The 72,089-nt window shown below is 38.5% G+C and overlaps 2 protein-coding genes across 2 annotated transcripts; both read left to right on the forward strand.

Moving 5' to 3' along the window:
- Window positions 1-8,590: 8,590 nt before the first annotated feature.
- On the forward strand, window positions 8,591-24,430 carry LOC308264041 (alcohol dehydrogenase 1-like; the record flags this gene model as incomplete). The annotated part of the gene is made up of 9 exons (XM_080697188.1): window positions 8,591-8,608; window positions 14,608-14,709; window positions 15,306-15,444; window positions 18,611-18,698; window positions 18,836-19,055; window positions 19,255-19,515; window positions 21,322-21,457; window positions 22,233-22,371; window positions 24,406-24,430. The coding sequence occupies 9 exons, from the start codon at window positions 8,591-8,593 to the stop codon at window positions 24,428-24,430; spliced, it is 1,128 nt and encodes a 375-aa protein (XP_080553314.1).
- A 9,390-nt stretch (window positions 24,431-33,820) lies between these two features.
- On the forward strand, window positions 33,821-53,888 carry LOC308264042 (alcohol dehydrogenase 1-like; the record flags this gene model as incomplete). The annotated part of the gene is made up of 10 exons (XM_080697189.1): window positions 33,821-33,898; window positions 34,808-34,909; window positions 46,738-46,876; window positions 48,585-48,672; window positions 48,786-49,005; window positions 49,174-49,434; window positions 50,054-50,189; window positions 51,502-51,646; window positions 52,458-52,473; window positions 53,763-53,888. 10 exons carry the CDS (start codon window positions 33,821-33,823, stop codon window positions 53,886-53,888), a joined length of 1,311 nt encoding a protein of 436 aa, XP_080553315.1.
- Window positions 53,889-72,089: the final 18,201 nt, after the last annotated feature.

The following is a 72,089-nucleotide window of genomic DNA, read 5'->3' on the forward strand; positions in this document are numbered from 1 at the left end:
GCTGTACCATTTCACATTCCTATCACTGATGTACAGTAACCCAGCCTTTTCATAACCTTGTCATCACTTGGTCTTATCATTACTCTTAGCTTTAGTTTAACTAGAGTTTTAGTTTTCATTCTCATAAACCTGTAGTGATATCTCATTGTAGTTATATTTTGCATTTCTTTGATGATTCATGATGTTGAATGCCTACATAGCAAAATACCCGTTTATGTCTTTTAACCATTTTGTAATTGAATTACTTGATCATTTTTACCGTTCAGTTTTAAAAATAGTTCTAGATAGAAGGCCATAGTCAAATCTGTTCTTTGCAAACATTTTCTCCCAAGATTATTGTAGTTGTATCACAAATCTTAACATTAAATAGAGAAACTTTAATTCTTCTTTAAGAACCTTTTAATTATTCTAATTTCTTTTGCCATTCTACATGCATTTTAGAAGAAGCTTATCTACATCTGTGAAGAAACTGCTGGGATTTTGATGGGAATGTTGTTAAATGATCTTCTCCATACAATCTAAGTTAGCACAAAATACTATTTTGGCCCAAACAACTTAGAACTTTCTCTACCCATCTTCAGATTATAATAGGTCTAAAATATTATGGATTATGCTGAGAATACTTGAGATTTTTAATTTAAGGAGTGTTTGAAATGATTTTATAAAACCATCAGAAGAGATTATGGCTTACAAAAACTACTAAAATTTAAAAATATTATTAGCAGAAGACGCAATACAAATTCACATCCTTTTCCACAAAGCCTTCTTGTTTGGGAAAGTGGAGGCACAATAAAGCAGAACTGAAAAGGATACTGACAGGTAGTAACAACTGACTTTAGAACCTGGACACAACTTATAGGGATACTTTTCAAAATTTCAAGTGGTCAATACATGCACTATAGCTTTATGTTCTTGCTCTGCTCACTCTAAACATCAGGCTTATTTTCACATAGTAAATCCTGTTTCTGAATATCTTCCTTTAAAAATCAGACTGTTACTTAGTTGGATTTGTTAGACTGTTTTGTTTATTGCCAGCAGAAATCTGTCATTTCACCCACTATGAAAAAATTAACTTTTCACAAATAAATTTTTTCAATAGTTATTTTTATAATAAGTTCTGGTATTTTGCAATGAAGTCCTCTAGTTTATTCTTCTATAAGATTTCATTGACCAGTTGGGCATGGTGGCACACGCCTATAATCTCAGTACTTGGGAGACTAAGACAGGAGGCTCACAAGTTTGAAGACAGCCTCATCCACTTAGTGAGACCCCCAGCAATGTCATGAGGCTTTGTTTCAAAATAAAAAATAAAATAGAGCCGGGCGTGGTGGTACACACTTGTAATCACCGCGCTTAGGAGGTGGAGACAGGAGGATCCCGCAGGTTCAAACCCAGCCGCGCTGACTTAAGAGACCCTGTTTCCAAATAAAAAATATAAAATAGATCTGGGAGTGTATCCCGGAGGTAGAAGAGCTTCCAGGAACCCCAGTACCACCAAAAAAATAAAATAAAATAAGGCTGAGGATGTAGCTCAGAGTAGAATGTCCCTAGGGTAAATCCTAATACACCACACACACCCGCACCTCCCCACACAAGATCATATTGACTAGCTAGGCATGGTTGCACATGTCTGTAATCCCAGTACTTGGAAGTTGAGACAGGAGGATTGCAGGTTGGAGGACAGCCTTAAACTTAACAAGACTCTCAGCAACCTAGCAAGACCCTATTTCAAACCAAAAAAATTATGAAAAGTGCTGGGTGTGTAACTCAGAATATTCCTGGGTTCAGTCTCCAATAACACACACACACACACACACACACACACACACACACACACAAAAGATTGCATTGACTGTTATAGGTCATTTTTATTTTCATATAAATTGCTTAGTAACCTGCCATTAACTTTAATAAAAATATTTATATGGACTGCATGACCCAGAAATTCCATTTTTAAGGCATTATCCAAGGTAAAAGAGAGTAATGTCTACCAAAAGACATGTATAATAATGTTCTTGGTATCTTTATTTATAAATAACCCAAATATGGAAACAATGTAATTATTCAGAAGTGGTAAAATAGGTAAATAAATTATGGTATATAGATAGTCCTAAACATACAATGGGGGTTACATTCTGAGAAAACGCATGTTAGACTGAATATATCTAAGGCTGAAAATACATTTAACTTCCCTAACCTACGGATACCATAGCAATACTTCCCCGTGATCATTTTGGCCAATTTTAGTTCCCTGGCCATGCCCAGTGTTATGAGAAGATATCTTACTGTAAACCAATAGCCTGGCAAATGATCATTTTTGTTGGGGGTCTCTGGAGGTGCAGTGCCAGCAGTCCCAGTATGGTGAGGCAAGATGGTGCCTGAACAGTTTCAATTTAAACATTTCATTTCTAATCCCCTTCTATGGAGGGCAGGGAAGAAAACAGAAAAGAAAATCAGATTTAGAACTCAATTATAGGGGTAGTGGAGCTCCATAGGAGGCCAAATCCTCAAGTTCAGAAAGCCTGCTTTGCCAAAGTCAGGAACCTGAGTAGGAATTGTCATTGACCAGAAGAAAGAATGTGTAACCTTTATAAAAATTCAGGATAGGGACGGGCGTGGTGGCGCACGCTTGTAATCCCCGCGCTTGGGAGGCAGAGACAGGAGGATCGCGCAGGTTCGAAGCCAGCCGTGCTGGTGTAAGAGACCCTGTTTCAAAAATATAAAATAGGTCTGGGAGTGTAGCCCGGAGGAAGAAGGGCTTCCATGAACCCCAGTACCACAAAAAAAAAAAAAATTCAGGATAGGAATGACCAAATATGAGGAAAACCAGAAATGTAATGAGCCAAGAAATCAAATGAAAAGTGATTCAAAGGAGGAGGGGGCTGCCAGAAGCTCAGAACTGTTGGGGTGATATCTGAGAAATGGCCCCCAGCTTTAGTAAAATCAAATCCAAAACCATTTTAACAGAGCACTGGAGGCATAAAAAGGAATGGCAGGTGTGAAAGAGTGGGCAGAATATGAGCAAAATGCTCATATAAAGAATAAATAAAGAAACAACCCAATCAAGAAATGGGCAAATGAACTAAATAGACACTTCACAAAAGAAGAGATACAAAGGGCCAATAGATACATGAAAAGATGTTCTTCATCACTGGCCATCAGGGAGATGCAAATCAAAACTACACTGAGATTCCATCTAACGCCAGTCAGAGTGGCAAGCATAAAGAAATCAAACAACAACAAATGCTGGCGAGGATGTGGGGAAAGAGGAACTCTTTTACACTGTTGGTGGGAATGCAAACTAGTTCAACTGCTATGGAGATCTGTGTGGAGATTCCTAAGAAAGGTGGGAATAGATCTACCATATGATCCAGCTATACTACTCCCGGGTATCTTTCCAAAGGGGTTGAATTCAGAGAAATACAGCGACATATGCATACCTATGTTCATAGCAGCACAATTTGTAATAGCCAAAATATGGAACCAACCCAGATCACCATCAACAGATGAATGGATAGCAAAACTGTGGGAAATACACACAATGGAATTCTATTCAGCCATAAAGAAGAACAAAATTATATCATTTGCAAGAAGATGGAAAGCCCTGGAGAGCATCATGTTAAGTGAGATCAGCCAAGCACAGAAGGAGAAGATACACATGTTTCCTCTAATATGCCCAAACTAGGAAACACAAAGGATACCAGCGGGACTCCACATATTAGAGGGGAAATACTAGCTAAGTTTTAATGGAAAGATAGGAGAGGAGAAAGGCCGATCTTGATAAATGAGGGTCTACACCTGAACATGTGTAAAATTATGAATAAGACATGGTTAACCTGGACAACCATTGGTGGGAGGGGGGAAGGGAAAATGGGGGCGGGGGGGGGAGAGGGTACCAAATATAATTTAAATGTATACTATTTATGTTCAATAAAAAATGTTTAAAAAAAGAACAAATAAAGAGATAAAGAATCTTTTCTTAAAAACTACCTGGATTTCTTGCTGGCTTCACAGTCACAGCCAGGCACCTCCTGAATCATTGCAGGAAGTTTCTGAAGCTATAAAGGCCCAATTACAAAGTCAAATTACTACACATTAGCACCTGATGACTCAAATTATAAGGTTAAAATCAAATTATTTCAATCTAAAAGGATACTTGCAAGTTAGTCAAATAGCAAAGTCCTGATTACTCAGGGCAAATACTGTCTCTCACAATCAGTAGAAGTCCAAACTAGTATTGCTTGGCTTAGAACTCCACCCTCAAATCTGAGAACCACACAAGCATATGTCTTCTCCTTCCCAGTGATGGTTAGAAAGAAATGTAGGGCAAGGGAGGTTAGTTTCTATGCTTAACATTTTAATGGATGTGTTTGTGTATGTGTGTGGGAGAGAGGGGGTGGAGAGAGAGAGAGAGAGAGAGAGAGAGAGAGAGAGAGAGAGAGAGAGAGAGAGAGAAAGAGACTAACTAAAGGTAACTTAGCACACCAAGAAGAAATAAGTAACAGTGAGTTTCCTGAGCAGAGATCAGGGATGGACAAAGAGGATAGGATGAATGTGGATATAGATGCACAGTCTGGCCTAGAAAAGGAATCAGAGGGAGCTCCTGTGTGTTAACTTCTATTTTATAATTCATTGAACAATATTTACTGACGTCCTACTATGTATCAAGTACTTGAGGTAGAAAAAAATAATAAGAGATTCAAGATCCCTGCTCTCATCAAAATGAATTCTAAGGAAGAGATTTAGACATTAATTACCAACAGGTTTGTGATATGCTTTGGAAGCAAAGCTGGCAGAGCTGGCTAATGGGATAGGATATGGAAAAGGTACCATCATTAATCCACTACAAGTAAATTTTCTAGGTGCAGGTAAGTTCATTTCCTAAGGAAAAGGGAGATTGAAGACGATACGCAAATAAAGTTTAGAGGTTCGATGCCAGTGTTAAAAGACTGAAAAAGCTATTTGAAAAAATTGGATGACAAGTTGACTGGGACAGTGTTGTTTAATTACCGAGCAATGTTGAGGTTTCATTTGATTGTGTGTGTGTGTGTGTGTGTGTGTGTGTGTGTGTGTGTGCACGCGCGCACTTTACTGGTGTTTCTCAGCTTATTTATTTATTTACTTACTTATTTATTTATTTATTTATTTATTTATTTATTGTGTTACTGAGGATTGAATTCAGGGACATTTTATCTCTGAACTACACCCCCGCACCTATTTTATTTTTTATTTTGAAACAGTCTCACTAAGTTGTAGAGGGATTCACTAAGTTGCTGAGGTTGGTAAGGAACCTGTGATCCTTCTGTATCAACCTCTCAAGTACTGGGATTACAAGTGTGAGACATCATGCCTGGCATTATTTATTCATCTGAAACAGGGTCTTGCTAAGTTTTGGAGGGCCTCACAAGTTGCTGAGGCTGACCTCAAACCTCTGATCCTCCTGTTGTGACACCATGTTTGCTTAGGCTTCCTTTGATCTCAGTGATCAAGAATATATAATTAAATCAATCTGCCATAGAACTTTTTCTGACCACCTTCAGCCATTCAAGAACATCCAGCCGGGTATGGTGGCGCACGCTTGTAATCCCCACGCTTGGGAGGCAGAGACAGGAGGATCGTGCAGGTTCGAAGCCAGCCGTGCTGGCTTAGGAGACCCTGTTTCCAAATAAAAATATAAAAATAGGTCTGGGAGTGTAGCCCAGAGGTAGAAGGGTTTCCAGGAACCCCAGTACCACAAAAAAAAGAACATCCAAACGATTGCCATATGGCTGTCAAATTCTTCCTCAAACCTACAAATTTGGCTAGATTTCATTCATCCTGACCTATACTGAGACTTCTTTGATTTGCAGACTTAAGATGAGAGAGAGAGAGAGAGAGAGAGAGAGAGAGAGAGAGAGAGAGATTTTTTTTCTTGTAGTTGTTAAGAATCAAGCATTATTTTGGTGGCCATATTTCCTATTCTGACAAAAGCAGGTCAGCAGTGAAAAAAATAAAATAAATGTTTTAAAAGACACCATAGTTATAATGGGAAATACATATGGGCTCTGCTATGAGCTAGACAGAATTCTAACCATTGCCATATAATAACTCTTTCAGTATTTATTGAAAGCCTATGAGGTAGATACTACCATACTCATCCTCATCTTATTGATAGGAAAACTGAGGCTTGGAGAGGTAGGATTCCTTATTATAGCATGTAAGAGATGAAGGTAGGATTTGAACCTACGTCTGTTGATGCTGGCATCATTTCTGTGCTCTACAGCTTTACCTGAGAGGGAGGAAAAGTCCTGTTGAAATTGAATTGATTTGAGTTTCTGATCCAAGTTACAGTCCCGTCCATTTCCTTGTTTGGATGTTCATTTCTTTTCTGGTTTCTGTTAGTCAAACATTTCCCCCTTTCCCTAACATTGTTCATGTTGGGTTTTTATAGCTTAGAAAAGAGTCCTGACTAATACAGAAATTGAGTCTTGAGAGTTGTAAGGTTCATTGGCATCCCACAAATATGGAACAGACTGTGTGGAGTGGGTTATGGAGCCATAAGGACTTGACTTAAGGACATAAGGACCATACTTGACTTGAAAGTTTCATTCTTGTATTAAAGCAATAAAGTGCTTAATTATCATCTATCATCTCTTAGGACTTGGGCCACAAGCCCACTAAAGCTCTAATAGGCAGAATATCATTGTTACAACAAGATGCTATGACAGAAAAAAAAAAAAAAAAAAAACCCAAACTGTCCCGTGTGAGCATCGTAGTTCTCACCAGAGCATTGCTTCATTTCAAGTTATTGCACTCTCAGGTTGCTGGGCTGAACAGGAATGATATGTAGATTTCAAGAACTAATGGATGGATGCAGAAATCATCCATCAATTTAGAAGAAGGTGATTTATGGAGGGAGAGAAATGAACAGGTATAAATCTCTTCAGTTTCATCCAAGTATCTCCCTTCTTGCACCATCTTGCAAGAAGGTGTATCAAGCATAGTCAGCTGAATACTAAGAGCGTTCTCATAGTCAGGTTTCCTGGCAGATAAGCCAGGTATCTCCACCTTAACCCATGTTTTGGTCCAAGTCTTAAAGCAAAGGCCTCAAAAATTCTTGGGTGGGGGGAGGCAGGCCCCTGAGAGAATTTCTGAATTGTTAGCTGATATAAAACCCTAAAGTAACCTTATAAACAACTGACCAGGGCATTAAGAGAGTTCTGTGCCAGAAAGGCTCCAGACCTAGAGATCTATAATTTCTGAACCTTTTCCCATATTACCGACTTTCCCCTAATCCTATCCAATTTACCCTCATCTTATAGCATCTCTGAACTGTGACACAAATAGAACATTGGCAGAGAAACTGCTGCAAATCTGATCCAGAGAAACCTCTGAAGGATGCTGGACACATAGTACCTAAAAGATGATAACCAGCCAACAAGCTCAAACTCTCACTCTGCAAGTTCACAAGTTGTTTACTTGATGTCTTCTAATCTAATGTTTACTTTAGCATCCTTATCTAGCAAAAGCAGAATCTCAATGAGTAGGGGCCCAGTATTCTGAAATTTTAACAACTTCCTCTAAGGGATTCCTATGCTTTCTAATGTTAATAAACATTGCATTAGGCAAACAACTAAAGGAAAGCATGGTGATAATCTTCCTCCTCCTCCCTATCATAATCATCATTATCATTAGCATACCCCAAGCACATGTTCCTACATTTTACCTTACTTTGAATGACTTACTCCCCAATTTTTTTGTGTGGTACTGGGGGTGGAACCAGGCACTTTTCTACCTCCAGGTTATACTCCCAGATCTATTTTATACTTTATTTGGAAACAGGGTCTCACTAAGTTGCTGAGAGCCTCACTAAGTAGCTGAGGCTGGCTTTGAACCTGCACAATCCTCCTGTCTCAGCCTCCCAAGCACTGGGATTACAAGCGTGTACCAACAAGCACAGCTTCTCCTCAATTTTTAATATGCTTCTCATTCCTTTATTTACATAAAATATATTTTTTATTAAATGCAGCTAATTTCTTAACCAAATAAAATGTTCTAACTACCCACAAGAACGTCTTGTCATCTTTAGTATTTCTTATCTCTATAATTTATTTATCCGATTTTCTAAAGTTTCTATCATGATTTTGTGCTTTTCTGTCTCTCAGACTCCTGAAGACCCAATCTAACACCTTTCTTCATCACTTGATTTAGCAATAACTCTCGTGTAACTGATACTCCATAAATTTTTATTGTTAACTAATTAGTAGGTGCTCTTTCTCTTAAATCCTAACACTTTCCTTATCTATATAATCCCTTTTTGCGTTTTCACCCATTATCTACTTTTCAAACTGCTTCTCTCCCCAGTCATCATCTTTGTTCTGAACCTCCTTCCTCAGGATCCTCTCTAGTTTTTTCATGTTCATTTCTGTCCCTTGCTTCACACATTTTAACTTCGTCTTTCATTTTCCTGATGTTGGCATGTGATTATGTAATGATTTTAATGACTGATGTATGATCGCTATGAATACTTAGTCCGGTTTGTCAAGCTGCAGACTCACAGAAGTTCATTCAGGTATACTTATAAGACACAAAAGAAACCAGAAAATTCACCATGGATACTTCAGAAAAAGTAAGTATGCTACCTTTAAAATAGATCTATATCATCTTCATTATCAAACAAGTGCATATTGAAACAAAATTAAGGCCCTATCAGATTATTAATGTTTTTAATAACAATATCCAAACTCAATGCTTCTCCAACTGTGCCACTATAAGGAAAACAATTTGCTGACAACTTTTTAGGTGATAATAATAATATCACCCAAAAATATGCCTATCATTTTTCTGTAAGTTTATTCCAATGAAGCAATTATGTATGCTTTTATAAATAGGCTAATGACTGCATTATTTTTAGGAGTATAACACTGGAAGAAACATATGTCAAATATTAGAAAATTGGTTATGTAAATTATGTCCTATGTGGCCATAGGCAATTTTTTTGAAGATTTAAAGAAGTTTATTAGAAAGATGGAAATACAGAAAATAGAAATACAGCTCCATACCAGACTGGCATGGAGGGGTAACTTGAAATGAATACACCCTTCATAGACAATTTGATTGGAAAAATTTACCATAAAATGTTAACAGTGATAATAGCTTGGTACCTTTTCCCCAGCTTTTCTCCCTTTACATTTGTCTGAGTGTCGTTATTGTTTTGTGTTGAATATGTATTAATTTTTAAATTAGGGAATTTTTTATAAAGTTTGTATTTTACATAAGCTTGGAAGATGAATGCAAAATTATTTTACCTAATCATTTTGTTCTTAGAAGTAATATGTCCTGTGCTATTTATTGGAACTTCTCTGATAAAACTTGTCCCTTTTCCTTGTATTGTAAGACATGTATGATCTTCACTGGAGTCTAAATTTCTTGAAGACACCACATACTTACTCAGTTCAGTATACTTTAATATTACTAGTGCAATATTTGCACCTGCAGATGGAACATACATAAAATTATAAAAACTATTATCACAAGATATCAAAATATATTAAAAAGTTAAACTGTTCTGATTATTGAGGTGCTGCTGCTGCTAGAATAGATAAAAAGCTACATGGGACATGAGAAACAGCCTCCAAGGAAAAACTTGTAAATACAAGAATTTGTTCTATAGCAAATATGCTAACTTAAGCAGAAAAGGAAAAAACAGCTACTCACCAGTTCAGTCTGGGGAAGTTTAATTCTAACTTCACATCAAACACACACACACACACACACACACACACACACACACACACTCAAGTACTTTTCAGTTGAATTTAAGAGTTAAATGTTTAAATCAAACTATAAAAATCTAGGAGAGGATAAGAAATATTTATTTGGAGAAAAATTTCAAAGTATGTAAATGGACTAAGTAGCAAATATATTTCTACAAATCAATATTTAAAAACATGTGCATATATATGTTATCATCCACTATAGCTTCAAACATCTTTAATATTTTTCACCTTAGGTTTATTTCTCAGATTTTATGTTAGTTTCTATGATTTGTCTGTCTTCCTCTGTCTCCTAAAGAACCAGTCTTACACCTCTTTGTCACCTGATTTAGTAATAACATTTATGTAATTGATACCCCATAAATTTAATACAAAATGTCTAAAATCTGTAGGGGGAATTAATTCCTACAAAAACAAAGATTAATAACAAGCAAAGAGATTAAAACAGCAATAATGAAAAGTCCAGGTTCACATGGATTCCCAGACAAATTTTAAAAAACCTTTATTGACTAAGCTCAATACTCTCAAACTATCCCATGAAATATAATCAGGATTCTCCCAGTACATTTTATGAAGCCAGTATTACCTTAATACCAAAACCAAATAAAGAAAACTCAAGAAAGAAATTATAGATCAATATGGTTGATGAACTTAGATGTAAAACTTTTTATTTTATTTTATTTTATTTTATTTTATTTTATTTTATTTTTGGTGGTACTGGGATTCCTGGAAGCCCTTCTACCTCCGGGCTACACTCCCAGACCTATTTTGTATTTTTGAAACAGGGTCTCCTAAGCCAGCGCGGCTGGCTTGGAACCTGCGCGATCCTCCTGTCTCTGCCTCCCAAGCGCGGGGATTACAAGCGTGCGCCACGACGCCTGGCTAGATGTAAAACTTTTAACAAAATACTAGAAATACACATTCAAAACCACAAGAAAATTATACACCATGACCAAGTTGGATTCATCCTAGAGATGCAAGCCTGTTTCAAAATAAGAAAAACAATACATGTAATTCACCACATAAACAGAAATAAGGACACAAACCACATTATTATTTCAATAGATGCTAAAAAAGAATTTGACAAAAATCCAACATCTATTTATGTTTTTAAAAATTACACAAAATTGTAATTTTTTAAAATTGTAAACCTCATTAAGAAAATATAAAATAAACCCACAGCCAACATCATATAGAATGAGAAAAAACTTTGAGTATTCCCTTTAAAATTCCCATTATTACCCCTCCTTTTTAATATAGTAAGTACTGAGTCTAGCCAGAGCAGAGCAGTAAATCAAGAGAAGGAAATCAAAGGAATACAAATGAGAAAAGAGCAACTGAAATTATCTCTATTTGCAGATGACATGATCCTGTACTTAGAAGATCAAAAAAACTCAAGCAAAAAACTTTTCAATCTGATTAACAAATTCAGCAGTGTCTGGATACAAAATAAATCTTTAAAAAATTAGAAGCACTGAATCTGTAGATCACTTTCATCTTCTAAGATCTTCTTCAATTTCTTTCTTTAATGTTTTATAGTTTTTATTGTAGAGAGCTTTTTACCTACTAGGTATTTTATTGGTTTGGGTTTTTATTTTTGTTTTGCTAGAGAAAGATCTCCCTTGTTCTTAGATAGGCAGAATAAATATCATTAAAATGGCCATTCTACCAAAAGTGATCAACAGATTCAATGCAGGCTCTATTAAGATATCATAGTCATTCTTTACAGAACTAAAAAATTCAGTAATAAAATTCACATGGAACAACAAATGACCCAAGATAACCAAAATAGGTCTCAGCAGTAAGATATGCAGGAGGCATCACAATGCCTGACTTCAAACTACAGGACCATAATAATAAAAAACAACCTATTATTATCACAAAACAGATACATAGACTAATGGAACAACACAGATGATTCAAAAACAAATATATATACTTAAAGCCAAAAACAAATATATATACTTAAAACAAATATATATAATTAAATATATATACTTTTATGTGGTACTGGGGATTGAACCCAGGGGCATTCTACCTCTGAGCTACACTCCAGCCTATTTATTTTTTATTTTATTTATTTATTTATTGTGTGTGGTACTGGGGTTCCTGGAAGCCCTTCTACCTCCGGGCTACACTCCCAGACCTATTTTATATTTTTTATGTGGAAACAGGGTCTCTTAAGCCAGCGTGGCTGGCTTTGAACCTGCGTGATCCTCCTGTCTCCACCTCCTGAGCGTGGGGATTACAAGCGTGTGCCACCATGCCCGGCTCCAGCCTATTTTTTATTCTTTATTTTGAAACAGGGTCTCGCTAAGATGATGAGGGCCTCACTAACTAACTGAGGCTAGCTGTGAACCTGCGATCCTCCTGTCTCAGCCTCCCAAGTACTAGGATTACAAGCGTGTGCCATCACACTTGTCTGCCAATTAATTTTTGACAAAGGGACCAAAAACATATACTGGAAATAAAGATAGTCTTTTTGACAAATGGTGTTGGCAAAACAGGTTATTTATATGTAGAAAAATGGAAATACATCCCACCTTCTCACCCTGCCCAAGAGTCAACTTAAGTTGGATAAAAGACCTGAAAATTAGACCAGAGACTTTGTAGTTACTTGAAGAGGGCATAGGACCAATGTTCCACAATAAGATCCTAAAGGCAAAAGAAATTAAAAGGAGGATTAATATATGGGATTGCATTAAACTGAAGAGCTTCTTTGCAGCACTGAGAACCTTTAAAGAAAGCCAAAAGAATAGGAGATCTCTGCCAGCACTCCTCTGATAGATGACTAACATCTAGAATATACAAAGAACTCAGTAAACTTGCTGCCAAAAAAACAAATAACCAAATAAAAATTGGAGAAGTGAACTAAATAGACTTCACAAAATAAGAAATACAAATGACCAATAAACACATAAAAAATGTTCAACATCATTAGCAATTAGACAGATGCAAAGCAAAACTACTTCATAATTTCACCTAACACCAATTAGAATGGTAATAATTAAAAACACAAATAAAGCTTAGCATGGCGGCGTACACTTGTAATCCCAGCATTTGAGAGGCTGACACAGAGGATTGTGGTTCACAGACAGCCTCAGCTACTACTTAGTGAGGCCCTGTTTCAAAAATTAAAAAATAGGGCTGAGGGTGTAGCTCCGATGCAGAATGCCCCTGGGTTTCTGGGTTCCATCCTCAGTACCGCACACACACACACACACACACACACACACACACACACACACACACACACACTAATAATAATAATAGTAATAATAATATAATAATAATAATAATAATAATAAATTTTGGTGAGGATATGAAGAAGTAAGAACTCTGATATATTGTTGGTGGGATTGAAAATTAGTGCAACCACTTTGGAAAACAGTGTTGGGGGTCCTCAGAAAGATGGGAATGAACCTACCATATGACTTACTCCTGGGTAATTCAAACCAGACTACAGTAGTAACACATGCCTATCTATGTTTATAGCAACACAATTCATAATAGCCAAACTATGGAACCAGCCACAGTATCCATCAACAGATGAATGCATTACAAAATTATGGAAAAGACACATGATGGAATTCTACTCAGCCACAACGAAGAATAAAATTATGTCATTTGTGGAAGCTAGGGAGAACTTGGGAGACAGGAGGGACTCCAGACAAAAGAGGAGAAAGCTTAGGAGAGTGAAGGAGGGTATCTAATAGAGGGAGGCAGGAAGAAGGGAGACTCAAAGAGGGAACACTTCAATGTATATAAAGTACATACACAAATTTATCAATATCAATCACAGGGTAGTGCATGGGGATGAAAGCTGGGAGGGCTCACAGAATGCTGTGTGCATGTATGTCTCTATCATTCTGAACTTCCTCATGGTGTATGATTACAGTGCACCAATAAAAATAAATAAATAAAAAGAGAAAAAACCTACAAAAAATCTGTAGGGAAAATTAAATTTCTACAAAAATAAAGATAAACTAGTTTTAGGGAAGAAACAGATTAGACAAGTTGACGACAAGTTGCTCCTTTAATGTGTAGAAAACTCATGTGCATTAATAAGAAAAACACTTAGATTCCCATATATGACCAAACATTCCATATAAAAGGAAAATGCAAATGACTATCATGAATGTGGAAAACACCATGACTAGTATTAAATTCTAATGAAATTAAATAGTGAGCCTTTTCTGTTTTGCCTGTCAAATATTTTGTTTGTGACTACAGTCAATGCTAGTGAGAATGGGAGTAGTGATAATATAGACAATCTACTGTAATACTGGAGAGTAAGTCAAATGATTCACTTTTTCTATAAGTAGATTTGGAAATCAAATTAGTTCCAAGTATGTCTCTATCCTTTCCCAAATAATTTTCACTTAAAGATACCAGCAAGTAAAAATTATGGAGCAAATTTTTTATGAAATGCCTTTTTAATAGGGAAAATAATGGGAATAAGTCCATATTTAGATAATTATTGATTAAGCAAATGGGACACATTAAAATGGGAGTCTGAAAGTAGCCACTTAAAATTACAATTGCTAAGCATTTTGAAGTCATGAGAAAATTTTTATAAACAAGGTAAACGTTTAATGAGTGATGACTGTTATTTGCAAAAAAGCAGGATACAGAATTGCTTATATGATATGATTTAAACTATATAAAATTATTTTAAATGACTGGAAAGAAATATGTTAACATTTCAGCAGCTTGTACCAAAAATTACAGGTGGTCTCCTTTTTTTATTTTTTATTATGAATTTTACATTTTTTACAAATTATAACAAGTAACAGTCATTTGTTTAATCAGAAAAAAGTTTAGTGTCATTATATTTTCCTTGGGTCTATAGATACTCACATGCCGGGCAGCAATTGCCTGGGCAAAAAATTCTCCTCTTTCAATTGAAGAAGTACAAGTTGAGCCACCAAAGGCTGGAGAAGTTCGTATTAAGGTAAGTTCAAGTCTTTTATCCTTTACCTTCAAAGGAAAATAAAATGAAATCCTCATTCATTTAAAAACATAGATATAAACTAGGCATGGTGGCACTTGCTTCTAATTCCAGCATTCGGGAAGCTGAGACGGGAGGATCATGGTTCTCAGCCAGCCTCAGCTACTTAGTGAGGTCCTTCGCAACTCAATAAGAACCTGTTTCAAAATAAAGAATAAAAAATAGAGCTGGGGGTGTAACTCGAAGGTAGAATGCCCCTGGGTTCCATCCCCTTTATGGCAAAAAAAGATAGATATGGACATAGATATATACAAACAATGTTTACTTACTTTCCATTTTGGATATACCTTCTCCTCTTAGTAAAACAAAAAATTTAAAACTAAAATAAATGGAATTGATGAATATTTGAGATTTTTAATATTGTTAACTATTGATAATTAACTCACTGCATCTTAGTTGGAGGTGAGACGGCCTGCCCTGTGTTCCTGAGTGTTGATATAGAGATAAAAGAGATAATTTATATAAAATTTTTGATATTCATTCTCAGATGAAAGAAAAAGAAAAATCATTTGATCCTTGCTCATTTAATTCCTATGCAGTTGATGTCTTCAGGGATCTGCGGTTCTGATGATCACGTCCTGAAAGGAGAATTCCAAATGAACTTTCCTTTAATTCCAGGCCACGAAGGAGCTGGGATTGTGGAGAGTATTGGTGATGGAGTGTGTTCTGTGAAACCAGGTAGGAAATGGAGAAACAAGCATCTTCTCACACCAGCATGCCAAAGAGCTTCTCCTCTCACAGGGAGAACTTTCAGTGCATTAAAATACTTACCAGAAAAAAATAATTAGTTTTTCCACATGATTCTACTCATATATCCAGGGTTTATCTATATTTTCTTACAATATCAAATGGATGCTGTGACTCCAAGAGTCACATCACTGTCACCTCTGTCCTCCTGTCGTCTCTGGCAATCCAGCTGGGTATTGTCTGAGCCAAGTCTATATATCCACAGTTAAGTGAAGGTTGAGATAGAACCTGTATACATCTAAGTTGACCGAAAGCTCGTTAGGCATAGGAGCTGCTTCTTACATATATTTATGTCCCCCCAAAATGCTTAGCACGATGCCTTTCCCAGAGTGTGAATGCACTGAATGTTTGACAAGTGAGTGTTCCAATCAACTAGAATGTAGACCTTGAATTTTCATTGACAGGATGATAGTGACATTTCAAAGAATAAATAAAATGCAATTATATTCTTTTCCCTGGGCATATAAAAAAAAACCTTGACATTGCTATTCTTAGCATGCCAAAAATGTTCAGAAGTGATTAAGAGCAATTACACAAAGTAAGGTAACATGGGAACTCCACAGCTTGGAGCCAGCTATGTAATGGGTTTAAGAAAGTGCATAGACAGGACATTCATGAAACCATCATCAGTGTGTTCTTTTAGTGAGCAATGTGGAATGTTTACTGCGCATCTGACATGAGTCAAGGTAGGAAGGACAAAAGTTTAAAAAAAAGGCCTGGTCTGCATCTTCAAGAACATAACATAAGTAGGAGAGCTCTATACTCTATCTCCTCTTTTTTTTTTTCCTGCAAAAAGAGTATGTATTAGACTGTGAGCTGATATAAATAAAAAGTTTTACATATGAAGAATATTTAAATTAGGAGGGATTTGTTCATAAATATGGAATCCAAAGAAGGGAGGTCAACCAGCATGGCAGAGCCCTTTCTCTCAGGGATCAGCCAACACTTTTGATTGTTGTGGTCACTGCTGGCAACCATCGTCGCTGCTGGCAACACTTCTTTTTTTTTTAATTGGTGCAATGTATTCATACATCATAATGGTATAAAGAAAATACTTTTGTAGACATACATGCACACATCGCCCAGTTAGCCCCTACCCAATCCCCACCCTGTTCCCTCCCCATCCCTCCTTCCCATGCTTGGCTTAGTGGTTGACATCTAGTTTTATAGCAATTTATCCAATATTAATGATGATAATCTCACAAAACAGTTTCATTTGTCTGATACCAAACTTTTGATGACTAAAAGATAACAGTTCAATATTTCTTTTTGCTTTCTTTCTTACCAGAGAATATTTTATTATTTTCTTTTTTTTTTAGGTGAAGCTATCATACATTTATTTATTTATTTTTCAGAAAAAATTTATCCTGATATGGAATATGGACTCTAGATACCCAAAACAATCTTGAAGAAGAACAAAGCTAGAAGATGTATATTTTCTGATTTCAAACCATATAAGGCTACAATAATTGAAACAGTGTAGTACTGTTCTAGAGGCAGATATATAAACCATTGGAGTTAAATAAAAGCCTAGAGATAAATTCTTCCATATATTGTCAAGTTATTTTTGACAAGGTTTCCACAAACATTTGGTGGAGGAAATAATAATCTTTTAACTAAATATTGTTAAAACATAATAATTACATGAAAAAGAATAAAATTGGACCCTTACCTAATCCCATATACAAATATTAACTCAAAATAGATAAAAGACCTAAGTATAAATCTTAATACTATAAACTTTTAGAAGAAAATCTGGGTCATAAAACCTCACAACATTGAAATTGGCAGTGATTTCTTGGATATGATTTCAATGGCACAGGCAAGAAAAGGGTAAATAAACTCCCTAAAAAATAAAAAATATTGTATATCCAAAGACAATGTAAACAGAGTTAAAAATTACTAATAGAATGGGATAAAATATTTCCAAATGCTATATCTGAAGGTATATTAATATTCCAACTAGAAATCCTAAAAATTAGCAACAATAAAAGCAAATAATACAATGTAGAGATAGGTAAAAGACTAACATAAATAATGAATCTCCACAGATAACCAATCTTAGTTGTCTGTTGGATGGAAAATCTTGTTTCTCTGGTTCTGGTGTGTGTTACCTATTTCTTCTTTGTAGTTAATCTCTTTGAGTATTTTCTCTACCCAGAAAAATTACAGTAAAATTTTATGAAAAAATGATGATAAACATCTGGAGGGAAAGGACAGACATGAGAGTAGAACTTCTGAATCTAAGATCCAATATCTTTGTATATTTTTAGGGCCATTGAAGATAAGACGTGAAAGATTTTTAATGCTTTGTAATCTCTTCACGGGGCTCCAATGGAGTTATTTCTATGTGATAAACATCTAGACGGACAACATAGAGAAAGTACCATAGACCTTACCTGGTCATCTTAAGTTTGTGATAACTGTGATAACTTTCTAAACAGACCCCACCTGACACATCACATTAGGCCCAGAGGGACAAGCTAATAACAGGATCCAAATATAGTCAATATGCTCTCAAGCTCGGTGACCTACAAAACACCCTCCACAGTAAATGCTCCAGAAAAAGCCAGGGTGCCAGAAAGTGGGGAGGGGTGAGTTATTTTATTCTCTAAAGTCAGAACACCTTAGAACTTAGCTCTACTAAAGAAAGCATGCAAGAGCCCTTCTGTGTGTCCACTTGCCTTTTGGGGGCAGAGGGACTCCAAAAGCTGTGCTATTATCTAGCTGGGCCACTCTAAGCAGGTAACAACCACCATGGGACTAATTCCTTCAAATGGAAAACAAAAGGGTTCAACTGCATGACATTTCTAAGAGTTATTTCTGGTTTTATTATTCTGTTTTCAAAAAGCAAAACAGGACTATTTGGGGATATTCCAGCAGGGAATATCCCCAAATTCTCACCACTTGCCCAAAAGAACAATGGGATTTCTAAAAACAGGTAAATGCCTTCTCCTTTGAAATATGTTAATAGTGTTGTCATCATCTGTCCACAACAAATTTTAAAGATATTAATGAGATTTTTATAAAAAATATATATCACATATTTATTCCATTAATATTTTCCAACTACTGTTCATATCACTTTCTCATATAGGAGATAAAGTCCTCACACTCATTATTCCGCAGTGTAGAGAATGCAGTTCCTGCTTGCACCCAAAAGGAAACTTCTGCGAGAAGCAAGAGTGAGTAGATTTGTCTCTCATCTTTTACTGAATTGATGCAAGCATTGTGCAAGCATTGACTCATAGCTAATGAGATCACTTCTCTCTTCGCAACTCCGTGTGCCTGGGCCAACACCTGTGTTTATATTGCGGAATAGTGTTCTGCCTTGTCATGGATCAATGCTGGATGGGACCTGCAGATTCACCTGCAAAGGAGAAAAGATTTATCACTCTTTCCTTGTAAGCACATTCACCGAGTATACTGTTGTGCCTGAGATCGCAGTAGTGAAAATTGATGATGCTGCTCCGATGGATAAAGTTTGCCTCATAAGCTGTGGGGTCCCAACGGGCTACGGAGCTGCTGTTAATTCTGCCAAGGTGAGGAAAGCACTTGAGTGTCTACATGTATCATAGTAATTTTCCTGGAAAAAATTAAAACTATGTCAAATCTGTCCAGATGATTAAACTGGTATAGATAGCTTCAAAACAACTTGAAGATTTTTATTTGTTGGTTTATTTTCTTTACACACGTTCCCAGCTTTTAATATGAACGCAATAATGTCTTTTGCATTTGTAGGTTACACCAGGTTCCACCTGTGTGGTTTTTGGACTTGGAGGAGTTGGCTCGGCCATTGTCTTGGGCTGCAAAGCCTCTGGTGCTTCTAGGATCATCGGAGTCGATATCAATGAGGAGAAGTTTCCCCGGGCAAAAGCATTAGGAGTCACTGATTGCCTCAATCCTCAAAACTTCAAGAAGCCTATTCAGGAGGTTGTGATGGAAATGACAGGCATCGGGGTTGATTTTGCATTTGAGGCCATTGGAAATCCTGATGCCATGGTATGTGGTCTTAGGGTACAGTGAGGAGGTGCTGCCTGCCAACGTATGGGTACAAGCTAAGTACCATCAAATACACATGTGTAAATTTGCCTGGAAATGTGTTTTGGAACTATGAATCCCAAATGAAAAACAATACAAATTCACTCCAAAACATCCATTTTGAAAATAAAAGCAATATGTACTTAGAGCTATGTCATGTTATACAAAGTTTAAACATATAAAAAGCCACAATTTCAGTGTTTCCTCTTCTCTATTCCTAGCTCTTTCTTCATATCTATGTGTTTTACTCTTAGTTATGAACATTATTGGACGCACATGTGATATGTATCTGTGTTTTCTAACAGAACCATTTCTTCATTTGAAAAATGCTTGTCAAGTTTCTATGCATCAGTATGTAAGGTCCTAGGGATATATTGGGTCATACAGTTCAGAAGAGAGAATGTAAACATTCAATACATTAAAGTATGTCCCTAATATACTTATTCAAAGAACGAAGAAAGTAGTTGTAGAGATGTAGATGATAAGAAAGAGGCAAATGAGGTAAAATGGAGGAAAAGGGAGAGAAAACAGGGTCAAGACCTGCAAAAGAAAGTAAAATAGATATATAGATGCACCCTACACATGCTCAGGATATTGAATTTTTTTAAATGAAGCTTCACCCACATAGGTATATATTTCCTTTATTTTATTTTATTTATTTATTTATTTATTTATTTATTTATTTATTTATTTTTGTGGTACTGGGGCTGGAACCCTTCTACCTCCGGGCTACACTCCCAGACGATTTTTTACATATTTTTTATTTGGAAACAGGGTCTCTTAAGACAGCAAGGCTGACTTCGAACCTGCCATCTCCTGTCTCCGCCTCCCAAGTGCAGGAATTACAAACATGCGCCACCATACCCCATGTTATATTTCCTTTACTTTAGTAGAAAGTAATTAGTCAGAGAAGCATGTCTAGTGAAATGAGAGTGTGTGGCCTGTGAGAAACTGGGAATTTTTATTTAATACACTACTGACTATGTGACAGGTAGTGCTCTAAGTGGTTTAAAACAATAAATCAAAGCTGGATGTGGTGGCGCATGCTTGTAATCCCAGTATTTGGGAGGCTGAGACAGGAGGATTGAAGTTCGTGGACAGCCTCAGCTATTTAGTGAGGCGATTTGCAACTCAGTGAGATCCTGTTTCAAAATAAAGGATAAAAAGTAGGGCTGGGAGTGTAGCTCAGAAGTCGAATTTTCCTGGGTTCCATCCCTACTACTGAAAAAAAAGAACAGTAAATCATTTAATCTTCATAACAATCCTATGAAGTTCGTAGCACTTTTTTTTTACAGATAAAAAAATTGAACCAAGGGAAGGTTAAATAACTTACCTAAGGTCACACAAATACTAGGATCTGTGTGTGTGTGTGTGTGTGTGTGTGTGTGTGTGTGTGTGGTACTGGGGTTCCTGGAAACCCTTCTACCTCGGGGCTATACTCCCAGACCTATTTTTATACCTTTTTATTTGGAAACAGGGTCTCTTAAGCCAGCACGGCTAGCTTCGAACCTGCGTGATCCTCCTGTCTCCGCCTCCTAAGCGCGGGGATTACAAGCATGCGCCACCACACCAGGCTAGGGTCTGTGCTTTTTACTACTAAATTATACTTCCTGTCACCTGCTGTGTTAAAGCTAAAGTTGAAATAGCATCTACTCTAGAGTTGGTTCAAAATCTAGGGGCTTTCACATTCCTTCCACTTCAGGGGGTAGTTATTATTTATGTATATTTATGTATCAGAATACTTATAGTCATTATTGTCATTCTTAGATTTCTGCTTGGGATTCCTGCCACAAGAGCTATGGTGTCTGTCTGATAGTTGGTGTGGCTCCATTAAAATCAAAGCTCTCCCTTGAGGCAACAATGATTATATCTGGAAGAACAATGAAGGGTGTGTGTTTAGGAGGTAGGTAGATAAACAGACAGTCCCAGGAGATTGCTCTCAACTTTACAGAAATACGGCAGTAAATCTTCTCTCCCTGAAAAAATAGATATATGATAAAGATATCCAAGACTCCTTATCTAATGAGTACACTTCATAAATCAACTTTAATCTGCTTAACTAAATAGTATGGGAAGATGGCGGCTGTCATCCACATATATTTTTTCTCTTGCAAAAGTATGGGGGTTTTCCAAAGTTTGAAATTGTTCAGTGAACTATGGGTTTGCACTGATAGATTCAGAGTTTGTTGTGCTACTTAACAATGATGCCTTTCAGATAATTATATGCCCTCCCATGGTGCTTTGGCACTGTTGTTTGTCTTCCCAGAAGAACCCTTACTTCTGAACAATATAGTCCAACAACTTTAGTATATGAACTACCATCTCCACCCATTTTTCTGGTGGTAGGTTTCCATGCCATCTACATGTGTGTGGATAGAGAAGGGAGGAAATAGTTATTCGGTACTAAACCCAACATATGGTTGAATGGGTCATTTTTTCAACCCTGTAACATGAATATAGGCCCAATTTTTCTCCAAAGGAGTTCCAGATAGCAGAACTATCTAGAGTAACTCCATTTAGCTATAGCAGTCAACAGATGCAAATAAATTATGCCTCATGTTCAATGGTAAATTTTCAGAGGGTAACTTACCCATCTACATGACTTCCTTGATTTTTTTTATCTTTTGATTGGTTTAGTATTCCTCACATCTTATTACCATAACCTTTTTATTTTGCAGATTATAAAACCAGAGACTGTATTCCCCAAATAGTGACTGATTACCTGCAAAATAAGATTAATATAGATCCATTAATAACTCATCAGTTACCTTTTGATCAACTCCATGAAGCCTTGAAGTTGTACCATGCTGGAAAAGCGTGAGTGTCTTGTTTGATAATCTCCCATGTGCTAACTCACAGAGAACAATGAACATTGGACATTTCCAAATGAATTTGTGAGAAAGAGATGCCACTTATACCCTGAATATATTTTACACACTTTACCCTGCTTCCTACTTTCACCAAGGTAAGAAAAGTTTCTACCTGCAGGCCTCTCTTTGGAAAAGGCCTACTCAACCTATTTCAAAGAAATGTTCAAAAAGTCAGGGTACCTAGAAGTGGTGGTGCACATCTATAATCCTTGTACTTGGGAGGCTGAGACAGGAGGATTGCAGTTTCAAGACCAGTATCTGGTAACTGAGCAAGACCCTTAGCAATTATGATGTGAGACTACAATGTACCAATTTAAAATAATTATTTATTTAAAATAATTATTTAATTATTTTTTTAATTTTTTAAAAAACAAAATAAATAGGGCTTGTACCGGTATTGGGAAGAGAGTTTAAAAAGTATTAATGTATCAATCCTGGGAAAGATGTCCAACCTTGAAACATACCTTCTTTACTAAGAAAGCCAGGGTTAGCCAACATGTCCTTGCATTCCTAAGAACAATTTAACACAGTTTGGGGGCCTGTGTCTGGAGACAGAGATGCCTCCCTCTCAGGCCATAAATCTGGGCCTGTGTTTGGAGACAGAGATGTCTCCCCCTTTAGGCCATAAATTCGGCTGGAGAGATAACAGAAGCAGAGCCGGGGCGGGCGATAAGGTGTAACATGATCTCCAAAAATCAAAGGGACCTGCTGGACTTAGAAAGGATAAAAATTCAGTAAACTGGAGTTCGTTGGCATTTTCGTTCGAATTGCCCCCCTGTGCCTTGCTCCGGCACAGGGCTGTAACTATCTCTATATTTCTATCTTTTTAATAAACTTCTTTAAATCTGCAGCAGCTGTCCAAGCGATGAATACTTATTCTTAGCTTAGGACAAGAATCCACGGTTTTTCTGTTTGTCTCTGTGTGTCTGGTGGTGGGGGGGGGTTACTACACACCACGTACCTTTCCCCCCCAACCTATCCCCTGCAACAGGGCTGAGGTATAGCTCAGAGATAGAATGCCTCTGGGTTCAATCCCCAATATCAAAAAAAAAAAAAAAAAGGAATTCAGTGCAACATAGAGAACCATTCTACTCCACATTAGTCAATTACATATTCTTTTTCTAGTTAGACAAATCATCTAAAATAAGTTGGCATCATAGGATAAAGGTTTAGACTTCCACCCAGGGCACAAATCCTCTGTACATTGTTTCTGAAAGGGAGTCACCCTGCTTCTGCTAGCATATCTTCAAGGATGTGCTCATTTGGTCACATGTTATTTGAAGGCATATGTATGGTGATGCTCTGTTTGCCAGGACTATCATAAGTGCTGGGGACACAATAAAGAGCAAGCAGTGAGCAGTAAATAGTCACAAGTGTGGTAAATACTTTGGCTTTCTCATTGTGATTTCTATCAAGTCTCCCTTTCTATCCCCCAGCTCTACATACCTACTTTATTTGCTTGTGATTTTTTTTTTTTGTATCTAGATCCTTAAATTTCACCCTGTTATTCCTTGTCATATTATGGCCTAGCATGTCAGCCCAGTTAAACCAAGTATGAAGAGCCAGGAAAACCCATTTGGAATTTTAGGGAGATTATTGAGTTTGAAGGAAGGCATCCAACAGGCAGTGGGCATACTCGCAAGAAAAGGAACCAGGGATACCGCATGGTTCTAGGCAAGATTGTGGGGCTGAAGGAAGATGATGAGGAGCTGCTGCAGAAGGTTTGGATGTCTTTGAGGTCCTGACGCCAGAAGGAATGGTGCTCAAGGCTGAGACCTTTCTTTTATGGCTGACATGTAGTCTCGTCCAGACCCTACTCAGATACTATTTCACATAGCTGAATTAGGGTGAAGGTAGAGTCAGTGGTGAGGTAGTGAAGGAGGTGATACGGTTCCTCAGGATACAGTAATTTTTTCTTTTACTGAGATCGCTGTTTCCCAGGCAGTTCAACCATTTCATTATCGCACTTTTTATGTTCCAGCATCCGCTGTGTTCTGCTATTCTGAGATCTCAGATGACAAAAGGTGCAAGGACTTCATGGGAGACGTCCTTCCTTTCCTGCTTCACCTGCCTCCAGTGCAGTGGAAAGAGAAGCACCGGAAAAGGGAATGTGGTGTGGTTGTACAAAATGAAACGTGCCTCTCAAATGTACTGATAATAAACTAAGTGCTGAGAACTGATTTTAAATAACTCATTCTTCCGGGTGCAGTGGAACACGCCTGTAATCCTAGTACTTGGGAGGCTGAAATAGGAGGATAGCATGTGTAGAAACTAAGAGGCTAGGAACGCATGCTACATAAAGGAATTAAAATTAATTTGACATACATATAGAGAGCAAGTTCCGAGGTAGTAATGAATGAGGCTAGAGAAATAAGAGGAAGGCAGATGTAAAGAACCTTATGTACATATTTCTGCAAGGACAGTTATCTAAACATACTTCATAATAGTAAAAAGAAGAAACAACCTAAATTTTCAACAAGTGTTGTGGATTAAATAAATTGTGATTTTTCTATGTACTGGTATACCACACAACTTTTAAAAATGATGAACATCCCTCCCCTTCTTGATAAGGTAAGAGGACAATATATTACTAAGTTTAAAAACAAACCAGAATACATAAGGTGGTTTGTAAAACAATGTGTGTGTTATGATCTTGTTTGGTATGAATAAATAAATAAGGAAACAAGCAAATAAATCTAGGTGTCCTTGAGCCAAATGTAAAAGTGGCTACTTCTGACTAGTAGGATTATGTTCACTTGTGAGAAGACACTAAAGTATCTTTAAAGTGTCTTGATTGGGAATATTATAGAAAGCAAGCTTTTCCCTGCCCATCTCTAAATCTGCTATGCTAAATCCACGTGGACAACACCTTCGTATATCCTCCAGATACAAACTGTCAAAGAACGACTTAGTGATCTTCAGTTATTGCACAGAGTATTTAATACCTATGAGAGAGTCACTTGGTCAAAGAAGTAAAGAAGAGACAAAAATAAGACTAACAAAAGTGAGGGGGAGAAAAATTCTGCAGAAAACAAAATTTGGAAACAATGAAGAGTGCTTGTGAGTTGTAAGGAGTGGGTAAACTGGTTAGCAGGTAACTAGCAAAGAAGTCAGTATGCACATTCTGTCTTTGAATAATCTTCATAGCACCATCAAAGAAACCAACTTCAGTTGTTAATTCTCAAAAAAAATCTAAGAGTTCATCTGTAAGGTATGTGTAACAGATTGTCTCTATGAAGTCTGCCAATTTTCTTCCATACCACCATTCTGTGAAGCTAGGTGTGCTTCCTTATTTATTTATTTACTTATTTTGTTTCTTAGAATTTCTCACCAAATCAGTCCACACTTGTCAGTATCTTGACACACTATCTAGAGAATGCTTTAAGTTGGGACTTTATAAAATATATAAATAGGTTGATTGAACATGAATGAAACTGCACTATGAAAGGAAAATAATATAATTCACTAAAATTTGTTTGGAGCTAGATTTGGTGGTGCACACCTGTAATTCCAGTACTTGGGAGGCTGAGACAAGAGGATCTTAGGTTTGAAGCCAGCTTCAACAACTTACTGAGAACTTGTTTCAAAATAAAATAATAATAGTGTATATTTTTATAATGTAGTACAAATGGTATAATGTGAATTTTTCATATATATTTCCAATTTCTCCCTACTAAAAACTCAAGACCATTCTATCTCAGTTATGTCTGGTAGCTCAGATTTTTTTATCTGACTTCCATAGTCAGGTTCTATCATATTTATTCTTTGTCTTCCAGATATTTGCAATAAAGTTGTTGCCTCCTCTTATTAGTCTGTTTCTCTGTGATCAACCTTGGTAGAAGGCAAAAGTTGTGAACCACAAACTTAGAGAAGTGACTTTAATAAATAGAAAACTGATCTATCTTCTTTATTTTAATTTTGATACCAGTGATTGAACCAAGGGGTATTCTACCACCAAGTTACACCTGCCAGTTCTTTTATTTTTATTTTGAAATGGTCTTGCTAAGTTTCTAAGGACCTTGCAAGTTGCTGAAGCTGAATTTAAACGTGCAATGTCTCAGCCTCACAAATACTGGGAGTATAGGAATGCACCACCACACACTGCCCTCTCCCATTCTTCACCTCCCTGTAGGTTTTTGACCTGAGCCAGGATGGTGAGATATAATTTAAGAATCTCTGCTGGAGTCTTGGAAAAGAGGTGTTCTATTTCTGTCAGGGTTGCCAAGTTGGCAGAATATTTCTGTGCAACTTCTGAAAGGAAAAAACAACTACATATAAAACCAACTCACAGTAAAAGCAATTCCTCATTGTATCATTAGTACATAACACTGTACATACTATACCTAGTATGGTACCTGCTACATCAAGTTGCACAAGAGATGTGTGACTTGATTGCTGATCACATAACCTGCCTCCACTATAATTACTGGCATAGTTTTTTTTTTTTTAATTTTCTCATTATTTTGGAGCTTTTCTCTGTATTATTTTTTCTAGATCTGTTTCTTTCCTTTCACCTTTTGGATAAAGTTAGATTCCATCTAACCCCAATCAGAGTGGCAAGCAGAAAGAAATCAAATAACAAATGCTGGCAAGGATGTGGGGAAAGAGGAACTCTTTTTAAACTGTTGGTGGGGGTGCAAGTTAGTTCAGCCGCTATGGAGATCAGTGTGGAGATTCCTTAGAAAACTGGGAATAGATCCACCATATGATCTGGCTATACCACTCCTGGGTATCTTTTCAAAGGGGTTGATATCAGAGAACTACAGTAACATATGCATACCCATGTTCATAGCAGCACAATTCATAACAGACAAATTATGGAACCAACCTAGGTCTCCATCAACAGATGAATGGATTGTAAAGTTATGGGAAATACACACAATGTAATTCTATTCGGCTATAAAAAAAAAAACAACAAAATCATGTCATTTGCAAGAAGATGGAAAGACCTGGAGAATATGTTAAGAGAGATCAGCCAAGCACAGAAAGGGAAGGAACATATGTTTTCTCTAATGTGCCCAAACTAGGGAGTATTAGGGATACCAGAGGGACTCCAGATAATGGAAGGGAAACTTCAGCAAAACTAGAAAATAAGAATAAGAGAGGAAGAAGGCTGAGGTAGATTAACTGAAAGAGCTACATTCAAATATGTGCATAAGCCGGGCATGGTGGCACACGCTTGTAATCCCAGCGCTTGGGAGGCTGAGACAGGAGGATCACACAGGTTCGAAGCCAGCCTCAGCTACTTAGGCTTTGAGCAATTTAGTGAGACCCTGTTTCCAAATAAATTATAAAATAGGGCTGTGGGTATAGCCGGGAGGTAGAACGCCCCTGGGTTCCATCCCCAGGACTGCCAAAAACAAAAAACAAAAAAAAACAAATATGTGCATAAGTGTGAATGTAGCATGGTCAACTTGGACACTCATTGTTGGGAGGGGGGAAAGGGGATGTGGGGTGGAGGGCACCAAGCACTGTGTGAATGTATGCCATATTCAATATGATCCACACAAAAATAAAATAAGAAACCATAAGAAAATAAATCTTTCATCTAATTTACAAAGTCAATATTTTAGATTATAGCTATAAGACTGCTGACCAGAATAATAGGTCAGATGAAAAGCAATGAAGAAGTAAAACCAAGAAGAAACTTACTACTCACAAGTCCCAGAAAGTTTAGGAGTTGATGGGAGGCTGACAGGAAGTCAAGAGGCAGCAAGGCTCTCAACCGTCAGACAGGGAGAAGAGAAAGAAAGGACAAAGGGGATTATGGTTTTATTAAGTTCTATGGGTATTATTCTTTGTGCTTTTCCGTAGCGTGGGGGGGGATTGTGAATTCACTAGGTTAAAGAAAACATGTGTAAAGTGGGGAATATATATATATATATATATATATATATATATATATATATATATATATATATATATTTGACTCTAATATTAGCTAGTAGGTTTTATCTTGGCTAGCCATTATGGGTTTTTTGGATTTGGACCAGTGGGATAAGGAACAAATGGGCCATATTACAAACAACTACTTGTTAATGAAAGGTTTAATGAGCCCAAAGTTGACAAATATGCTATGTCAGGCCTAAAATTAAATGCTGAAGCAACAACTACATTGAGCAAAGTATCATTTGTGATACACACATGAATCAAGAGAGTATTAAAATTTTATTGTGCACATAATGAGACTCTTTGGCAAGAATAAAACAAGCTGTTATACGAGTTCAAAACAGACTTGAGAGGACAAGTTGAAGTAACCAGCTTCAGATTTTATTGTAATTAAGGTGTGAGACTAGGTTAAGTTTCACAGGCTGCGGCTTGTGTTGTCCTTACTTCTTGCCAACATCAAAAGAGTTCTAAGACTTTCTTATAAGTTTGCCTAAATGTGATGCAATGAGGGAAAAGAGAGGGGTGGGAGCTTGAGAGTTTTGAATATAAAACAAATATTTCATTATCCCTAATTTCTGATGGTTAATGACTTTAATATGCCGAATATCATTAATTGAATTTAACATAAGTCATTATGAAATCCTTGTGGCCTACAGCCTGAAGCTGGTAAGGAAGGTGAAATTCTATTTAATGCTTTGTTCAAAATATTAGTCTTCTACATTTTAAGAAGATAAATAAGTGATTTGGTAACTATCAATAATGTCTATAATTTAGAAGATTTGACTCTATCTTATAGGCATTTTCATTTTAGCTAGAAGGACTTACAGGCCATGGCAACCTTGTAGGGTATTGCTTCATAATACATGGAATGATAGAGAGCTGGCTGAGGGCTGGTTAGAACCTCTGTTCATAAAAAGCTCAGTACATGGCCAACAGTTGTCACATTAATGGCACATGGTATGGGACATGATCTTTCTTCAAAAACCATTATTAAGTTATATGACATTTGATGTGGCTACATCCTAGGGCACATAAGGGAATTCGACCGTGTGCAGCCATCATGCCAATCCAGAACCTCCAGGAGACATGAAGTTGCCAAAGTTTCTATCATGAAAGATCTGGTGGGCACTAATGAAAGTGCCTTTTGTATTGCAATTTACAGATGATAGAGGGTTTTATTTATTCAAATAAATAAAGGATCTATTTATTCAAAATGGGCTTATTTTCAAATAACAGCATAAATTGGTCTAAGAAAAACTTTTAAATGATGAAAATGTTGCCTCTAAAATTCAAAAGGGTCTAAAGATACTGAGATAATTTAAATATTGAGGATGGTATGAAAGTCAACAAATGTTTTCTGACAGTATCAGGGAAGCAATGGCCTTTCCCTGACCAAATAATCTCCCAAAATTTACCAAAGTGGTGAACACTATAAATTGTGTAGGTAATGGCTAGTTCATTTTTGTTAGCTGCTTAGTGACTATGTGTCATCAATGTATGTTTCATGTATTTATAGAAAAACAATATACCAATGCTTAGAAAATGCATCAAAATAAATTCTAAGAGAATTTTATAGTAATAAATGCCTACATCAAAAAGGAAGAAATGTCCCAAATAAGCACTCCATTATTACACATAAAGAAACTAGAAAAAGAGCAAACTAAGCACAAAGATAGTAGAAGGAAGGAGATAATTAATATTTAAGCAGACATAGAAGTGATGAAGATTAAGAAAACATTAGAAAAAATTAACAAGGCTAAGCATTGTTTTTTGAAATACATAGACCAAGAAAAAAGAGAGAAAATTTGAATAAAATAAGAAATGAAATAGGAAACATTACAGCTGGTGCCACAGAAATACAAAGGCTCATAGGAGACTACTGTAAACACTTATATGCTAACAATTAGATATCCTAAAAGAAATGTGTAATTTCTTAAACACATATAATCTACCAAAACTAAATCATTACAAAGAAAAAAATCTGAACAAACCAATAATGAATAAGGGAGAATCAATGAAGAAATCATATCCACTGACATTCTGTACATATGTGAAAATACCAATGTCAATCTCAACATTCTGTATGGGGAAGGGGTGAGGAGGGAAGGAGCTGGGGGAAGGCCACTGAAAGCTGTGTGCATATATGTCACTATCAATCTGAAGTACATTCGGATGAGAGATTATAATGCAGCAATAAAAGTACAAAAAATGTCAATCTTACTAATCGTCAGAGAAATACAAATTTAAACCACAATGATCTATTGCCTCAAACCTGTTAGAATAGATACTATCAAAAAGGAAAAGATAACAAGTGTTGTCCAGAGTACAGAGAAAAGAGAATTCTTGTAACTGTTGGGAATATATATATATATAATTATTATATATTATGGTAATTATATATTATAATATTATATATATAATATAAAAACATCAAGTTGTACATCAAAAATACATACAACCTTACTATAATTCCCATAGATCTCCCATTTTGCAGTTCATTTTAGGACAACTATTATTCATTGTTTCCCTCTCCTCTATCCAGTGTAAATTTCCTTCATCCTCAGCCATTACCTCAACAAATCTTAGGGAATAACAATCTAAATCTTTATCCTTGAGTGGTCTAAGCACTTGGAAATCATCTCATGGGCCATGGTTGTTGTATGTTTCTGCTCACAGTCACAATTGGACCCTGGAGTACCAGGAGACACTCAAGTGCATCCACGATGTGCCAGCCATATTCGTCTTTTCTGCACTGGGCAAAAGTAGTCCCACACAAAATGAGAGGCAAAACTGACAAGATCTGGGGAGAGAAAAGGGAAACCTTCCAGCATAAATCACCTCAGACCTTGAGCAAGAAAAAACAGGAGATAACAACACATAGGTTTAGAAGAAAGAGACTAACCACAAATAGACATTCCTTTTTGTTATAAGAAAAATACTATGTCAATTTTATACAAACACATCTGAAGCTCCTGGTTAATAAATTATTTTCTAAGAAAAAAACATAAATTCCTTAAAAGTGACAAAAGTAGAAATTAAAGAAACCAACTGTCAAGGAAAAACTGCCCATTATGCTTTCTCTGCAGAAACTTAGAAGGCTGTCTTCTTTTGGCTATTTAGGTCTTAGTTCAAATATCATCTTTTCAAAGAAGCTTTTCATAATACCCTACTACAAGCTTTACCCTCAAGAGCTACCTCCATACCATTTCATGGCATTTATCTTTACATGGAGTTACTGATTTATCTATTTTAAATAAATATACTGATGCCATATAAGCCATAATGGCTGATAAACTGTCTTCCCTCTAGAATTTAAGCTCAATACACTCAGACCAGGAATAGGTGGATCTTCATGGGATAAATAAATTATTACCCTTTCAATAATGGAAGACCCACCCAATGTAGTTCACTTGCCACCAAATGACCAGCAGGTCTTCTTGAACTTCCACATAGGAAGTTCAGATCTTACAACACTGGCATTGCATACTCATGAATTGGCCACAGAGAACATGAGTAAATTCTTTGTTAAAAGAACAGAACTACCTGGTAAGAAACAAAAGAAAACATTATTGGGAAAAAAAAAAAAAAGAACTGTGGCTTGGTAGTGGGAGGGGCTAGCCCTAGTTTTGCATTTGGTGAATGACCTAAAATGGCCTGCTTCTTAACCTTTTCCTAATTCAATACACTACCTATAAAGTTAAGCTAATGATACTTCCACTTTCAGAGGAATCTAGTAAAATTTCTTTTAAGTTACTAGGTATATATTATTATTATATTATTAGCTGGGAGCCAAGAATATACATTTGGATAATGACTACTTAAATATCATGATTACCTTTGCAGGGAAGGAGAGAGGAAAACAAGCAGAGAAGGTCTCTAGGGAATGTCAAATTAATTTAGTAATGCTTAATCCAGGTGTGATATATGATCATTCATTATATTATTCTTTTTGTAAACCCTTGTGTACATATTGAGTACCATATGTTTTTAAAGAGCAAGAAAGAAAACTAGAATGTTTAAGTAATTGTATTCAATGGGAATCACTTGAAGGGCTTTCCCTCTTTTTTTGTTAGGGGGTTGGTGGGAGCTGGGTATGGAAGGCTCGTGGTAGAATGCCATGATGAAATATCTGCCTTGAGAAAAAGAAGTGAGGAGTAGCCAATAACGTGGAGACAAATCTTTAATATATTATGGGTATCTGAAGGAAAAATAACAGACTAGTATAGTGTCATTGGAATGGAAACAAGACGAAGGAAGCAGAAATTATTGTAAAAATAGAACAAGTAGCTTGGAAAACAGATGATATGTAAAGCAACAGAAAGGGGAGCATTTGAATTAACCCTGGCATACCAAGCCTGCCTCACTGAAAAGAAAAATTGCTTATTGAAAATTCTTGCTCATAAGTCAACAGGGCCTATGTTAGTGTTGTGAAGTTTCAGTCACTTTTTACCTTCATCACTGTACCATTGTGCGTTGGCTTTTTAGGCAATGCTCTTATATAATTTTCCAAAAGAGAGCTATTTTTAGTTGCTTAGAATTCCTCTTTGAAAAAAAATAGTGTAAACTTAAGGAAAATTAAGGGAAACGAATAGAATGAAAGATTTTTAAATACTGAGATAAAAGGATACAATTATAAATTTAAAAATTCAATTAAATATGAGTTAAATTATAAAGCCAACAGTGAGGCAAGTTTCAACTACAGATGGAGACACTATGTCTTGTACATCATTTTTACTCATCAGTGTCCATCATAGTGAGAACCTGTAAGTGGCAACCTCTAAATATTTATAGATTGAAAACTTGTTCTAGATCTTTCAAAAAGCAGATGATTAATGAATTACATGATTACTCAAGCCAATAAAGCTCATCTTTTGCATTAAGCAAGTTGAGTTAGGTTTCTGTCCTGCCTAATACAATTTCTTTCTAAGTAACCTCTTTAATTGTATTCTTTCTTTTAACACTTGTTCCCATTTTGATATCTTTAAATTTTCCCATTCTTTCTGTTTTTCACTCTTATTATTTCTTACATTTCCCTTCATAATTCAATCCCCAGAATCACCTGTATTGATATCAGAAACCTTATTTAAGCTCTAAAATTAACCTTTAATTGTGAAATAAAGTGTAGTCATCTATAAAGGGGTGACAAGAATAATTAGTCTAGATATTATGTGAAGGATCAAATGACATTATGAATATATAAGGATTTCCAAACTATAAAGCTCAATGTTTATTGCATGAGAGTTGTTAATTTTCCTTTTTTTCGTGTTTTTCTAAAAACCTCATTTGCTTTCCTCTTTTGCTTTCACTACCCCTCCTTCCTTTATCTTCAAGTTTTTCTCTTCCTCATCCTACCTCCTCAGTTTTATATCTTCCACTTTCTTTCTTCTCTCAAGTTTTTATTGCTTCCTTTCCTTCCTCCCTATCTCTTTGATCACTCTGTAATAGCTGAGTCACTCTTGAGGTTTAGGAAATTATAAATAGGCAATCTAGATTGATAAAGAGAAGAGATGGAGGAGAGCTCACTTCTAAACAAAACTTCAACACAGATGGAGCAAGCTAACCTCTTCAGAGAAACAGCTGGCAAAGTAAGTCATGGTTTTTAGGTTTGTGTATGATCTTAAGTGGGTATAATTTATTAACTAAGGCTGTGTTGAAAATGGCCATGGAAAGACATGTGTGCCATGCTTTCCACAAAGGAATTATTCCTGGTAACTTGTGAACTGATTTTTAAGACATAAAATAACAATTGTGATAAATTGAGAATGATTACCATTTAAAGATAAAACTTAATCATTGTTCTATAATGTAGAAAAATATTTCATAAAGCTAAAATCACTCTCCAAATATAGCCACCTATTAATATAAAATTCAATAGATAAAACCAAAGCTTGAATTTTATAGAGATCTAAAGATACAATGCAATAAGTGAATAAAGGTTGTAAGTCATAGGAACTAAGTATGAAGGTAGCATACAATGTTCTGCATGATATTTTATTAGAATAAACTGTGGCTACTGAAGCTAAAATAACGTATTATGTCCTAGTTCCAAGAAAACAGCTATCTTTTATAATATTCTTTACATGATGAATTCAACTCCTTTTTAATTTAAATAAATGCTTAATATTAAAAATTATAATTCAGAAATTTAGGGTCAAAAAACTAAACTCTGTTGCATAAACCAACTGGCCAATATTAATAACTTATAATATTTGGAATATAGAGGAGAAATTTTCTAAGAATACCAATTAGGTAACTGGGATAAAGACTATATGCATAAACATTTATTATTATACATTTTACATAACATTTATGTTATTTATGTATAAAATATACATGTGATTATTTTCAGTGAATGAAAAAGATGATCTGCTTTTCAAAGTGACAAAACAGAATGGCCACTGAGTTATAACATATGAATTAAAGTATATGTCACACCTGACTTTAGTTTAATAGCAATAAGCCCACTTCATCTTGGTCTCCTTATATGTGTGTAGGTCATCACATGTCGTGCAGCCATTGCCTGGACAACAAATGCCCCCTTGTCCATTGAGAAGATTGAAGTTGACCCACCCAAGGCTGGTGAGGTTCGAATTAAGGTAAATATAAGTGAGATTTTTATGGGCATGGATGCATATTGTGTTTATAATAATTTTACATTTTAAGAGAACAAATGACATTCTATATTTAAAGAAAATTGAGACTTTCTGTGATTTATACCAGCTCTGTAGTATCATATGTAAGGGTGAGATCACTGCATTTTGCTAAGTTGTCACAAGCATAAGACATATAAATACTGAAATGTCAAAAAATATTTTAAATACATTTTTCCATTTTTATTGGTGCATTGTAATCATACATCATGATGAAGTTCAGAGTGTTAGAGACACATGCACATAGCACTTAATGAGCTCCCCCACCCAGCTCCCACTCCACGCCCTTACCTTCCCCATGCACAAAATTGAGGTTGACATTGATAATTTTGTGCATATCCATCATGCCACTTGGAGTGCTTCCTTCCTCAGATCGCCCTTCCCCATCTACCACCCTCCCTTACACACACTCCATCACTCCACTAGAAGTTTCTCATCCTTTGTCTGAAGTCACTTTTGTATCCCAACTTCTCCCTAGTCCTACATATGAGGAAAAACATATGACCTTTCATTTTTGTGGCTGACTGATCTCGCTCAGCATAATGTTCTCCAGTTCCATTCATTTTCCTGCAAATGACATTAATTTGTTCTTCTTTATAACTGAGAAGAATTCCATTAGGTATATATTTCATAATTTTGTGATCCATTCATCTGTTGACAGACACCTAGGCTGATTCCATAATTTGGCTATTGTGAATTATGCTGCTATGAACAGAGAAATGCATGTATTACTATAATATATTTGGTTTCAATTCCTTTGGGAAGATACCCCAGAGTGGTATAGCTAGGTCATATGGTAATTCCATTCCAAGTCTTCTGAGTCTCCAAACTGTTCTCCAAATTGGCTGCACTGATTTTCAATTTTACCAACAATATATGAGAGTTATTCCCCATATCATTGCCAGCATTTATTATTGTTTATATTTTTGATGATTGCCATTCTAATAGATGAAATCTCAGTGTACTTTTGATTTCCTTTTCTCTGATTGCTAATAATGTTGAACATTTTTTCATATATTGGTCATTGGTGTTTCTTATTTTGTGAAGATTGCCCATTTCTTGATTGGTTTATTGTGTTTTTTTAGTGTTAGGTATTTTAAGTTCTTTGTATATTCTAGATATTAATCCTCTATCAGAAGAGTAGCTGGCAAAGGTCTTCTTTTATTCTATATGCTTTCTCTTTAGACTCTTGGTGGCTTCCTTTGTTGCACAGAAATGCTTTAATTTAATGTCATCTCATTTGTTAACTTTTATTTAATTTCTGTGCTCTAGAGGTCTTAATGAGGAAACTTCTACCCGGGCCTATATGTTGGAGGGTTGGTCCCATGCCCTTCCCTAGTAATTGCGAAGCCTTTGGTTTAATTTCCAGGTCTCTGATCCATCTTGAGTTGACTCTTTGCAGAGTAAGAAGTTGGGGTTTAATTCTATTTTTCTAAAAATGGATAACTAGTTTTCCCAACACCATTTGTTGAAAACACTGGCTTTTCTCCCATGTATGTTTTTGACACCTTTGTAAAAAATCAACTAAATATAGCCGGGTGTGGTGGCGCATGCTTGTAATCCCCGTGCTTGGGAGGCTGAGACAGGAGGATCGCACGGGTTCGAAGCCAGCCTCAGCTACTTAGTGAGGCTTTCAGCAACTTAGTGAGACCCTGTTTCCAAATAAAATATAAAAAAGGTCTGGGAGTATAGCCCAGAGGTAGAAAGCCTCTGGGCTCCACCCCAAGTACCACAAAAAAAAAAAACAACTAAATATAAGTGTGTGGATTTGTCTCTGTATCTTCTATTCTGTTCCACTGGTCTATGTGTCTGTTTTGTGACAAAAACATGCTGTTTTTATTGCTATTGCTCAGTAGTATAGTTTGAAGTCAGGCATCGTGATGCTTCCTGCATTGTTCTTATGGCTGAGAATTGCTTTGGCTATTCTGGGTCTTTTTTTCCCCATATGAATTTTAAGAGTGATTTTTGCAGTTCTGTGACCTTGGTATTTTAGTAAGAATTTAATTGAATCTATATATCAATTTTGGTAAAACGTAAATGGCCATCTTGGTAATATTTATTCTGCCTATCCAAAAGCATGAGACATCTTTCCATCTTCTAATCTCTTCTTCAACTTCTTTCTTTTAGTGTTTTATAATTTTCATTGTAGATGTCTTTTACCTCCTTGATTAGATTTATTTTTAGGTATTTTATTTTTTGAAGATATATATATATATGTATATATAAGCTATATATGTTATATATACATATATATAACATATATACACATATACACATATATACATATATACATATATATGTTATATATATATACACACATATACATATATATATATATATGTTATATATACATACATATATATTTTTGGGGGGGGGTTGCAGTACTGGGGATCAAACCCAGGAGCATTCTACTTTCAAGCTACACTTACAGCCCTACTTTTTATTCTTTATTTTTGAAACAGGGTCTGAATGAGTTGCAAAGGGCCTCAGTAAGTAGCTGAGGCTGGCCGTGAACCCAGATCCTTCTATCTCAGACTTACAAATGCTGGAATTACAAGAGTGTGCCACCATGCCCAGCTTTTTTGAAGCTATTGTGAATGGAATTGTTCCCTGAACTTTTTTTCCCAATGAATTCAGGATTGGTGTATAGAAAAGCTAATAATTTTTTTAGATTTATTTTGTATAATGCTACTTTGCTAATTTATTTTTATGAGCTCCCTTGTTTTGGTTGAGTGTTTAGGCTTTTCTAAGTATAGGACTATGTCATCTGTAAACAGAGATAATTTCAGTTGTTCTTTTCCTATTTGTATTCCTTTGATTTCTTTCTCTTACTTTATTGCTCTGGTTAGAGTTTCTAGTACTATATTGAAAAAGAGCAGCAATAGTGGACATCTTTTTGAAAAATTTGGAAACCAGGTGAGTGCAGTGGCATGTGCCTATATTCCCAGCACTTGGGAGCCTGAGACAGGAAAATCACAGGTTTGAGGCTGGGGCATGGTAACTCAGTGAGGCCCTGTTTCAAAATAAATAAAATAATAATTGAAAGGTCTGGGGGTGTTAACTTAGTAGCAGACCCCCACCTCACCCTGGGTTCAATCCCTAGTTTCATGAAAAAAAAAATGAAAATCAACACAGGCAATTGTTGACCCATAAACCTCTTTTTTCACAATATAAAGGCATTCTGATATGTAATTATATAATTGCTCATGTTGAAATTTAATTTCCAATGTGAGGATATTGGGAGGTAATGCCTTTAGGAGGTGATTAGACCAAAGGATACCACACTCAGGAATGAATTAAGGTTGTTATTGTCGAATTGAGTTAGCTATCATGGGAGCAGGCTCCTAATGAGATGATAAATTCAGGACTCACCCCTCTCTCTCTGCATCACTTATGATTATTTGATCTGCCATGTTAAGACACAGCAGAGAGGACCTTGCCAGGTACCAAATGTCATAGTGTCAGGCTCCCCAGCCTCCACCACTGTGACCCATATAAATTTCTATGGCCTATAAATTACATAAACCCTGATATTCTAGTATAGTGGCAGAAAAAAGACTAAGATAACAATAAAGCAGGCACTCTGTTTCCAGTAAGAATAGTAGAGAAAATTGAACTCCCATCCCACACATCTCTAACACATAGCATTTCTAGGATACTAAGGCCTGAATTACCTCCCATGCTCTTACTGGGAAGAACTTCATACCAGACAAGGCAAGATGAAAATAATTGTCTTGGTCTGTTCAGGCTACTGCAATATAATAGCAAAGAATGGGGTGTTTAAACAATATTTCTTTTCTCACAGTTCTGGAGACTAGAAGACTCCTAGATCAGGGTGTCAGTCAGTATGGTTTGGTTCTGAAGAAGGTTGTCTTCCTTACTTACAGATGAATATCTCCCTACTGTGTCCTCATATGGTAGAGAGAGAGAGAGGAGTGGGGGGGGGGAGTAAGCTTTTTGATGTATCTTTTTATAAGAGTAGTAATTCCATCATAAGGGCCTTACCCTCCTGCCTTCATTTGAACCTAATTACCTCCCAAAATATCCATCTCCAAATACCATTACACTGGGGTTTACAAATTCTATATATGAAATGGGGGGTAGGATAAACAATTCAGTTTCATGCAAGATATCAAACTACCATTTACCAACACATAGAGAAAGGTGTCATGTTAGAGAAAATAAATTCCTGCAGGTTCTATAATCATGGTATAATGCAAGAAGGAAGGGCTCACCATTTTCTGTTCTGTTGAGGGGCTAACTTTATTTGGAAAAGAATATGGAAAAACTCATGCATAATTAGCCATCAAAAACAATAGAGACTGTTTTATGTTTTTTGTTGCTGTAACAATATACCTTAAGCTGAATAGTTTGTCTGTTTTTATTTGTTTTGTGGTACTAAGGATTTAACCAAGGATTATTTTACCTCTGAGCTACACCCCTGAATCTATTTGGTTTTATTTTAAAACAGGGTCTCACTAAGTTATCTTGTTCTGGCCTTAAACCTCTGATTCTCCAATCTTGCCCCCCCCAAGTACTGGGATTTCAGGTGTGTCTCACCATACCCAGACTGGATACTTTATTTTTAAAGAGAGGTTTATATAACTCACAGTTTCAGAGGTCCAAGAGCATAGTTCTGGCATCTAATCAACTTCTGATGAGGACCTCATGCTCTGTAACAACATGGCAGAGAAGTAGGAGAAATTCTCTTGATAACTAATCCAGTCCTAGTATTTCAAACTCCTTTCAGTGTGACCAAATCCAGTTTGTTGAGAAAGAAAGACATTAATTCATGGATGAGGGTATTAGAATAACCTATAATGACCTCCCATGAGGCCCCACTTTTTAACAGTTTTACCATATCTCAATTGGGGACCAAGCTTCAAGCATATGAACCTCTGAGGTGCAAACATATCCAAAACACATCATAGATCTTAGTGGTAAGCAATTAAGAGAAAACTGAAAGCTCCATAAAACTAGTAGCAAGTTTAACATAGAGAACCAGGCAAAGAAACTATTAAAAGGGGTCTAGGTCACATTTATTTTTCTGGGTTCAAAATTATGGGCATATACTAGGTTGCTTCCTCAGGAGCAACCAAAATGGGGACTTGAGATCTTCTAGATACTATGTAAATATGAGGAGACTTGATAGCATTCCCAAAGTTATATATAGATCCATAGGGGAAGAAATAAAAGTCTGACTAGCTTAAGGGACTTGAGCATAACTTCTAATTAAGCACCAACCAATCCTTTAGCTATAATGACCCAAGAGAAATTTTTAGAAATCCAGGATTTTAAAACAATATACAAGGTAACAACTCTAACTGAAAATATAGTCAATTAAATGAAAGCTTAACTAGGTGTATAGAGTGGTAGATTTGAACAAATAAAAGAAATAGCCAATAAACTTGAAGATAAAACATTAGAGCTCATTATGCAATCTAAAAACAAAAGAAAAAATAATGAAAAATAAACAACCAAAGAGTTGTGGAATATCACAGGCATATTAACATATGCATAATGTATATCTTAGAAAGAGAGAGAAATGAGGTATGAAAATATTGGAAGAAATAATTGATGAAAATATTAATATACATATCTACCAAGCTCAGTGAATTCCAGGTAGAATAAACCTGGAGATTCATGTCTTAGCACATCATAATCAAGGACCCTGTTGAAAGCCAAATTTAAGAATGGCAGTAAAATGGGAGAGTAGGAATGCCTAGACCCTCCCCCTCCAAAAAAATAAAAATAAAACACTAATTCAAAAGCACTAATCCATGGGCAAATTTCTTTTGTGATACATCCAGAAACTAATATAAAGCTTTCTACACCCTGAGAAAATGTGAAACCAAACTCACCAAAGCTGGTAGAGAGTAGGGACATCCTCTTGCCAGGGAGCCTACCCTTGGAGCAGATGTATATAATTAGTAAGAGACATCCTAAATCCCAACTTCACCCAGAGGAGGGAAGGAATTGTTTACATATTTTGATCTCCCAGATTCTCTAAGACTGGCTTCTGTCTATTCAGTCTTGAAGCTCTGATGACCTCACCAAAATCGAGCCACCTGAAGGGGAACTGAAACAAGATCCAAGGATGGAAGATACTAAATAGAAGCTCCTTTCTGCTCAGCACAGAGAAAATGAGTGACATAGCCCAGCTTTTATCTTCCCTTTGTAGAGAGAAAATGTTGATTTGTACCTATAGTGGCTCAACTTCTCTAAGCTGCCAAAATAACTAAAAGCTGTTTCACCAATCCTGGAGCTCTGACAGGTCCAGTAAAGTCTAGCCTCCAGAAGGAGAACAAAGGATGTAGCTTATGCATATAGAAGCCAGCAATCCTCTTGCCTGCTTAGCACAGAGGAATCAGACAAATATCAGAGCTTCCTTCTATGTGGTGAAGAAAAAGATTGGTAGAGGTTCCCAGAATTTCTGACCTGGATGACTGCTGGAGTAATCTCCTTTACAAGGCCAGTCCAGGTGCATGCCTATTATCTAGTACTTCAGAGGCTGAAACAAGAGGATCATAGGGTTTTTTTGTTTTGTTTTGTTTTGTGGGTCTGGGGACGGAACCCAGGGGCATTTGACCTCTGAGCTACACCCCCTGACCTATTTTTTATTCTTTATTTTGAAACAGAGTCTCACCAAGTTGCAGAGGGCCTCACTAAGTAGCTGAGGCTGTCTGTGAACCGCGATCCTCCAGTCTCAGCCTCCCGAATGCTGGGATTACAAGCGTGCGCCACCACACCCAGCATGGAACATAGGTTTAAGGCCAGCCTGAAAAACTTAGTGAGACTCAACAAACTAGTGAAACCCTGATTCAAAATAAAATCAAACTGGGCTGGAGAGTGGTAGCTCAGAGGTAGAATGCCCTGGGTTCATTCCTCAGTACCATAAAAAATAAAAGCCATTCCATGAAGTCTGGGGTAGAGATGTTTTGTCTATTATACAGACACCAACAAAGAAAGTCAAGGAATATGAATAAAGCAAAGATACCAAACAAAGAAAACGATCAATTTCCAGAAATTGGTCCTTTTGAAATAGCACTACCAATTCACCTGAAGACAATTCAAAATAACTGTAATAATTTAAAATAATGATGCTCACCTAGTTTGAGAGAAATGCATGAACAGACTGCCATAAAAAAGAGATTAAATAGCCTATTCAAAGAAATAATCTGGGAATAAAATATGACATCCAGATAAAAAAATTATAAACTCAAAGATCTGTACTAAAATATGGTTTAATTCAACAGTCAAAAAAGTAGAAAATGAGAAAAATACTCCCCAAAAGTGGTTCATCACATACAATGAAACCTCTATAATACTATTAGTAGTTTCTCCAGAAAAAGGCCCCCAGGTCAAAACAGAATGGGATAATATATTTAAAGTCCCGAAAAACATTTAAATGCCAATAAAAATATCATATCCAGCAAAATTGTTCTTCAAAAGACAAAACAGACTACTTTTTCAGACAAAGCTGAGAAAGTTCATTGCCACTGGATCTACCCTACCAAAAAAGGGGGGAAAGTACTAAAAGGAGTTTTACAAGTTGAAACAAAACTAAAGAAAGTGTTTTCAAGATGGTAAAATATTTTAACACTAATTTCCTCCTCCATATTCTGTGGTTTATATATAACAGAAACCCTACTCTATCAAGACCTACCGAAAAAGCAGGTTCCTCAGGCTCTAATGAAGCACCATTGTTTCAAAACCCACTAACACAGCTAGAGAAGCCACAGGGATATTACAGTAAGCCAAATTGGAATTGAACTCAATACTGCATCACAAAATGATACACCAAGACAATCTAACAAGAGAAATATATTTATTAAGAAATCCTTTATTAGACCAGAGACTGTGACATTATTAGAGGAGGGCATAGGCTCAACACTAACATATTGGCACAGTCAGTAACTTTCTCAACAAGACCTCCAAAGCACAGGAAATGAAAGCAAGCATTAACAAGTGAGATCGCATCAAACTAAAAAGTTTATTCTCATCAAAGGAAACGATCAAGAACCTAAAGAGAAGCCTACAGAATGGGAGATCTTTACCAGCCACCATTCTGATAGAGGGCTAATATCCAGAATATAAAAAAGCTCAAAAGACTCTACACTAGCAAAGCAAGTAACCCAATCAAGATTCATCAAGATAAATCAAAGACTTGGAAATCAGACCAGAGACCTTGAGGCTCCTTGAAAAGGGCATAGGTTCAACACTGCAACACATAGGCACAGGTAAAAACTTTCTTAACAAGATCCCAAAGGAACAAGAAACTAAAAGGATAATCAATCAATACATGGGACTGCATTAAATTGAAGAACTCCTGTACAGCAAAGGAAACTATCAAAAACCTCAACAGCCCAACGTGGTGGTGCACGCTTGTAATCCCCGCGCTTGGGAGGCAGAGACAGGAGGATCGCGCAGGTTCGAAGCCAGCCTCGCTGGCTTAAGAGAACCTGTTTCCAAATAAAAATATAAAAATGGGTCTGGGAGTGTAGCCCGGAGGTAGAACAGTTTCCAGGAACCCCAGTACCACACACACACACAAAAAAAAAAAAAACTCAACAAAGAGCAGACAGAATGCGAGGAAAAAATTGCCAACTACTCCAATAGGGAACTAATATCTAGAATATACAGAGAACTCAGGAAACTTACAACTAAGAAAACAACCCATTCAAAAAATGGGCAAGTAAACTAAATAGACACTCCACAAAAGAAAAAATTCAGGTGGCCAATAAATGTATGAAAAAATGTTCAACATCATTAGCAATCAGAGAGATGCAAATCAAAACTATCCTGAGATTTCACGTAACTCCAATTGAATGACAATCATTCAGAACACAGACAACAACAAATGCTGATGAGGGTGTGGAGAAGTGAGAACTCTAATACATTGTTGGTGGGATTGCAAATTAGTGCAACCACTTTGGAAAATATTATGAAGAATTCTCAGAAGAATGGGAAGAAACATACCATATGATCCAGCAATACCACTTCTGGGTCTCTACCCAAAGAATAGAAACCAAACTACCAAACGAATGCATGCATATCTATGTTCATAGCCACACAATTCACAATTGCCAAACTATGAAACCAGCCAAGATGTTCATCAACAGATGAATAGATGGCAAAAATATGGGATATGTACACAATGGAATTTTACTTAGCCATTAGAAGAACAAAATTATGTCATTTGCAAGAAAATGGATGGAACTAAAGAACATTATGCTAAGTAAGATTAGTCAGTCACAAAAAGTAAAAGAAAAAATCGAATGTTCTCCCTAATATGCAGAAGTTAGGGAGAAAATAGGTCATGGGAGGAACTCTAGATGAAGGAGAAACTATAAATGAGCAAATAAGGCGAACTAACTAAGGAGGGTTGGAGGGGGAAGAGGGGAATTTCCTAATGTACATTACATACATTCATATCAAAGTCAATCACTAAGCCAAACATGAGAAGGAGGGAAGGGGGAGGGAATGGCGTGGGAATTGGGGAAGGGCTAGATGAGTGATGTGTGCATGTATGTCTCTACCATCTTTTACTCCATTAAGATGTATGACAACAATATGCTAATAAAAAATAAATTTTAAAACCCTGAACAAATTAGGTGTAGAAGGATCATAGCTCAGTATAACAAAGGCAATATATAACATCTCACCCCAATCAGAATGGCTATTATCATAAAAGCAAAAAATAACAAATGCTAGTGAGAGGTACACAAAGAGGAACTCTTATACACTCTGGTGGAAATATAAATTAGTATAGACACTATGGAAAACACTATAAAAGTTCTTATAAATTTAGAAGTAGAACTACCAGACAGCCTAGGCATACTACTCCTGGATATTTATCTGAAAGATATATAAAGTCAGCATACAAAAGAGATATAAGCATACCCTTTTTTATTGAAACATTATTCAAAAAGCCAATATATGCAATCAGCCTCGGTGCTCAAGCAAGACTCTCAGTAACCTAGGGAGACCCTGTTTCTAAACAAAAATAAAAAGGCTGAGGGTAGCCAGCCATGGTGGCACACACTTGTAATGCCAGTACTTGGGAGGCTTAACCAGGTGGGTCACAGGTTCAAGCAACTTAGGGAGGCCCTCAGCAACTTAGTGAGACACTTTTTTTTTTTTTTTTTTTTTTTTTTTTTGGTGGTATGGGGTTCCTGGAAGCCCTTCTACCTCTGGGATACACTCCCACGGGATACACTCCCAGACCTATTTTTTTTTTTTTTTTTTTTTTTTTTTTACTTTTTATGTGGAAACAGGGTCTCTTAAGCCACCAAGGCTGGCTCCGAACCAGCGCGATACTCCTGTCTCCACCTCCCAAGCATGGGGATTACAAGTGTGCGCCACCACGCCTGGCGTGAGACACTATTTCAAAATAAAAAATTAAGCCAGGCATTGTGGCGCTCGCTTGTAATCCCTGCGCTTGGGAAGCTGAGACAGGAGGATTGCACAGGTTCAAAGCCAGCCTCAGCTACTTAGTGAGACTCTCAGCAATTTAGTGAGACCCTGGTTCCAAATAAAAATATAAAATAGGTCTGGGAGTATAGCCTGGAGGTAAAAAGCCCCTGGGTTCCACCCCCATACCACTAATAAATAAATAAATAAAAATGTTAAAATAGGGCTGAGGTATTCTACTCCTTAGGTAGAATGCCCCTGGTACAATCCCTAGTACTACAAAATGAAGGAAGAAAGGAAGGAGAGAAAGGATTAAAATTAATAGAAAAATGAAAATAAAGTACTGTAAAGTAACATTATTTTATATATAAAGCTAGCAAATTATTTGCTCAGAGAACTAAAAGGAGACTGAATACCAACAACCAGGACACATCAGTCATCAGTGATTTACTATAGACAAAACCAGCCTGAGCAAACAGACGAAGAAAACATAGAGACAAATGTCTCCCACCTCCAAAGTTCAAAAAGAAATAAGTCAGCATTTAACTGAGCAATTAGTCTGGCAAAAAGTACCAGAGCTTCTGCTGACTAGATAAAAAAAAAAAAAAAAAAAAACAGTAAAAGAAATATCTAGGTGAAACTAGTTAGTGCTTTAAAGATGTGCCCAAGTGAAATGTACAGTGAGAGACTACACTTCTAATTTGCCACTGACTCCATTCAGCTGTGAAATCTCTGTACCATGGAGGAAAGTTAATTTACCTTTTGTGCTGGAAGAGCTGGAGAAGGAGACCCATTGCAAGGAGGAAAAGGAAACGAAATGTATGCCAAGGCTGAGTCTTCAAAGAAACGACCTTTCCACTTTTCTCTTTGGATAGTAGCTGCAAATCACGCCAGGATCCAGATAGGAAACGGAACAAGAAAAGCCTGGTGTTTTGTTTTAGCCTCTTCTCCTGGCAAGAAAGAGGGCAATAAAGGGAGAGCACCTTGGATATGCTGTTTCCGAAGTTTTTTTCCCTTTGAGTGTATGTATCAAAGTAGACCCCAAAGTTTGGGTTGTTTACTTTATTATATCTCAAAGAATACATACATAATTCTTCTTGGTAAAGAGACAAAACAATCCAATGGTACTTGTGAATGTTAGAGAAATCTAAAGACAATTATAAATGTAGGTAAACTAGGTTCTTGGGCCTTTTTTCTGAAACAGTTGTTCTATATACACCTCTTTAGTAACACCTCAAATGTATAGCCCAAGCTTTGGTGAATGTGTTCTGCCTCCAGACTTAGATATCTTGCATTTTTATGAAAGAGTCAATAACCTTATGACAAGGCATTTTACTTTCAATCATTCGATCACATTTCAGATTATAGCCGCTGGGCTCTGTGGCAGCGATAAGCACATCTTGGAAGGGAAAAACAAAGTGCCATTTCCATTAATTTTGGGGCATGAGGGAGCTGGAGTCGTAGAAAGCATTGGAGAAGGTGTGACCAGCGTGAAACCAGGTAGGTAACTGGACAAGATGTGGTGTCAACTCCTTTCCTAATGAACTTTCCCACTTTTCTTCAATGGCGCCATAATGATAGCAGAGCTCATCATATAATGACAAAAATTAAGATGCAACCATACACCAAATATAGTGCAAGAAATAAGCAGCCTAAGATTAAAAGTCTTCCAGTTTTTGCTGGGCACGGTGGCACATGCCCGTAATTCCAGTACTTGGGAAGCTAATACAAGAGAATCACAGGTTTGAGGCCAGGCCCTGCAAATCAGCGATGCCCTGTTTCAAAATAAGAAAATAAAAAGGGTTGGGAGTATAACTCAGAGGTAGAATGCCCCTGAATTCAATCCCCAGTACAAAAAAAAATCTTCCAGTTTTGTGTTTAACTGGAAAAGCCCAAAGAAAAAGAATAATTCTTCTTTATTCATTTCTGCAGTGATTACTTCATGTATCTACCCAAAATTAAATCAAGAAAAGGAAATATAGACAATGCATCAAATATTGTTAAATTTTAATTATGTATGATTGAGGGTTGTTCTACACACACATACACACATAATCCTATAAATTATCTAGAATAGTTTCCTCCAGAATTGTATTTGCTTTTCCACATTCACGTTTGTATACATTCATGTTTCAAACACTTTCGAATACTATGTATTATTATAACAGTAACCATATGTCATAGACCTTTTATGCCCACCTTATGTATGGGGAAACAGAACCTTAGGGTGAACTATTTTTTGCAGTCAGCTAGATCTAATGTCTGGTTTCTAAGCACTAAAGTGTGTGTGTGTGTGTGTGTGTGTGTGTGTGTGTGTGTGTGACTGGGTTTGAACTCAGGGGCATTCTCCTACCTTATAGCTACACTCCAACCCTATTTTTTAAAGTTTGAACCAAGGTCTTCCTAAATTGCTGATGCTAGTCTCAAATCTGCAATCCTCCTGTCTCAGCCTCCTGAGTACTGGCATCACAGGTATGTGCCACTGTGCCCAGCTTCTTTTGTAGTTAATTTAGCTACTTATTGGCAGAGTTCTTGGGATTCAGGACACAGGCTACTTTACCTCAAATTCTAGACTGTTGTTCAGTGATTTATCATAATGAGTACTAATTCTAGTGTTAACACTAAAGTATTAAATAATTCTTTAAAAAATATAAAATATGAAGCTGGAAGTAATAGCACACACTTGTAAGCCCAGCATTCAGGAGACTAAGACCAGAGGATCATGGTTCAGGGATGGCCTCAGCTACTTGCAGAGGCCCTTTGCAACTCAGTGAGACCCTGTTTCAAAAGATAAAAAGACTGAAAAACACAGCTGGGTGTGTAGCTCAGAGGTACAATGCTCCTGGGTTCCATCCCCAGTACTGCAAAAAAATAAATAAATAAAACATAAAATATATGCTAAACACAAACTCTGTCTTTCTCTTGGAATATAACACTGACAAAAATGGACAAGCTTTATACCGCAAATATTGATGCCCCTCTTAGATACATAAAACCCCAAACTCTTTTTGTATTTTGAAGGTCTATTTGCATTAAAATTGATTTGTTTCCCATTCAAAGTGAAATGATAACTTCAAAAATAATAACTGTCATTACAACCAATTGATAACATCTACTATACACAATTTCCCATCAATAAACCCATTGTTAATTGCATTCCATGTCTCTAGCCAAGCAAGTAATCACTTTCTTTGTTCTTTTTCCTTAGGAGACAAAGTCTTAACGTTTCCTCTTCCAGAGTGCAGAGAATGTCGCTTTTGCTTGCACCCTAAGGGTAACTTCTGCGTGAAGGAAGAGTTAGTTTTAATTTCTTGACTTCTTTCACCCCATTTGCTTTCACTGATACAGGTACAGACGTAGAGCTAAAATCCTTTATTTCTCTTCTTGTCATTATCTATATATGGAACAGTATTCTCTCTCCCACTGGATTAATGCTAGACGGAACCAGCCGGTTTACCTGCAGAGGAAGGAAGATTTATAATCTTTATGGCACAAGCACATTTACTGAATATACTGTGATGCATGAAATCGCAGTGGGGAAAATTGATGCTGCGGCTCCTCTGGAGAAAGTCTGTATTCTAAGCTGTGCGGTGCCCACAGGCTTTGGAGCTGTGTTCAACACTGCAAAGGTAAGAACATGCTTCAGTGTCACTAACTACACATCAGACCTGGAGCCATGCAGTCAGAGAGCTTCTTCCTTCACAGATAAAGCCAAATGGCTTTTTTTCTCTCCTCTCCTATTAACACAGAAGCATCAGCTTTGGATACTAATAAAAGTTTGTCCTCTGGATTTGTAGGTTACACCAGGTTCCACCTGTGTGGTTTTCGGACTCGGAGGAATCGGGTCGGCGATCGTCATGGCCTGCAAAGCGTCTGGTGCTTCTAGGATCATCGGGGTTGATATCAATGAAAAGAAGTTTCCCCGGGCAAGAGCATTAGGAGTCACTGATTGTCTCAACCCTGAAAACCTCAACAGGCCTGTGCAGGAGGTGGTGGTGGAAATGACAGGTGTCGGGGTTGACTTTGCCTTTGAGGCCATCGGATATACTAATACCATGGTATGTGCTCTTGGGGAACCGAGAGGAGTGCTGCCTGCAGATATGTGGGCACACATTCAACTAAGTTCAGAAAGACAACACACTACTAGACTTTTGTGGGTATTGCTTTGTTTTGCTTTGTCCTGTGTTTGCTTTGTTGGGCGATGGAGTTGTTTGGGTGCTGCGGATCCATGCCAGGGCCTAAAGCATGCTAAGTACATATGCACTCTACCCCTGAGCTATACCCCAGCCCTGATTTAAAAAAAAAAAATTGTACTGGAGATTGAAGCTAGGGGCATTCTACCTCTGAGCTACATCCCTATGTACTGGGATTATAAGCATGAGGCACCACACCCATAATTATTGTAATTTTAAATGAGCATTTTTAGCACATCTAATATGCCTTCCGCTGTGCTAAGATATTTACATATTTTACATTTGATTTATATATCATCCTAACTAGTTAAGTAGTGACATTATCTTCATTTTAAAGATTAAAAAATTAATTCTAATAAATACAAGCAGTTTCTCAAGACTGAGTACACCATGCACTGTTCTATCCAATATTATTTCTTCCATAAAGCTTCCCTAATAATGTGTTTCAAGACTGTGAGGCTAATCGGTCTGTTCCTGGCATTAGGTCGCAGCTTTGGAATCATGCCATGCAAGCTATGGAGTATGTGTGGTTATTGGGATAGCACCCTCAAACTCACACCTCTTCTTTGACCCAATGCTGATTCTCACTGGAAGAACCCTGAAGGGTGACATTATGGGGGGTGAGTTTTCGTTTTCCTTTTGCCTTTTCCAGAAACTCAGACACTTTGCATGGTCCTTTGCCAGATATGGAGTGAAGGGAAAATAGGAAAATCGTCTTCAAAAGGAAACAGAGAAAAGTATATAAAAATAGAAAAGCACACCTTTACCTCCCCTTATAGGTTTTGTTTTGTTTGTTTTGTTGATGCTAGAGATGAACGCAGGAGCATTCCCAGGTCTTCACAGGCAAACTACTTGACGGGCATGCCACTTTAAGCAAGTTACTTAAGCTCCTTAGTTCTCAGCCCATCATCTGAAAAATAAGAAAAACAGTAGTTCCTTTCTTATATAATGTAATAAGAACTAAGTCAAAACACATAGGCAAGCTGACATGAAAGGCGCAAAATAAATGTTCAATTGCAGCAGTAACAATTACAGAAATAGCTTATTGGTTCCCACAAAAGTTGAGGAGGCTGTCTCCCACATTGCAAAAGGTAACTGAAGCGGGGCTTTTTTTTTTTCCTATTTTGAAATATTTGAGTATTGTTTTGTTTCCTTATTGATGCAGCTTTGTCTAAGTCAATTGTGTATGAAGTTGGATTTGTACCTAGTATTTAAAAACTTTTCCATTGATCAACCTTCTGTTATAAAAGTTTATTCCTTCTGAAAGTCAAGAATTTTTCATCAACTTGAGTAAAAACCCAATTAAAAAATTAAATTACTTAAAAGGTAATTAGGCAAAACAGCTGTCTTGGGAAATGGTTAGTGCCCTGAAGAATAGAGACAGCTGCAGGCCAAGGGGCTGTGGTCATGGCAGCACTGGGTTTGCTCCAACAGTCCACCAGGCTCACCTGTGCGCTCCTCTGTGACACCCGATGGTCTTAATATTCCTGATGAGCAACTGGGTTCTGAGGCTTGGGAATAAGTTGCCTTGCTTTTGATGTTTAGGAAAAGTGTCAAAAGGTGAATGGTTTATTGTCACCCATGAATGTCTTTGCCAATGTGTGTGTGTGTGTGTGTGTGTGTGTGTGTGTGTGTGTGTTGTGGTGCTGAGGATTGAACCCAGGGGCATTCTATTTTCAAGCTACACCCCCACCCAAATTTTTATTCTTTATTTTGAAACAGGGTCTCACTAAATTGTGGAGAGCTCACTAAGTAGCTGAGGCTGGCCATGAACCCAGATCCTCTTGTCTCAGCCTCCCAAGAACTGGGATTACAAGCATGCACCACCATGCCCGGCTGCCTTTGCCAATTTTAACCTAAATTGTTCGTTGAATTCTTTGGTTAGTTTTGATAGTGTTCCGGTCCTATTACTTTTGTCCTTTCTTTCTACAGAGTATAAAACCAGAGACTCTATTCCTAAACTGGTAACTGACTACCTACAAAAAAAAATAAACACAGACCCACTTATAACCCACAGCTTGCCTTTTGAAAAAATCAATGAGGCATTTGCATTATTCCAAGATGTACATGGAAATTGGTGAGTATTTGTGTGAGTGGTGTGTGTATGTGTGTATGTGTGTGTGTGTGTGTGTGTGTGTGTGTGTCTATGTGAGCTATGTGAGGTATTTATACCTGTGACTTTTATCCAAAATTGTATAGAAAAATGAGAGGGCTCAGATCAAATGTTAAAGCGGGCAGTTGTGAGAAATGGTTTCCAGAAATAAAAGCTTTGCATCTTTTGTGAGGAGCTTTCAGCTACCATGTGACCCAAAACAGCTGCATCATAAGCATAGATTTAGTGGCTTTATGTACATATGTGAGAATACCAATGTTAATCTGAGTACCATGTATGGGAAAGAAATGATGGGGGCAAAGATAGGGGAAAGCCTGCCAAGTGCTGTTGAAATGCGGGTGTCTCTTCTTTTAGGGTTCCTGTCCAGTGAATTTTGATAAATGAAGTCCAAGGGCTAGCAAAGAATATAAATATAGGAAAGTTTAAGTCAGAGAAAGATAAAAGACAAAGTAACTCCCTGAAAAAGAATGACCTTGACACAGATGTGGTGGCACACGCTTGTAATCCCAGCATTTGGGAGGCTGAGACAGGAGGATCTCAGTTTGCGGACAGCCTCTGCTACTTAATGAGGCCCTTTGCAACTCAGTGAGACCCTGTTTCGAAATAAAGAATAAAAATAGGGCAGGGGCATAGTTTGGAGGTAGAATGCCTCTGGGTTTCATCGCCAGTACCGCAAAAAAATAAGAAGAAAAAGAAAGGAAAAGAAAAAGAGTGTCCTCAAAGCTCTTGGGAGGTGGGCTTTAAATCTTACTGAGTGTTTCTATCTGCGTTTTAGGATTGTTCAGAATCAGGTTTGGAGGACCCAATGATTTTGCACAGTTTTGATCCTTAATTTGAATGATTATGGGCTAGTGAGGGCCCTGACCTCCCAGTCTTCACCAGTCTCTCACTTTTCTGTTACCCCCAACCTCACAGGAGGCAGGCAGATGGCCTCTGTCCCTCCTGTTCCCAGATCCTCTCCTGCCTCACTATGTGAATGTATGTCACTATCAACATGATTTACATTATGAGACTATAATGTAACAATAAAAGTATACTAATTTAAAAAGCATAAATTTAGCCATGCCTGGTGGCTCACGCTTGTAATCCCCTCACTGGGGAGGCAGAGACAGGAGGATCGCACTGGTTCAAAGCCAGCCTCGCTGGCTTAAGAAACCCTGTTTCCAAATAAAAATATAAAAATAGGTCTGGGAGTGTAGCCCAGAGGTAGAAGGGTTTCCAGGAACCCCAGTACCACCACACACAAAGAAAGCATAAATTTAGAATACTGCATGCACCTAGAGAACTTAGTGATATATGATGGAGAATGTATATTATTCTTCCTGATAGAGAACAGTTCAACAGCTATCAAAAGTAAGGAGCACAGCCTGGCAGTGACACATGCTTGTAATCCCAATATTTGGGAGGCTAAAATAGGAGGATCATTTAGGTTCAAAGCCAGCCTCAGCTACTTAGTGAGGCCCTCGGCAATTTAGTGAAACGCTGTTTCCAAATAAAATATAAAATAGGTCTGGGAGTGTATCCTGGAGGTAGAAGGTCTCTGGGTTCCATACCCAGTACCACACACACACACACACACACACACACACACACACACACACGTAAGGAGCATTACACCACAGGAGATGAAGAACAAAAGAAAGAAGCTAAAGTGTGAAGCAAAATAACCTGATTGTCCTCACTCAGCCATTCACAGTCAGAAAGTAGAGAGGGACTGTGGGAATCCTCCTTTTCCCATCAACCAGCGAGTGGTTGGATGGAGAGTGATCAGCAGTAACTGTGGGTCCAAAGATGACTGCTCACAGCCCTCTCTTACTGTCTCTGACTCTCATTACTAAAATCAGATCCCAAGATCTCCAGTTACCCACTGGACTTGATTTCAGAGACATTTTCTGATGTCTATAGGGGGAGGAGAAAGAATAAATGTAGAGATGGAAAATGGAGATGGCTCTACAGTTCTGTTTCTTAAAATACACATGCTATGATTATTTTGCACTACTTGCATTTGTGCAGATAAGTTTGTCATTTCACTATATGAATTTTTTGGTTTTTAGCATCCGTTGTGTCCTCTTATTTTGAGATCCCAGATGATGAAGATGGAGTACAGGCATCCACAGAAATGTTCCTCCATGCTTTTCACCTCCTTGGTGACTTACTTGTAATAGACAAAGACCAAAATTGGAAAGAATGTACTTCTGGAATTTAAGAAATGAAACTATTATAATAAAATTAATGATTTTGAAACTGGTCTTCATATTTCATTCTAAGTCTTGAAAAGGAACAAATATATTACTGATTTAAAGGTCTTGTATTAATGCTCACCATATCACTTTAAATTTGTTTTATTTTATTTTATTTTTTATTTATTTTTTTATTTTTTTCTATTTAGTATTTTGGGTTTTTTTATTTATTTTTATTGGTGCATTGTAATCATATCTCACATTGGAATACAAGACTTGAGAGGATATACAAGCACACATCATCCAATTAGCCCTCATCCAGCCCCCATCCACTCCCTCCCCCTCCCCCTCCCTTGATCCCATGCTTGTTTGGTGATTAACTTTGATACATTTGTTTATGTACCTCCTCCGTTTTTTTTTAATTTTTTTATTGAACGTAAATAGTATACATTTAAACTATATTTGGTGCCCTCTCCCCCCCGCCCCCGTTTTCCCTTCCCCCCTCCCACCAATGGTTGTCCAGGTTAACCATGTCTTATTCATAATTTTACACATGTTCAGATGTAGACCCTCATTAATCAAGATCAGCCTTCCTCCTCTCCTATCTTTCCATTCAAACTTTGCTGATATTTCCCCTCCAATATCTGGAGTCCCACTGTTATCCTATGTGTTTCCTAGTTTGGGCATATTAGAGGAAACATTTGTATCTTCTCCTTCTGTGCTTGGCTGATCTCACTTAACATAATGTTCTCTAGGGCTTTCCATCTTCTTGCAAATGATATAATTTTGTTCTTCTTTATGGTTGAATAGAATTCCATTGTGTGTATTTCCCACAGCTTTGCTATCCATTCATCTGTTGATGGTGATCTGGGTTGGTTCCATATTTTGGCTATTACAAATTGTGCTGCTATAAACACAGGTATGCATATGTTGCTGTATGTCTCTGAATTCAACCCCTTTGGAAAGATACCCAGGAGTGGTATAGCTGGATCATATGGTGGATCTATTCCCACCTTTCTTAGGAATCTCCACACAGATCTCCATAGTGGTTGAACTAGTTTGCATTCAATTTGTTTTATTTTAGATAGGCCTCAATTCCACTCATATTTTTGACAAACCTACTTAAAGTATGGAATGTTTCTCCACCATTCTATATATTGCTGAGTTCTCTTATTTTAGAAAAAAAAAATCTCACCAAGGATCTTCCATCTTGAAAAACTACTAGGAAGAGGGAAAACAAATTGTTTGAGTCTAAGCTTAACATCAGTTGAGACAAATTTTCCTAGTTGGGGTGGTGGGATAGTAACTGTTAACAATACTTCAAAAGTGATAAAATTGCTTGACACTAACCTGCCTTTGACAAACAGAAATGTAGCTTTTCCATTTCTCCTTAATATGCTAGTCTTCCCTGAGCAGGCCTGCACTCTTGGGGTAGAACCAAGTCATTCCCTTTCTCCTCCATTTCCTCAGCTTAAGTGAATAAATGCTGCATTGAATACTGATGTCATTTTGTCCCAAATGAGTGCCATTTGGGTGCACTAATTCTAAATTCAGCTAAAAACTATGACATAAAGGAGGGATATTTAGCAGAGTTCAGGCAAGAAAAAAATTACCATTCAATATTTAACAATATTACAGATATATGGATAATAAGAAATGGATCTTTTGATCTGCTCTTGCTAAATAAAAAAAATTCCAAAAAATTCCTGGTAGAAAACTTCTAGAAGTATAAAATAGTGAACAACAAACATCCTTTTAAATGTGTGCTTGAGTTTCCAAAAAAGTTTGTGCAGTCTAAAGAACTACAAGAAAGGAAGCCTAGGAAGATAATAATAATAATAATAATAATAATAATAATAATAATGAAAAGAGCTCTGTTCTCACCAACAACATAGAAAAAAAGCTGTCATCTATTTTTCCCATGGCAGCAAAGTCAGGGGGCGGAAGGGGCTTGGATGTACACTTATGCCAGGCTATAAAAAGGCACCCAACTTCACCCACACACAGGAGTTCTGTCAGAAGAGGCCAAGGAATATTCTGGAAATTTCAGCACCACCAGGTGGTCTAGAGCCCTCCTTCATAATGTCAGTGGGGAGTCTGAACCACCATGCCCACCTAGCAGTAACAAGGGGCTACCTCACCTTCTGTCTTACCATTCTTCCAGCTATCATCTAAAGAACTGGCCATAAAATTTAAAGTTAGATTTATTTGCTTCTTATTTCCCTTGGAGATTTTGGGGTTTAGCCTAAGTAAGGCTGGGGACTGAGGATCTCAGAATCTCAGAGTATGGCAGGGGGAAGAGGAGAGAGGAAGAGCATAAGACTTTGATCCTCACATGATGGAGGCTAAGGGAGAGAGAGAGAGAGAGAGAGAGAGAGAGAGAGAGAGAGAGAGAGAGAGGAGAGAGGAACTATATACAATCCCCAAGGCCACACCCCCAGAGACCTACTTTCTCCAGCCACACTCTACCAGCCCAGGCCACCACCCAGATAAATCCATTATAATGGACTTTTCCACTGCTGGGATTGCAACCCTCATGACTCAATTACATTAACACCAAGCATCAGTTTCTGAGCTATAACACTCTTCTTACTGATATGGTATTAAAAGAGTCAGAATCTTCTCCACAACCCAGCAATAATGAGGTCACACCAACATGCAGCCTACTCCCATGTCAACACAGGACATGTGGGAAGCAGTAAACGGGCACTCCTCTTCACCACCACCAAGAGGATTTGGCAGAAGCCTAGTGAGGAGTTGCAATTCCTATTCCTGTTCAGAAGTAATAAGAAGTTCGCCTACCTCAGGTGTTGACAAAGGCAGAGTTGGGAACCTGACTTGATATGGGGGCCAGAGACACCAGAAAGCTCAACCATGTGGTTGGGAGTTGGAACTTTGAGCCCCATATCAGCCCTACATCTGGGAAGTAGAAAGAGACACAGATTGAGTGCTACTGCATGGCCATACATCATTCATGTCTCCCTAATGAACTCCAGTTCAACCTCAGAACATAGAAGCCCAATTGAGCTTCCCTCATTGGTGACATCCACAGAAGTCCTAGAAAAAAAAGATGCATCCTGAAGACAAGAAAGAAAGTTTTGTGTTTTGAAATCACCAGACCTCATGCCATGGGTCTCTTTTGAGTGCCCCCATTTGTTTCCTTTCTTTGCCATAACAAAATGGTAACAGTAGGCATCAGGCATCATGCTTTGCTAAGTTCAGTGAGTTGTTCTAGAGAATCATCAAACCTGGGGGGGGGGGGGAGAGTCATAGGAACCACCAAATTTTCATCCTGTTGGTCAGAGCTGGGTGTCCAGGAAGCCTCAAGATTGTAGCTACTTGAACAAAGTAAGGACAGTACATTGAGGCCTATAGACTTAACCTGTGGCATTTCACCTCACTGCAGGTGGTAAAACCCAAATTGTTTTGCTCAGGGACCAACATTAATAGCTTTTACCTTCATGGGAACTTTCATCTCTTCAGTTGCTTCACTCACTCAACCCCCAGCCCCCACTTACACATCCAGTAAGCTTTTTTTTTTTTTTTTTTTTTTTTTTTTTTTTTTTTGCAGTACTAGGGATGGAACCCAGGGGCATTCTACCTCTGAGCTACACCCCCTGCCCTAATTTTTTTTAATTCTTTTTTTTTTTTTTTTTGGTGGTACTGGAGATGAAACCCTGGTGCCTTCTACCTCTGAGCTACACTCCCAGACCTATTTTATATTTTATTTGGAAACAGAGTCTCTTAAGCCAGCTGAGGCTGGCTTCGAACCTGCGCAATTCTCCTGTCTCAGCCTCCCAAGCGCGGGGATTACAAGCGTATTCTTTATTTTGAAACAGGGTCTCACTAAGTTGCAGAGAGCTTCATTAAATAGCTAAGGCTGTCTGCAAACCATGATCCTCTCTCTGGTCTCAGCCTCCCGAATGCTGGGATTACTATAGTGCACCACCATGCTCAGCTTCCATTAAACTTTAAATTCACACATCCATTAAACTTTTCCTGACCTCCATCCTCATCCACTTTCCTTCAGTTTCTAGTATATGTGATGTCTGACCCTCCCACCACATGGTACACACCCAGAATATAGAACCTGAGCCTGGTTTATTTCTCTATTCATCTTTCTCCTGCCAAATGGCTCATGAAATGCCAAAAGGAAGTTTAGAATACTTTACAGGACATTGTGACACACCTGTAGTCTCAGTATGTGAGAGACCGAGACAGAAGAATCACGGCCACTCTTGTCAAGTAGTAACACCCTGTTTCAAAGTGAAAAATAAAGTGGGGCTCAGGATGTAGCTCAGAGATAGAGGGCCCCTGGTTTCAATCCCCAGCTACACACACACAAACACACACACACACACACACACACACACACACACACCTGAAATCCAGGTGAGTTTCCATCCTTGCTGACACACAGCAAAGTCCTGTGAGAATCATATCAGAGGACACAAAAGCTAACCATTTGGAACCATCCCAGATGTCAGGTTATGTGTCTCTTCTTTTGGCTGCTCCCAAATTGTGTTGTTTTCTGCCATTACAAACTAGTAATGGTTGGTATCATGCTTTCCTAGTTCAGTAAGTTGTTCAAGACAATTATGAAACCTGAGGGGGTCATAGGAAGCACCAAATTTGCATACAGTTGGTTAGAATGCCCAAGCTTGAAGCTGGTTGTCCAAAATAAGAACAGTATAGTTGAAGCCTCTAGTCTTAGCCTGTAGCATTTCAAATTAATGCAGGTGGTTAGTATCACAATTTCTTTGGACAGGGCCTGTTGTTTATGTCTTGTTGTTTGGGGTTTTTTGTGGTTTTTTTTCTGTTGTTGTTGGTATTGGGGATTGAACCCAGGGGCCTTCTATCTCTAAGCTACACCCAAGCCCTTTAGAATCATTAAAAAAAAACAGTCTTGATGAGTTGCTGAGACTCTCACTAAGTTGCTGAGGCTGGCCTTGAACCTGTGATCCTTTTGTCTCAGACTCCCAAGCACTGACGTCTTAGGCATGCACCACCACAGCACAGGGCCCCTCTTTAACAGCTTCTACCCTCATGAGAAATTTTATCTCTTCAGTTGCTCCCCTATGCCTCTCTCACACATCCATCAAACTTTAAGTTCATTCTATATTCCAGTCCTCCCCAGACCCTTAACATTGTTCCTGATTTTCTCTTGAACCCCATTCCATCCCACTAGTGGCCTTTTTCCTCAGAAACTGTTGCTCTCTTGTCTGCCTTTCCTCTCTTTTGCTTTGCATTCTTTCCCCAATGGCTCCCCTCTTCTCTGATGCTCCCACCTCCAAAGATGCTCTCTGCATTGTTCTGTGCCCACACAGTCAGCGCCTCCGTCTCCATGCCTATCTCCTCAACAGCTTGGGCTCTTCTTGTCATGTCTTTTTTCTCAGAACCTACTCGAGTTCTCTTTTTGTTTTCAGTTATTTCTATTTCATCATATTCCCTGTATTTTCCTTCCTTTATATAAAGACTTCCATGATAGCTGAACTGGTCAATACTGCATTTGCTTTTGTGCCCCCTCCTGGGACCATTTCGAGGAAAACATCTCTTACTGAGACGTCATTCTTTTTATTTTTTATTGGTGCATTGTAATCATATATCACATTGGAATACAAGACTTGAGAGGATATACAAGCACACATCATCCAATTAGCCCTCATCCAGCCCCCATCCCATTCCCTCCCCCTCCCTCGACCCCATGCTTGTTTGGTGATTAACTTTGATACATTTGTTTATGTACCTCCTGCGTTTTAAAGAGGCTCCATCCTCCCCTATTCCATACCCTCTGATTGGTCACCTTAGTTGCTTCACTATAGGGCCCTTTCTATAGACGTCATTCTTTTTTATTTTTCTTTTTGCGAGAATGGGATGGAGCCCAAGGGCATTCTGCCTCCGAGCTACACCCCCAGCCCTATTTTTATCCTTTCTTTTGAAACAGGGTCTCACTAAGTTGTGGAGGGCCTCACTAGCTGAGGCTGGCCACGGACCTGCCATCGTTCTGTCTCGGCCTCCCAAATGCTGGGATTACAAGCATGCACCACTACACCCAGCTTCAATGTCCTTTCTGTGTTTCCTCTTTCAACTGTCTTAGGATTTGCCACCTTTTCTGTTTTTCCTATATGAAATATATTTCAGGATTATTTTTCTGAGCTCAGAAGTTAGGAAATATAGGTTAAAAAAAAAAACCAACTCTGTTAAACAACAGTATCATTTGACGGGAAATAAGCAACCCAGACTGACATGATCATTATTCACATCACAAAGGTGAGAAGATGGTTCATCTTTTTTATGTTTTCTTGGGGAAGAGAAGTGCTGCACTGCGCTCTTTCAAAGGTGGTAGTGCAGATGCTTTGTTAAAGTACAAATCCTCTTTAACAAACAAGCACATCAGGGCAAGTTAAAAAACAACAGCTCAATGTTCACAATAATAAAGACTTAACACCAAATACACACTTATATTTCATGAATTTGGGGTAGTAACTGAGCAATAAGTATTATAGATAAGTAAATATAGGAGATCAAAAGACTAAACCTCTCTTAATAGTAAAAATATATTTTACATGTAACAGGTATAACACCTATCACAAAACTAATTAGAAACAATGTGCTTTTAAAACTATGACAAGCTCAAAACTAGTTAAAATAATCTGTTAATGTGTTTAATTAGTTATATCAACTTAATAATATTAAAGTAGTAGTAATTCTATGGCCAACATGTCCAAAATAAACAAATAACATTTGTGGTATATACTAAAGCTTTCTATGACAATGCTATATCTCTAAGGTTATGTTTTAAAAGTAATTCCATCCCAATCTAAGCCCTTACTCATTTCCTTCCAATGGTCCTAGACTGTGGCAACAAAATATACAGAATTTTAACCTCTTTTATCTACCACAGGAAAGATCTGGATTCAAAACTCTAAAGTTGAGGGATTACCTCAGGAAAAAATGGAAGGATGATGGCTTCTCATCATCCCTCCATGGACTCGTACATCATCTCTCCCAGCTCACAGGACTATGACATGGTAACTCTGGGACTCCTTCTAGAAAAGTCTGGGTTCTTGTAGATTATACATACAAGACAATCCTCTTTTTCTCCCTCATGAATGTCACTGTGACTTCTTCAACACTGATAATGAACATCACTCCGGTCCAGCGATCTGGAAGGAAGAGAGAGGCATGGTCAGAATTAATGAATGTCATTCTCTAGATATAAAGATGAGGTATACCCTAAGTCAAGTCCAACTAGAGTTAGGCCAGCTTACAGATCCAAATTTATCTCTAACCTTTCATTCTTAAGACCAGTCTTAAAACATTATTTTCAGTTTTGACCTTGAGAGTTTACTGACCCCACACTTGGGTCAAAGTCTGTGGACCTTGAGAGGGCTTACCCTTCTGTGATCCATAAACTAGCCAACACTTGGAGAAACACAAATGAATGCTAAGGTCGACTTTTGCTACTTCTGCCCAGCATTGAGTCACAGGGTCCAGATATATTGGCTCAGTTGAATAAGTTTTAAAAGAGGGTAAACTATATAAAATTTCAGTCCTTCAGAATTTAAATCTCCTAGAAAGCCAGCCTATTGCCAAGATTGGGACTCATTTATTTATTTATTTATTTTTCTTTCTTTCTTTCTTTTAGAACTAGGGATTGAACCCAGGAGGATTCTACCTCTGAGCTACACCCCCAGCCCTACTTTTTTAATTTTTTATTTGGAAAAAGGGTCTCACTAAGTTGTAGAGGACTTCACTCACTAAGTAGCTGAGGCTGGCCACAAACCTGCCATCCTCCTGTCTCAATCTTCCAAGCGTGAACTACCACACCCAGCTAAGATTGGGAGTTTCTAGGTCAGCAAATAGGAAGGAGTCTATCTGGTGGAACCATAGTGTCCATGAGCAGAGGGTAGAGAAGTGTGGCAGCTGGAGGTCACGGGACCTAGGGAACTAGAGAGATTGAGGCACAGAGACTCCCGGGCTTGGGCTGACTGCTGCCCATGCTCTCTGACATTTAGATTCTGTACGTGCTCTGTGATTTTATACAATGATAAGCCTGATCAACAGCACATTCACCAGACCTCATCCTCCTCACTAAGCAATGTGCGACTATGGTATAAGACCAATATTAGGTCCCCACTAAAATTTCTCTTCTGGGAAACCAGGGGCAGAGTCCCAGGTCAATGCTGGCTCCACTTCACTTCATCAGTTGGCTTTCTAGACACCCAATCCTGGTTTCAATTCTATCCCTGAAGCAGAAAAGCACATTGGAAAATGTCCCCTGGAGATTGTAGATGTGGTCACTCTATTACCATTGACACCATCCCTCCATGGGCAAGGATTCAGGCCCAGGCCATGCCTAACATCCTCCAGGGCTGGCCTTAAGCCTCCTGACCACCCAGCCACTTCCATGAAGCAGTGCTGAAGGAGCCCATATTTGCTGCTGATGATCTGGAGGAACCAAGAAGTCCTAACAGGTTCTGCACCCACTCATCTGCTAAACCAGGATTTAGATAGAATGACAGGCAGTGTGAAGCTGATGTGGCTACCTGCGAAAGAGATGGCTATTTAATTAAAAGTTTGATACTGTTTTAGAGCAGTAGTAAAGCTGTGAGGAGTTCAAGGACTGATGTGATAGCATCATATAAAGAAACAAAATAATCCGGGCCCAATGACACACACCTGTAATCTCCTCACTTGGGTGACTGAGACAGGAGGCTCACAAGGTGGATGCCAGCCCACTGTAACTTAGTGGAATACTATTTCACAAATAAAAATAAAACAGGGCTTCTGGTGTATCTCAGAGTTAGATTGCTCCTGGGTTTAATCCCCAGTATATACATACATACATACATACATACATACATACATACATACAGCAAATAGCATATGGAGGAAACTTCCAAAATTCTCAAGCCAAGCATGCTCTGTGACTCTATTGTTTTACATCTGTTGATCTGAATGAGTTGATGGGAAATATCAGTTGGTAAGAAACAGGAACTTGCTAATAATTTGTATGCAGTTGAGGCCATTTATTAAGAATCAGATTATCTTGATAACCAATAAAGATATTTTGAGATATTCATAGGATCTTTTGTACCCAGCAAGGGTAAAGAGATCTTGACCATGCCACACCAGGTAAATCAGCCTCTGGTCATTTTTCTGTTTGTACTGAGCTGGTCCTGCTTGCAGGTTTCATACCTGAGCTCACCTGCCCTGAACTATCTACCTCTGACCCTGCATAATAAAACAAATGAGATCACAGCGTGGAGGCAGGAGGTGGAATGGAGGGGAAAATTATTCAGCTAGAAAGAGAAAGTGTATACATGGATGGAACTAGAACAACCAGAGCGTGGGAGGGGTGTGTTTGTATGTTTTTGGTATTGGAGATTGAACCCAGGAGACTTCTACCTCCAAACTATATCCCCAGCCCCATTTCCTTTTTTATTAGGAAACAGGATCTTACTAAGTTTCTCAGAGCCTCACTAAATTACTGAGGTTGGCTCTGAATCTGTGATCCTCCTATCTCAGCCTCCCAGGTACTAGGATAACGGGTGTGAGCCACCATGCCTGGTGGAATAGAGACATTTATTGATGTAGTTGAATCTGGAACCTCCCTTAAAGTCCACTTGTTGAAGTCTGTTCCCTAGCACAGTGCTCATATAAAGTGGTGCACTTTGCTCACTGGGGGAAAACCCTTGAAATGGACAGCAAAATCTCAGAACCTGCCTCCTTTGTTCCTCTACACCCTCCACACCAAGCCCTGCTGCCTTACCACAGGCCCCAGTGTAGTACAGCAACCTTTCCTTTATTTGAGTATTTACCCTATTTTGTTCCAGTAATAGAAATCTTACTAACTAGCACATTTACTAACTCAGGAATTTAAAAAATATGGGGAGGGAGGCATTTATGTTATAGATTTTCAGACCTTTGACCAAAAAGGGAAGACCTTAACTCTAACTGTAACCACATGTATGAATATATGCTATTCTGGATACAAAATGTTGCCTCTTTCAGGAGAGGAATTCACATAATATATCAAAATCTATGGGGCATTCTGATGGCAGTTTTAGGGGAAAAAATTGTAGCGCCAAGTGCCCACATAAGAAAAACAGAAAGTCATCAAATAAACAACCTAATATACACCTCAAGGACTTGAAAAAACAGGAACAATCTAATCCCAAAGCCATTCGAAGGCAGGAGATAATTAAACTCAGAGCAGAAATCAGTGAAATAGAGAAAAATAAAAGATTGGCAAAACAAAAAGCTGAGTTTTTGAAAGATTAGCAAGACTGAAAAATCCTTAGCCAACTTAACCAAAAGACAGAACCCAAATTATTAAAATCAGAAATGAAAAAAGAAACATCACTACAGATAGGAGGGAAATCCAAAGGATTATCAGAAACTATTTAAAAAATTTATACTCCACAAAATTGGAAACCATAGAGGGAGTTGGGGAAGATGGCAACCGAGGGAAGCAGCTTATACACATCCTGCTGACACTCAATTTCCATTGCCTTGGAAATATCATTCTACAAAGCCAGAAAATACTACCAGTAGAGGAATAACATAGTAGGTACAAGGCGGGAGGAAAAGAAAGGCTAGAAGACTGATCAGAGAGCAGAAAAGAAACACACTCACCTTGCAGCAGCAGGCACCTCAGAGGTAGCATCTTGCTTCACTACACCTGACTCCAGAGAGACAAAGAGGAAAACAGCCAAGGACCTGAAGTGAGCAGATGCAGATCATCTGAATTGTGGGTGATCCATTCCTCCTGTGCAAATACCAGCTGCAGCTTCCAGTGGTGGTGGCTGAGCTCACTGCACCCTCCAGGGATCCAGAGCACTGGAGGGAAAACCCACCCACTTTGCAGCCACAGGCACCACACTGGTGCTATCTTGTCTTGCTGCACCCAACTCCAGGGACGAACAGGAGGGCAACCAGGGACCTGAAGTGGGCAGCGGTGGATCATTAGAATTGTGGGTCATCCGTTACTCCTGCGCAAACATCAACTACAATTTGCAGCAATGGCAACCAAGCTCACAACAGCCTCCAGAGATCCAGATCCATGGGAGAACACCAACACAGTACCCCCAGGGCCTTGTGCAGCCATGATAAATGCCCCGAGTCTGAGACTTTTTTGTTCAACCTGAAGAAGGTGGGAGTGGAGTCTGCTGTTGGACATAGCAGAGGCTCAGACAGATTCAGGCTCTGCATCAGTGGAAAGTGTGGAGGGACACTTACACTTAACACTAGACCCAACTAATTGACTCTCTGGGATCACCACAGACCACCCAATCATGGTGAATGGGGAGAGGTCAGACCAGACCAGCCCTACCTGTGGAAAACAAAGGCTCTTACATTGAGTTTGGTCTCAGAAGTATCCACCACCTACAGAGGCAGGGAGAGACCAAGACTCCACATCTGTGGAAAGCATGGAGGATGACCAGGGCTTAACACTAGATACAGCCCCATTGATACCAGCCCACATGCCACATAATAGTCAAAATGACCGATGTAGAAGCCAAGGAGAGAATCTTAGAGGCAGGCTCCAATCTTGGCCTCAGAGATCCCAGCACTGGTCTTGTCACATGGCAGGCTCCAATCTCAGCCTCGCTGCCCCCGGTACCAGCCTAACCCCTCGGCAAGCTCCGATCCCGGCCTTGGAGATCCCAGCACCGGTCTTGTCACACGGCAGGCTCCGATCCCGGCCTTGCTGACCCTGGAACCGGCCTAACCCCTCGGCAGGCTCCGATCCCGGCCTCGGAGGCCCCAGCACCGGCCTTACCATCATGCACCCTTGGGAACGTAGGACAACCTGCTGGGTGAAGAGGGTTCTCGGATCGGAGCCTGCTGAGGGGTGAGGCCAGTGACGGGAACAGCAAAGCCGGGATCGGAGCCTGCCATGAGACAGGGCTGGTACTGGGACCTCCGAGGCCAGGATAGGAGCCTACTGAGAGGTTAGGCCAGTGCCAGGGCCAGTGAGGCTGGGATCAGAGCCTGCCATTAGGCAAGGCCAGTGCTGGGGCCTCCGAGGCTGAGATCGAAGCCTGCAGAGGGATTAGGCTGGTGGCGGGGCCAACAGTCATCATCGGAGCCTGCCATGAGGCAAGGCTGCTACTGAGGCCTCTGAGGCCAGGATTGGAGCCTGCAGAGGGGTTAGGCCGATGCCGGGGCAAGCGAGGCCGTGATCAGAGTCTGCCATGAGGCAAGGCTGGTGCTGGGACCTCTGAGGCTGGGATCAGAGCCTGCCAAGGGGTTAGGCCAGTGCCAGGGCCAGCAGCCGGCATCGGAGCCTGCCATGAGGCAAGGCCACTACTGAGGCCTCCGAGGCTAGGATCAGAGCCTGCCAAGGGGTTAGGCTGTTGCCAAGGCCAGCAAGGACGGCATCGGAGCCTGCCGTGAGGCAAGGCTGGTGCTGGGGCCTCCGAGGCCGGGATTGGAGCCTGCCGAGGGGTTAGGCCAGTGTCGGGGTCAGCAAGGCCAGGATCAGAGCCTGCCATGAGGCAAGGCCAGTGCTGGGGCCTCCGAGGCTGAGATCGGATCCTGTCAAGAGGTTAGCCCGGTCCCAGGGGCAGCAAGGCCGGGATTGGAGCCTGCCGTGAGGCATTGGAGCCTGCTGAGGGGTTAGGCGGGTGTCGGGGCCAGCGAGGCCGAAATTGGAGCCTGCTGTGAGGCAAGGCTGGTGCTGGGGCCTCAGAGGCCTAGATTGGAGCCCGCCCAGGGGTAAGGCCGATGCCTTAAAATCAGAATAGAAGGAACTTACCAATTGGGAACAAGGTAAGGATACCCACTGTTACCACTCCTTCTCAATAAATCATCAAGACCCCTTCCAGAGTAATAAGGCAAGAGAAAAATATCAAAGAAATTCAAATAGGAAAAAAAGAAATGAAATTATCTGTATTTGCAGATGACATGATTCATACTTAGAAGACAAAAAAAAAAATCATCCAAAAGACTCCTAGGGCTAATTAACAAATTTGACAGTGTCTGAATACAATATCAATCTAAAAATATCAGTAGCTTTTCTATATGTGAAACATGAATCCATGGAGAAAAAAATACAGAAAACAATTCCATTCATAATAACCTCAAAAACAATAAGATACCTGGAAATAAATTTAGCCAAGAAAGTAAAAAACATCTACAGTGAAAATTAAAACACTGAAAAAATAAATTGAAAAAGATCTTAGAGGATGGAAAGATCTCCCTTGCTATTGGATAGGCAAAATAAACATAATCAAAATGGCCATTCTACCAAAAGTGATCTACAGAGTCAATGCAGTCCATATCAAAAAAAAAAAAAAAACACAATGTCATTCTTACAGACCTAGAAGAATCAGTCATAAATTTCATATGAACAAATAAAAGACCTAGAATAGACAATGCAGTTCTCATGCAGAGAACCATGCAGGAGGTATCATAATTCCTGATGTATTAATTATACTACAGAGTTATAGCAATAAAAACAGCATGGTGCTGGCACACAAATAGACACAGAGATCAATTGAACAGAATAGAAGAGAAACGAAAAACATCAAGAGCCTTAAGAGAGAGCCTATAAAATAGAAGATATTTGACAGCTATCTCTCTAATACCAAGAATATACAGATGACTTAAAAGACTTAACACTAAAAAAAAACCCAACCAAGTAATGGGAAACTGAACTAAATAGACACTTTACAATAAATTCATGAAAAAAGCTCCACATCATTAGCAATCAGGAAGATGAAAATCAAAACTACACTGAAATTTCATCTAACCCAAATCAGAATAGCAATCATCAAGAAGTCAAATAACAATAAATGCTAAGAAGGATGTGGGGAAATAGGAACTCTTCTGCACTGTTGTTGAGATTCCAAATTAGTGCAGCAGCTATGGAGATTAGTATGGAGATTCCTCAGAAAATTGGGAATGGATCCACCATATGATCCAGCTATAGTAGTCGTAGGGATTTTTCCAAAGGTATTTAACTCAGGTTAGTATAGTAATTGATATATTTGCAAATGTACATTATGTACATTAGGGAGAAGGAGGGAAAGGTGATGGAATGGAGATGGAATGATGGAAGGGTGATGAAATGGAGACTGAGGAAGAGCTACATGAGTGATGTGTGCATGTATACCTCTACCATCTTGCACTCCATTAAGATGTATGACTACAATGCACCAACAAAAAAGTTTTAGAAAGAATATTAGAGTAATACATGCATTCCGATGTTTATAGAAGCACAATTCACAATACCCAAATTATAGAACCAACGTAGGTGTTCATCAACAAATTAGTAGATTCAAAATTATGGGATAGACACACAATGGAATTCTACTCAGCAATCAAGTAGAAGAAAATAATGTCATTTTCAAGAAAAGAGATGGACCTGGAGAACATTGTGTTGAGATTAAGCCAGTCACAGAAAGTGAAGGGCCATATGTATTCTCTCATATGTGGAAGCTAGGGAGTAATTGAGATGATTTTAGATAAGGGAGGATAGACTTCAGTGGAGCCAAGAAGGTGGTCTAGAGGAAGGGTGGAGGAGAGGGAGGATCAGTGATGGAATCATTTCCATTTGCATTAAGTACATATGTGAGAATACCAAAGGCAATCTCAATATCCAGTGTGGGGAAGAGGGAAGGGGACTAGGAAGAGAGCCAAGTGTTGTGTGTATGTACATCACTGTAACTATGAACCACATTATGATGTGAGAATATAATGCACCAATAATGGTAGAAAAATGTTTATAGAAATAAAAGAATTTTAAGTAGAGGTTTGTTTGTTTCTTTTGGAGTTATATTTTTTGGTTTGGTTTGATTTGGTTTGGTACTGTGAATAAAAAACAGAGGCATTCTACCCCCAAGCTATACCCTCAGCCCCTTCTAAATTTTCTATTTGGAAACAAGGTCTGTGATTCTCCTGTCTTAGCCTCCCAAGTACTGGGTTTAAGTGTTGGAAACCCAGGGGCAGTCTACCTCCAAACTACACCTGTAGCCTGTTCTAAATGTTTTATTTGGAAACAGGGTCTGTGATCCTCCTGACTCAGCTACCTTCTTTACTGGAATTACAGGCATGTACCACCACACCCATCTTGAGCAGGGGACTTAACCAATGACTTTTATTTTTTAAATATAAAAAGAGACTATAATGACTATTATCAACTGGGTCCAGACGTCCCTTCCCCCCTTAAAATCACACATATAATAACTGTCTCTCTCACATTCTTAGTATCTCTCATTCTTGAAAATCCTGGAGGTGCTCCAAATGTGTCGGGTACATTTCTAAACTTTACCATTGCTGTGGTTTGAACTCTTGCCACTCCAGAACTCACGCTGAAATTTATGTGATAGGATAAGAGTACTGAGGTGGGGCCTCTCAGAGGTGATTGGATGTGAGGGCCCTGTCCTACTGGTGGGGTTGCTGAGTCATAAAGGGAGGAGCCCAGCCTTCGTCTCCTAACTCTGGCCTTCCACCTGTGTGGTGACACAGTGAAAGGGGCTGCCAGGTGTGGTGCTGCTGCTGAACTTCCTGCCTCCAGGACCGTGGGTCGATAAGTTTCATTTGATCTCATTTGCTCACTCCCAGGTATTCTATTAGAGCAGCACAAGACGACGAGGACAGTCACCTTCACCCATAAACACCTGATGCTGTTGACAGGACCTAACATCCACTCCCAGTTGTCAGCCCCATGCTTCAGAACCCACCTTGCGCCTGGCTGTCCCGCATCTTAATGCAAAGTCAGGCATTCCCCTGAAGAATGTCTCCTTCAGCTGCTGCTGTCCTTCCCTCAGCTGTGGTTACAAAGCGGCTCCCTGCTCTCTGGCCTGGAGTGGCTGAAACCTCCCTGCTCTCCTTGTCCCCACCCCCCACCTCTAGTGCCCCTCTCCAGGCCCAAAAACCTGAGTTCCTAATATGCCATTCTGATCCTACCACTAATCTACTCAGAATCATTCTGGCAATGTTGCCATTCCCCAAAGGATAAAACCTCAGCTTCCTGCAAGGAATCCAGGAGTGGCTGTGGCCTGACACTGACACAGACACCTCTGCTTGGGAAATGCTAAACCCTAAATGCTAAATCCCCTAAAAAGCTCTGACCTCTCACACTGAACCCTTGGTCTAGGGTAACCTCTCCCAATTTACTGTCAATTTCCTCTTCATCCTCAAAATTGAAGAGTAAATATTTGCATTAGTGGAATGGAACTTTCAAGTAAAACATAATCAATAGAACATGGCCACTGTCCCCATGAGGTCCTAGTTTGGAAGGATGTAGCTTCACTCCAGCCTCCCTTTGGCTCTTCCTTTTCCTAGCCTCCTGGGGAGATGGAGAACAGACCCAGCAGAGAGCCTCACATCCCCTGATGCTCAGGAGCCACCAGCATAGTGAATCTCCTGTCCTTGAGAGTCCCTGAGGGGGAGGAGGTAGCAAAAGCAAAGCAAATGCTCATCAACTCCCTCAAACGTCCTTTGCTATTGATTGTAGTTTGACGATTTGGGGAAGATAAAACCCAAAGTCTTAGAATTTCCTTCTGTTAATGAACGGATTTACTCCCCTCCAGCTTTTTTATTTATTTTATTTATTTTTTATTTTTGGTGATACTGGGGTTCCTGGAAGCCCTTCTACCTCTGGGCTATGCTCCCAGACCTATTTTTACATTTTTTATTTGGAAACAGGGTCTCCTAAGCCAGCATGCGCGGCTGGCTTCGAACCTGTGTGATCCTCCTGTTTCTGCCTCCCAAGCGCGGGGATTACAAGCGTGCGCCACCACGCCCGGCCCCCTCCAGCTTTTGTGCCATTACAACGCCCCAAGGCTTGAATACAAATTCAGAAGAAATCTTCAGTTTGAAGTTATTTCTAACTCTGCCTCCCACCTACCTTTCAACACGGTATTGCTTGGGTGACCTTTATTTATTTTAATTTTTATTGGTGCATTGTTGTCATACATCTTAATGAGATGAAAGAGTTGTGTAGATATACATGCAACATCACATAATTAGCTCTTTTGCAATGAACTCAAAATTTATCTTAAACCATAGTGATATTTTTGAACTAACTAGATATGTGTTTATTTCTGATTTCAGAGTGAGTAGTAGTCTTTAAGTAGCATACTTAGGTAAGAATTACTTGGTGATCTCTCTGGCCTGCTCTTATTAATAATAAAACTTCTGTGTTATTTGATGACATTTAAAATATATTGTGAGACTCAAGAACCCATTTGCTCTGTTTCTAAGTAACTTTGCTTGAGTTAGCCTTGTGAGTTACTGAGCAACCTCTGGGTTGAGACGCTGCAGAGGAGATGGTCCTTGGGACACTGAGTCCCAGGTGAATGAAAGGGGCCAGCCCAGTGCACACAGGCGACTACTTACCTTGTCGGAAGTGTGTGGTCCCCACTGCTCTGTTCCCAGTCTACTTGTATTCTCGCCCCAACAGTTTGTGGTTTTCTTCATGGGCAGGTCTTGCTTCCTGAATATGGCGAATTATTTGATAGACAAAGGGAACTCAATGGAGTTGGGTAAAATTGTGACTTTAATATTCTCAGGAATGCTCAGCAGAGGTTCTAAGAGATTGTGAGAGGGGCAGCAAGCATTTGCTAACAGACTTGAATAATCATATGCAGGTATGTAATTATCAAATATCAACTTGTTCTCAGTGGACTCTGACTTCCAAGTAATGCTCTGTGAGATAGGTAGAACTGCAGAGGGCTAATTGTAAATCATCACAGATTTATGTGTTTATTCACAGTAAAGTATTTAACACAGTAACTCATTTAGCACAGTAACAAGGTAAAAGCGCTAGGTAAGTGTGACAGTTATTAGATAAACTGCCATCATGAAATTCTTTCTTTATGAACTTTGAAATTTTTCTTCAGTTAGATCTTGAACTACAACATGTTCAAAGTTGATTTTCTTTTTGTTTTTGGAGATGAGCAAGATCATACATCTTGATTCTTGAGTCAAAATTCACTGAAGCCTCAAGCCCCCTGCCCTGTGCTCTCTTCAGGCCCATCTGGCTGGTGGTCTCTATGTGGCTCCACTCTTCTGCTTTGATTTTTACCCCACTTCCTTCCCTATCAATGTCCATGGATTTGAGAGTCAGTGTGGGCGACTCCCACCTCCACCCCGTGTAAGCCCAGGCTCATCCGTGAGGACACTGACTGTGCCCACCTGTGACCCACTCCACCTGCTCCCCAATCCTGGAGGTGGAAGCTGGACGCAGGCTTCCTTGCCCCAGCAGGATC

The sequence above is a fragment of the Muscardinus avellanarius genome, assembly GCF_963383645.1.
Source record: "Muscardinus avellanarius genome assembly, chromosome: 6".
NCBI lineage: Eukaryota > Metazoa > Chordata > Mammalia > Rodentia > Gliridae > Muscardinus > Muscardinus avellanarius.